Below are 72,089 nucleotides of genomic sequence, written 5' to 3'. Positions count from 1 at the left end.
TACAGTAGGAAGGTCATTAGCAGGGCACACATCTAATTTCCAAATGATTAATAGTTAAACAGAGACCTAACAAGACAATAATCAGTAGTTCAAATTCAGTGTTTTCATATAACTCAGCACACAGCAATGACACCAACAAAAAGTGAGTTTAGTCTTCCATCGGCAGCATAATATACAACAAATAAAAGGCACAAGGGTCCTCACCGAGCCAGGCGGTGTCACCCACTGTAACTTGATGTCTCCGTTGACATTGGTGGTATTACAGGTGAGGTAGAGACTTTCATTTTGGATAAGAATCATTCTTTCAGGGGTCTGCATCTCAATTACAGGAGGAACAATGGGGACTGAAAAGAAGTTAAAACATTTTTATTGTGTGCCAGGGAACTTTTGTCACAAGCACAACAATGAACACATATTATACACATAGTATTTTCACCATTTTACCTGGTCTCACTGTCAGGTGGTAGTTGCGTGATCGGATATACTTCTCCCTGAGTTTTCCTGTGCACACATAACAACCTTCATAGGACTTTTGCGAATTGCTGATGATGATGCCTTGCTCCAGGCTCGCAGAATACTGGAGACCAGAGGCCAGTGTTGCATTGGAGCATGTCTCCAGACGAAGGTTGTTGAGGCTTGGATCGGTTGCTAGGCAGGGGATCGAAGCAGTGTCTCCCACACGGGTAAGAATGTTGAGCACCATTGATTTTCTGAAGGGATTTTCAGGATCTGCCAAAAATTTGTAACATGGCTGAGATTATGATGGTGCTGAGTAGTTAAAGATTTATGTTATGACATCCATTCTATGATATAGATGCACTGTCTTCTAACCATTTTGTATGACGTGTTGTTTTAGCCTTTGTCCAAATTCTTACAACTAAGTATGGGGAGGACTGGATGTGTGATTGGCTGGCTGCCTTGCTCAATCTTTGTGGATAATCATGAGAATGTAAATGTGGACACTCAGTCTTTTTAGAAGGAGAAAGGGAACTGACGCTTTGGTCTCCACCCCTTAATATTATTATTATTATTTCTGGCAAATTTTATGCACTTTAAAAACACATTTAACTGGATAAAATTACTGCTGTAAATAAATGAATGCAGTTAAGTGTTCAACTGGTAATGGCTTCATTTGTGAGAAGTCTCAAGAAATATAGTGTGTTTTTCATAAAGGTTGTCCCTGATTCTGATAACCTATAAAATATTTCAAAAGGGCAAGAGAGCAAAAGTGCACGTGGATTTGATGAACATGGTGTTTCTTTTGGCTGTGATGTAAACATACACAGTGGTTGCTCTTCTGTTGTTTTTTTTGAGAGAAGGACCACTTTGTTTGTCAGTATTTTTTGACCCCATTATTGGTAACTCAACTGAACAGAAACAAAGAGCTCTAACAGTGTGAACAGTGTGAACAGTTAAACACATTAATCCAATATTGAAATGAAACTCTTGGACAAGCTCTCCAGCAGCTTTAGTGGTGCAATATCTGATCATCTCATTTAAAAAGTTGTTAGTCAAGGTAGATCTGAGGATTGTGGAGCGAATTATCATGATCAGCGCCTGCAGTAATGGCTGTGGGCCAAGGGAACATGGAGTCACATCGAACAGGAAACACAGTAGAACTTAGTTTTGCACACAATAAATAGCTGCGGTATCTACTGTACCTGTCCAGGTCAAAATGAGAACCAACTTTCCTCTGCAAATCCACCCACACACACTGCTTCCTGTCATGGCAGCAAGAAATGGTAGATTTCCTCTGCTCTTCTCTGCACTGTTTCCACCTGCTCTACATTTCAGCCCTCCTTCAGTTTTCATCTCTCTCTACACAATTTCAAACAGTAGACACTGAAATAGGTCATTAACAGGCTACCTCGAACATAGATGTAAATGGAGGCTTGCTCCCCAGAGCTCTTCTCCAGGCAGATGTAACGGCCCATGTGAACAGGCTGAGCCTTGGGGATGTGCAGCTTGGACATCCCATCAGTCTTTTTCTCTCCCCGCTGCTTTGAATTCGGCCGGCCTTCCCGGTGCCACTGCACCTCCTTGTCACCCCGGCAAGTGAGCTCAATTGGTCCGTTGAGATCAACAACAACGTGGCCCTGCCCGTTGTTGTCAATAGTAGGCTTGGCATTGCCTGTAACAGAATAGAAAGGATATTCTATAGCACAGCACGGCCAAGTTGTGTTATGTTGATGTTTTATGTTGTAGTTTTTCCACTGTGAAGTGGAAAATATCATGGCCATGCTGCTGATTAATCAAGGGATGAGTACTTAAAGTGAGATGACAAGTTATGACTCTAAGACATTTTAGACTTAACAGAAAACCCTTTATGCTTTATATGAAGATTGTAATACATTTCCCCGCTGAGAAGTCAACATCTGCCATCCTACATTTATAATCCCTGATCCATGTGCAAAAAGCAGGATCGTCCTGCCACCAAGCTTTAAAACAGTATTGCAATTGTAGGGAATGTCCTACGTTTAAAAAAACGCACCCATAAATCAATTGTGCAACAGGTAATTATGACTCATAGTAAGTGGAGGAGCAGAGGGAAAAGCATGATGACATAGTCCACAGCAGGAGGAGTTCAGGGTAGATGGATGGGTCAGCAAAACACACGAAAATCCGAGACAAGTGTTGTTCCATTCCCGAGAGGAAGGAGCCTAGTTACTTTTATTTCTTTTCTTCATAACCGTTCCAAAACAAAGAAGGTTTTTAATGTTGAGAAGATACTTATTTTTACCCTAATATCGACTTTTCCTAAACCTGACCAAGCAGTTTTTGTCTCTCTCACCCTACTATGACCATAGCGAGCAAGGTAGATATGTCAGTGCAGTTTTTTGGTTCGTTTATTATTGTATCCATGACAACCAAGGTTCAGCATGTTTGCACCCTACCATGCTGTTTCAGGAGACACTTGGGTGGTTTGTAACAGAAGGTTAAAGATAACAACCTATATGGTTTTTCAGGTTTGAGCACTGTAGTGGCATTTGCTCCCAGACTTGATGTCAGGTCATTTGACATACTGCTTCCTTTAAAGCAGTTTTTTTAACGTTTCTTGTTTAAAAAAACAAACAAACAAACAAACAAAAAAATGTCCACTTACTACTACATATAATGTCCAAACACTGTAGTAAATCTTAAGGTGCCTGGCGTCACAACAGGAATGGAACTTTCAACCTCGTCACTCCCTCCTCTAGCAAAATCTCTGTAATCTGGAGGTAGGAAATCAAAGCCTTCAAGAAAACATTAAGTAAAGGTTGGTTCTAATTCTCGTACTCATTTTCAGATGAGCTGGATATAGTGGATACAGTTTGCTTGGCTGACTTCAAAAAGACGCAATAAGTCAAGAGATTTTATAAACCAAATGAAAGCAAGCGTGGGGGCAAGTGAAGGAGTCAAGAGCTTTGTGCCCTGAACAAAAGGTTAAGGATGAAGAACAACTTCCATGATTCCTAGATGATCCTACACACACACACATTCTTCATTTGACATACCCCAAAGCCCTGGCTTCACTTCAGATCTGTGTATCTGCCTTGAAGTGAGGACGGCGTAGCTCCACTACAGACAGACTTAATTCACAAAATCAGAGAGCAGCAAACAGCACTCTGACTGTACATAGCTGTTAGTATGGCTGAGGTGATGATCTGTGTTTGCAGAGCTTCTTCTTTGCCTCAGCGTAAATATTGGACTAATAACTGTTTACTTCAGAAGGAGATGGTAAACTGTACTCAACGTGTTCTCCGCATCATGTATGATGCGATAGTCACTTAGTGTGGTTTTATATTTATCGCAATAATCATTGCGGTTAAGAAAACCTTGAACTTAATTGGAATCTAGTTCCGGAAAACGAGCTGGAGTCAAACTTTGCGGTGCGCTTTCTTCGTGAAAGATAGATTTCCGATGCGCGCTGCCTGGAAATGTGGCGCTCCTTGAAATTCCCTATCAGCATGGCATGACCATCCCATGGGCTCATCATGCATTAACAAGCTGTCGACATATGTGCAGGAAACAGACCACCTGATGCTGCCCCGGGCTGTGAGGCTCTGCAGGCGCACCGGAGGGAGGGAGGGAGGACAGCAACTCCGCGCTTCACCGCTTATTTCGGCCGCAAACGACCGGCGAGCAGCTTTCCATAAATGTAAACCTTATCTCCGGGGAATTACCTGACTGTGCTCAACAACAATCAAATAAACAAAAGCAGGCAAACCCTCAAAAACTGAAAAAACAAACCGACTGAAGATGGAATATTTTTGTTTGACAAATTGTAAAAACAACCAGGTGTTGCGAGCCGCAGAAGATGAGGTCAAGCTGTTGTTGCAATGTGTGTGTGCGTGTATGATTATTTTTTTTAATCCATTCTCAGAGATAAGAACAATAAACCAACCCTATGCTGAGGGGAGGGGAGCGGAGGGGGTATTCTGAATTTGAACATGTGTCAACATTTATTCAGAAAGTGGGAAATGATGCCACACGCTTTGATAAGCTTGGATATATCAGCTCGTTTGCATGCTTCCTAGGAATGATGTTTCACCCATATATTTCCATATTGACGGTTATGTGTTCAGAGGAAAAAAAAATGTGAACCTGTCGCCTTCCTCGATCATAACATGCCCAGAAAGCCCCCGTGCGTCCTGCGCGTGTTTATTCAGCATCCCACTTTAAGTTCACTGTTTGATTACTTTTTTCTTAATGGCGTCCTCTCTCTGAATAAACCATACATAATTAAAGAAGCGCACTTGGTGTCCAGATCATCAGCCGACGTATCCACTTTCCTCATTGTGTTTCTATAAGGTCGCTGTTAAGTGAACTCGGCTGTGCAGCCTCTCAAGGCAGCCTTTAGATCCGACTGCAGCACCTCCCAAAACAAAGAGTGGGAAAGGCCATTCACTTCTCTGTAACGTCGCTCACATTTGCGCTGTTGTTGCTGAATGGAGCTAAATACCCGCGGGAGTTACATAATAATAATAAGAATAATAATAACAACAATAGTACTGTCGTGCTGCAACAAGTTGGCTCGGTGCGGTGCGCGTCAGCAGCATAAGCAGAAGTCTTACCTGGATGTAGGGTTAAATGTAAAAACACCGACAGCAGTATCCAGAGGTATTCCATAGTGATTATTCCATGGGTCTGGGTGTGAAGGTGAGCCTCGGTCTCTGTCTCTGCCTCTCTGGGTGAGGTAGCTCTAACTCTACTGCCCGAGCGTGTCGGAGTTGTGAGAAGTTGTTTGTGGGGCTGAGGCGCGCTGACACTCAAGTCTTTAAAGGCACAGATGCTCTGAAGGCTTCACAGGGCTTCAGCTCCCATCGGCTGCCGGCGGCAGTCTGCAAACACGCTGCTCCCCTGGGGGGGTGTGGAGGGGGGGGGGCGGTGCAGGCAGGCAGGACACCTCTCCTCTGGATCACTGCGGCGTCAACAACACGTTAATGTGAGCCAGCGGTGGAGCCTGTTATGTGTGTGTGCACACAGTGTGCACACACGCATAGAGAGCGAGAGAGGGGGGAGGGGGTGTTTTGGGGACACGTCCGCTTTTCCGACAAAAAAAAAAAACAAAACAAAAACAAAGGCTGTCTCTTCAGATCGGTAATCTGAGTGATCGCAGCAAAAAAAAAAAAAAAAAAAAGTAGTCGGGTTTCGCATGAATTTTCAATCCGTCCGTTTCCACAAGTAGCTTCGTTTGTCATTCCGTGCACTGACCGCCTCACAACCATCTGAGTTTATTTTCTGTTAAAAACGGCTCTTCTCATGAGTCAAATAGAGTCAATTTTTATGGGAAATCGGGAGATATAGAGAAATTTAAGTGAACCCAGTTTATGTCAATTCAGTCTTCATGTATTTATTTATTTTAAAGTTGTTTACATAGTGTAGCTTTTTGTGCATGTCCTGTTAGATTCAGATTTCTGAATTCTAACTTATTAATTCATCTTCGACCACCTATCCGTTTCCTGGTCGCCGGGTGCAGAAGCCAATCCCAGCTCACCCTGGGTGAGGGTGGGGTACACCATGAACAGGTCACCCGTCCATCATATGGCCAAAACACAGAGACAGCCACTCACATTCAGACCTACAGACAATTTAGTCACCAGTTTATCCAAGCATCTTTGGACGGTGGGAGGAAACTGGAGCTGGGGAAAAACCCAGACAGACACGGGGAGAACATGCAAACTCCACACAGAAAGATCCCAGGCTGGGAACCGAACCTGAGACCTTCTTATTGTGTGGCAACATCGCTAACTTATTCAATTATTTAATTGTTCAAAATAACTTTACATTAGCCGACATTTTAAGCAAACCCCCAAAACAAAAACAAAAAAATCCTTTGGGATTAGTATTTGGGGCCTATTAACTAAAGCCTTATATATATATATATATATGTATAAGTGGACATTCATTACTCAAGCTCTTAAATCAACATTGCATTCCTGTTAAATGGATGAGGCTTGTCACCACTTTGTGCTGCTGTTTAAATGAACATTTTTATCTATGATTAATAACAAAAAAAAGTTAATCATCCAGGCAATATCCTGAATGTTTTCATCTTGGTAGGCATATTCTTATCATTTACATATTTCATAACTACCTCTGTTTACTCAAGCATTCATCATCTTAATTTTATTTAATTCTATTAAATTTGCTTTGACAATTGGTTAAATTTTCAGACCACATTTAACTGACTACGTCTTCTGGGCACAGCCTAAACCAACCCCAAATCAAAACCCACAAATTGTGCGATTTTTTTATTTATTTTTTTTTTTATTTTTTTTTGTGGAGGCAGATAATCAGTGAGGCAAGGCCTTTTTTACTTTAGAACATCACGCCAGTGGAATTCAGTCGAATTGACAGTTTAAAGAAATGCCTCATTCAGAAAAAAATGCATTTTTGTATACGCTTACACTGATCAGGCATTACATTCTGACCACTGACAGGTAAAGTGAATAACACCGGCTCTTCATCATAGCACCCATTAGTGAATGTTTTGTCCTCAGAGTTGATGTGATGGAAGCAGGTGAGCAAGTGTGAGGATTTGAGTGAGTTTGACAAGGGGCAAACTGTGAGGGCCGGATGACTGTCAGAGCTCCTCCAAAACTGCAGCTCTTGTTGGGTTTATCAAAAGTGGCCCAAGGAATAAACAATGTGTTGAACTGGAGACAGGGTCAAGGGCTCATTGATGCACATGGGAAATGTAGGCTGGCCTGTGTGGTGCGATCCAATAGATGAGCAGAAAGGTGTCAGGATACACGGTACGTCACAGTTTGTTGCTTATGGGGCTGCATAGCGGCAGACCAGTCAGGGACACCATGCTGACCCCTGTGTACCATGAAAGCATCAACAATGGGCATGTGAGCATTAGAACTGGACCACGGAGCAATGGAAGAAGGTTTAAGTCACAGATTCAGTGTGATTCTTTGGACGATGTCCTGCTGGGATATCTTGCGTCCTGCCATCCATGTGGATTTTACTTTGACATGTACCACTTACCTAAGCATTGTTGCAGACCATGGGCACCCTTTAATGGAAACTATTCCAAGATGGCTGTGGCTGTGAGGAGCACAACAACAAGTTTTAGGTATTGACTTGGCCTCCAAATTCCCCAGATCTCAATCCACTCGAGCATAATGATATGCCTGATCAGTGTATAGTGCTCATGTATTTAATATTGTACTCCAAAAAAAAAAAAAAAAACTTATTCTGCATCAAATGTAAGCAGACACAGGGACAGCTAAGACAGAAACAGCTTTATATTGCAACACTTTGCAGATTAGTTTTGCATGCATGGACTCCTCTGGGAAATTCATATATGAACTAGATTCTGCTCCTGAGTGTACAGTGGGGCAGTATACTTAAACTATTTCTATGCATTGCAAACTGGTTTTTCAATGTTTGTAACTGGCTTTAGTTGCGATGTAGTGCGTATGCAAGTCCAAACAGAATCCACATAGCTTTTGGCAGGTTTTTAATCTTGGCCATCGCAACTTTTTGCTCAGTGATGATCTAAAAAGAGGCTGAACTGAGATGCAGGGAGTTTATTCAATTATTGAGAAAATAAAAGATTCTGCCCCTTTAGATACTCTCAAAAAAGTTAAAGATAACTTACAAAGACCAGTTGGTAGAAGTCTGTGGGGTTGTCTGAAAGGATAACAGGAAGCACCAGTGTCTGAATGTCCGTTGGACCCATAGTCTTCGGAGAAGTAAAATGACAGTGAGAGTTTCACAGGCTTAATGGCAGGCAATGAATGTAAGATGTTTATAGATTATTATAAATACATACATTAATGTTATTTTTGGATGCACTGGAAACATTTTAAATTTGCATGTGCATGGGATTTCATGTCTATTATGATTGTAGCAAATATCCAGAGCTTTAAAATGATCTCACTTTCTGGTCAATCTGTGCAGTAAATACTCATCTGGGGTTCAGGGCGGCTGAGTGGGTCCTCTACAAGTTAGGATGTTAGAGGTTAGTGTGATTCACAGAGTCATTAGTGTCGTACAAAAGTGAATGTGGCTTTAATTGCAAATTTCTTTGAATATTAAATAAAGAGGTGTTATGCAACTACAGTCTGTGTTCCTGCTTATACACTTTGCAGTTGTAGAACGAGAGCCATGGGTGACTGTTGGCGGCTGAATCGATAAACTTTTCATAGAAACTAAATTCTTACATTGAGGATCCATCAGACATGGTCCCCACAGGCTTTTTAAAAAAATAATAATTGAATGAACTGACTTGTAAACTCCAGAGGCAGATTCCTTGAACTGACGTACAGACATTAAAACTGTGAGGAGGAAAGTATGCTGCTGTTTTCAATCTGTGTGAAAAGTTGAGCCAGAATCTCACACATTCTAACCTGTTAGCAATACATTTGCAAAACATATGCTGCCATTAAAATGTGTGTGTAGTAAATGGCACAAACCATAAATCAAAATCTGAATTGATTCTGTTTGTCATGTAATATCTTTAAGATTACCAGAACTGGAGAGCACTCTTAAAGGCTCAAATGGCCTAGACCCTGAAACCAAATCTCTAATTTAACTTCTCTAACTCTAACTCTTGTAGAAGACCCATCAATGATCAACCATTGATTTTTTTTTTTTCCCCCAGACTCATACAAATGTCTTTTAGGAAAACAAAATTATTTTTGTCTTATCAACACTGTGTTGTCAGCCATGAAAACATTTTGTTGCCGTTTTTTTTCCAGCATTTATTTTTACTTTTAATATTACAAGTTCAGTTCACATAGTGGCAAGCTCAGGTTTTAAATGAGGAAAATAAGTCTAATGTCTTAGTTGTTTAGTTTGTTGTTTTCAGAGGCATTCAGGACAAACATGCAGCATTTTAACTGTCATCCACCCAGTTCTGAGTCTGCCAGAGGTGGAAATGGCTAAAAAGTGATGCCACAGAATCAGTAACTTCCATTCCTTGTCTCTTCCCTCACTGAGTGTGATGGGTGGGATGACGCCATCCTGCAGCCCAACAGTCACTTTCTGGCTTCTGCAACGTGCAAAATGTGTTGCGACTACAAGCAAAACCAAAATTCATTAACTCTTCTCAAGTAGCTCCTACTTTAGGGCTCATGCCAACAAAGGGAATAGGTAGCTGATGCAGTGGAACTAAACACAATGTTTTCTTGGCATCTTCCAGCAAAATGTTGCTGAATCAGGCGGTTCAGTGGCCCAAGGACAGCAAACTAGACAAAATCAAGTGCAGCTCATTGATGAATTAAATCTTTCATTTGGAAAACAAACAAACACTTTTTTTTTGATGCAAACACAGTAGTGTCTTTAGCAGAGTTAAAGGCTATGAATTTATCATGTGTTTCTCTCGGCTCTCTTATCTCATCTCTCATCTCAGCTCTATATAATAGATTGTATAATGTTAGGTAAAATGTATTGTATGATTGTAAAGCAGGGCTAGGTTTTATATTAATACTGTGAATATGTTCAGTCCACGACAGAAATGCACACAGCCCATGTTTAGAAATTTTGCTTAATTAAATGGGCTATCAGGACTAAGGAAAAAGAAAAGTTACTGCCACTTATGCCTATTGACTCCTCATCCATCCTGTATGATTTGGTTACCTGACTTATGTTTGTAACACTAATTAACCTGTTACAACCTTCTTATTGAAATCAACCTACCAAATAAAACTTTTAAAACTTTAAATACTTTTCAGTTAACTATATATTATAAGGGTTATGTTCCTACTTCTAATGTTGATTGCTTTAATGTTATAATATGTGTAAAATTTGTGTTTTCATGTTGTTATACTGCAGTTGTAATTCCATATTTTCTTTTCCTATGTGATTTATCATGATTATAGAAAAATATAAATACAATATTATATGTTATATTTGTTCATTTAATCCCCAGTCAGAACATCACAAAAGCAGAGTAATAAAGATAGAATGACCTATTCTGTGTTCAGAACAAGGAACTTACATCTTTAAACAAACCCCCAAAACTGTATTGGGAAAGAGAGCAGTACCTAGAGATATTCAAAGAAGGAAGTATAGTGGGAGATCAGTATCTGTCTGCACGGCAAATAATATTTAACTAAGTCAACAACTGACTTTAAGTGAATAACAGACTGTGGCAGCCACTGCCTAACAGACTCTGCTTTGCTTTGCTTTGACGATAGTAACAGTGTATGTGGGTGTCTGCAAAATCTAAATCTAAGCAATATCTGAAGATATGCATTTAGATGGAAAATGGAGTCAGAAAGGCTTTGTACGGGATCTGAGGTTTGTTAAAACTTGTTCATGTGATTGTCAACAACCCCTAGGAGCTATCATCTCTGTACTATGGAATATAAATCCTAAACAAAAGCTCTTTGTTTCGTGGTTTTGGACTCATGTCACCTAAAAAGGTGATGGATAGAGAAAATGAATAAACAACTGAATGGCACTACTGATATTGATTTTATAGTTAAAGTTATTAATACCTTAAAATATTGCCTTGTTAAAACCATACCCTTTTCTGCCGCTGCTATTTTTGACTTTGCGTAGTCTGTGTAGTTTTTGTAGAAGCAATAAGATCTCTGGGATCACTGAGGCATCGTTATGACTCATTTAATGGCGTGAAAAAGGAGACATAAACAGGACGATCAAAAATTTGATGGAGCCAGAATGTGTGTATGACACAAAGAGTTTGTTAAACAACAAAAAACTGCTAAGAAAGGATCACAAATGTGGAGGATGGGACGGGGTGGTTGTGCCAAATAATTTGAGATAAATACATTAAAACTAAGCCTAACTGTATCTGAATTTGAAAATAAAATGCAAATAAAAACTTGACTCTTATCTTAAAAAAAAAAAAAAAAAGGCAACCATGGTCCTTTTGTAAGAGAGCCCTGGATGTGTAGATGTGGGCCAATCAGGCTGCTTAGCACCTGAACAGAGGGGACGGAGAGAAAACCAGGAGGGAAAAACACCCCCACAAACACAACTGCACTATTCCCCTGCCTGGCATGTCACAGGCATCATTGAATATAAAATGGGTGGAGAAATGAAGTCAGTAAGCAAGCGGCAGTGCTTAGAAGTGCCTAGTGTAATTTTTTTTTTATCTATTTGTTTGCTCATTCTATTCATCATTAGTCTCATGACTTCTACAGCATATTATTAGAAATGCTCTCTAAAACTCCCTGAAACCCTTTTACATTAGACTCCTATAAGTTAAAGTGTAGAATGTTTCTGAAAAGGGTCATCCCTCTGATCCTTTTCATTTAAGCATTACATTTACCCATCTGGAACATGCTTTTGTCCAAAGCTTCCTACAATGAAGGACATAAGTAAAGCTTCAGTGCAGTAAAGTTGGTCTAAGTAATACATGCAAGATATTGCATAAGAAAGGCCAAAAAAATTGTGTGCTAGCCACGTAAGGGTTTTTAGTGGAGGACACGCTCCTGGAAGAAATTATTTTTAAGGAGCTTTCTTGTTGACACAGAAGACATTTTTTCCCTGATAGGATTTGGGAGCCTGTTCCACCATCTTGGAACCACAGATTAGAAAAGGCTGGACTGCAATCACGTTGTTTGCAGCGATGCCAACGCCAGACAACATTCCCAGAGCTTCGACTGCGTTGTTGTGTAGATGGGTGGAGACCAAGCAGTAGGGACTTCAACTTCATTTCGGTAACCGCAGTGAGGTGAAATGATTGTTGTGATTCAAGACCAGATAACAATCCACGAAGGCTATGCTAAGCACAAAGAGAGGTCTGCAAGAAGAGCATTGCAGTAGTGATGGCAAGAAATAACCAAGGCCTGAACCAAAAGCTGGGTGGCATACTCAGTCAGGAAAGGCCTGATTTTCCAGATACTGTATAGTGCAAACCAACCGACTGAGACAATAATTCAATATAGCCAGAGAAGGTAAGATTAGCTCTCATTGTCTTGTGCACAAAGCAAGGAGGCGCTTAGTTCTGGAAAACATTTTGCTAGAGCTCATTTGTCATAAACCTGACATTTCTAGGGTGGAGTAGCTTCATTATAGTTCAGGTAAAACATGACAACAAACATGTGGATGCAAGAATGTGAGTGTTTTTTACTATACCACCTTTAGGAGTTATGCGCACACACAAATGCCAGCAAGCTAACAATGTCAAATATACTATCACTGTATTTTACACAAAAAATGAGAGAGAGAGTTCAACAAAGAAAAAAGAAAAAAACAAGACTTCCCAGGGGCAAAAAGTAAAAGGCGGTCTACACTTTGTATAGTTATGGCCATGTTTAAAGTTATGTTTCATTGTTCCCAAAGGTCATCAGAGAGTCGTAGGGGGCAACCACAGGGCATCTGGGTGGACCACAGGGTCACTCTGTTAGTGCCCACAGTTTGTCTTAAGGGCAAAAATAAATCATGGAAGTGTTGTGTTAGGGCACAGGCACATCCTGATTAACAAAAGTACACTTTGGCATTCAGAACTACATCACTGACACACAAACACACACACATGCACAGAGATGAAGGGGAAGTTTTGTGTGCACAGTGTTGATGAAAAACTGAAACTGACATGAAGAGTTTGTGTTTTTGTGCGTGGTGGTGAAGTTTTGTGGGGGTAGGGTTAGATCACTTGTGCAAAATAAAGGAAAAATCATATCAATCTATCATATTCAAATCATATGACTCTTTTGCTGGGCAGCTTCTATATTTTTAAATTAACTAAAATTTGCTAGGATGAGTCAAAACATGATACAGATCCCATGTGGTCAACTAAGACCAAAAGTTTTCTCAAATCTACCATTGATACTATTGACTTTTCCATTGCCATGATGTTATCGCTGGTAATGTCTGTGGTGTCTATGTGGTAAAAATGTGTCCATTATGACCATCATAATCAACCTGAGATATCATAGGATCAGAAATTCAAATTTGTAGTTTGTGTACCTCAGGAGGGTCATCCCGAAGTGGGAGAGGTCAAAAGTTGGATCAACGCCATCTGTCCTTGGGTACATTAATTTAGGGACAATTTTGAGTGGTTGCACCGGATGGTGCTTGTACACTGTTTACTTTGCCTCATAGCCAGGTCACAATGTTCCCATCCTTTTCTTTTAGTGTCAGTTAGTTCATTTTAGTATACTATTAAACTACTCAAAGCTAGTTAGTTTGGTAAATGTATGCTTCCCAACACTGCCAAGCAATACTTACGCTTGTGATCCTTGTTTTTAATTTGCTCTTGGTTGGATGATTTCGTAGTGTTTTCTGTGAGCATATTTGAATACAGCATACTCCAAATACAGTGGTGCAGAGATGGAGTGGTATTTTTCTGCAGGTTAATTCTTTGACCTTTTCAATGTACATTCAACTATCTCACCCACTCAAACACCCCCAGCTCGGTCAAAGTCAAGCCTATAGTCAAAGATATTATAGGCCTCTCCTTTTCTCTATCAGCCCCTTTCCAGCCCTCTGAAGGCAGAGGCTCTCTGATAGTCACGCTGGCAGCACCCTGTGATGCAAATTTCCAGCTTTGTGCTTCCTTCAATTTCGCACACATCTGGTTGTCATCTCTACCAAATACAATGCTGTATTTTATGAGCCGTCAAACTATCAACATGGTAGTAATGCTGCTATAAACCTCTTGAGAGCCACAAAGGAGGAAGTAACAGTGTGATGCAATTTTACCTTGATATTTACACAAATTTTTACAGCTGACAGCTATATATGACCCTGAAAATGTTAATGTCTAGTTTTGTTTTTTTTTTTTTTTGAGGGACATGCTGAAACACAGTTGACATTCTGATATGACTGTGAAATTGAGCTTGGCTGCTCACTCAAAAAATTTGCTAGTATATGAATTACAGTGAGTCAAGTGTGTAATTCCCTCTGTTGCATATTTTTTTCCAGTATTCATTGGTAAATACAAAAAACCTGTGAGAAGAAACTTCAGCAGTGCATCTGCAGGCTTTTCTACAGGCTTGTCTACTTGTGCCAATATTGACATAACCAATGAACACACAGCGTAGCAATGGAGGTGTAAAATATACAAAAATATTGGTTGAACCATTACATAATGTGTAGAGACCAACAAAGATATCTTTGAAACAAATGGCATGTCGACTCCAACTCCTCTGAGGAATAAAAAGTTTCTACCACATATCTTTCAAGGTCAATGCTTTTTTTCTTTTTCTTTTTTATCAAAGGCAGCAGTTCATTATACATTCTCATCTGTTGCAGTTTATATTCAGAGTTGTAGTAGTAAGACTTAGAGTGCTAATTCAATTTTAAGAAATTTAAAGCATGTGTTGACGAGGGTCCTTCTAACTACCATGTGTCTTAGTGAGACGGGGAACTGGAATGTTTTTTCCAGTAGATTTTTGTGTGAAACTGTTACTGGTGTATGTTTTAGTGATGGAGTCTGGCTTTCTTGTGTAAATAGTGCAAAACAGGGTGTGTTCATGAGGGGAGGTAATCACTTTGTGAGAGAACAGATTAAGAACTGCTCAGCTGGTTGGAAAGATCCGTCAAAACATCAGGTGCACATATCCAACACAAAGCCACGCTTGGTGACAAGGGAACAAATATAACTCTGCCATACAACAAAAGAGACTGAATCTCACCCATATTTGTTTAAAAAGTACCAAGAACCAAAAAAAAAAAATAAAATCAGTTTTACAGTAATTAATCGCATTGATTTTCCATTCAAGCTGCTAACAGTCCTGCATTCAAATTTTGTCTTGTCCCATTAAATAAGTTGTTTTTGAAACTATATATCGCTATATTAAAAGTGATGTAAGAAATGTTGATGTTGAGCGATAATACAGCCCCAAGGGATATATTATTCTGAAATTTATGATACATAATGATATATGAGAGAACATGTGAAAATACCTGTAGCAAAATGTTTACATGTTCATATATTTAAAAAAAAAAATTCCTTATGATGAAGTTTTGTCATGTGGCATGCTACAACAATATTTGGCAACAATATATATTCAATCTTATGTATGCAGCTTTATTAAAACATCCTCTGATTAATTTCCTATAATTTCTATGTCTTTATGACTATCTTTCCTTGAAAAGTGCTTAGGACAGTCATAACCATATAATATGTGATGCAACATATAATTGGATAACAATATTCTGTAACATAAGCACATACTTTATATATTTGAATGGGCTAGACATACATGTCAGTGTATCCAGTTATTCCAATATTTACTTGTATACACATGCATTTTTTATCTTGGAATTCATGTACGCATATATTGCATTTGTGTTTGGGTGTGTATAAAAGTACTTTTTGCAGTGCAGCATATTAAGCTTGATTTATGATTTGTAGAAGATGAATGAATGAATGATTATCCATTGTTGCCTTGATAAGCCTCAACTGCTGGTAAATTAAAATCATAACATGAAGGTCGGAACAATTTCATGGACTTTTCCGCTGTAGCTGAAGCATTATCACGATTACTTTTGGCTTTGATAATGTTGGTTTCACACAACATTGAAGGAAGAGTGTAGCCATTAGTTAAAAAATTTGGTCAACAGATAGACTTTGCTGACTTCAGAGAGATTATTTCTGTCAGTCTGTCGTATAAAAGGAATGTATCATCCCCACTTAAGCCTGAGGCTCCTACTAAGAACCAATAAAGCCTGCTGTCACTGATCACATGAATGGTAGGGAGTCATCCCCAGGCCAAGGTCACAAGTCAAAAAGCACATGACTACTTCATTGACTTTGTGCCACACAAGTTCACATATAGCCAGACAGGCAAGCTGAGAGACAAGAACAAACACACACCCACAAGCAGATGTAGAAGACACTGTAAGATATAAAAACAGCTTTATGCTTAAACAGTTCTTCACAGTTAAAAAAAACAAAACAAAACAATCATTACTCTGTCCAGGGTTTCAAGCTGGCTGTGTATGATTTTGAAGGACGGGGCAGTATTTTGGCGGCGGGGTAGATGCCATGGCTGTTGGTTTCTACCACAGTCTTGCTTGTTTTGTACATCTGCATCTGGGCTCTCAGCAGAGTTAGTTCATGAGTATGCTGAAGATTGTATTATCTGTATAGAGCTCCAAATAGAGGAATTGTGGTCCAAAGTGTTTCAGTTTAACAGTTGCAGTGACTGGGAACTGAAGAAACACTGTAATGTAATTCACCCTGGGCACATTAATATTTAAACATACTAGGTGACTAAAGTGGTGTATGCAGCAGAGGAACTGAATAGCTGGGTGTCTTATATCCCAAACATCTATACCTCACCTTTATAGTCCAAGACAAAGTTTCCGTTTGTCAGTCAGTCTTTTCAAATGAACTTCCCTCTCATGGATAATTAACATGTTGCTGAAATCTACAGTGACGCATGCAGTTATTTTAAGAGTTCAGCTTTCTGTATATTGATTGTTGTGATCTCTATTCAATTAACATCAGCAATGTATGATTGAAAAACTGTCAAAGCAATCTCAGAAAATCGATATCAGATTTTTCACCTTGAATCCGCAACAAATCCATTATCCATAAGGTCACTTATATACACACTAAAGAACACACACAATAAATCTCTTCAGATTGTGGGACGAGCCGACACAGAGAGAATATGCACACAGAAAGCTCAGCACCTCCAAACGGACATTGCTAACCACTGTTCCATATTGCTGAACATCTGTAGGACATTGGACTGAATAAATATTTGCATCCTCAATCCATTTATGAAATGGGCATAATAATATTTTTCACAAAACAGAGATGCAGGGTGGGTTTTGACCTTTTCCCCAAAACAGACCTGTGACTGAGAAATTGTTTTATTTTTATTTATATCTTTTATTTTATTTTTTACAGATCATTCATGAACTCTCTTGAACTTGAAATAATGATCGTTCATAGGTAAATGATGATGATAGTTTCATATGTCGTCAAGAAGCTGCAAATTGCACCAAACAAACACAATCCTAGTTTTCATAAAATAAAACAAAAAACAAAAAACAAAACCCAAACCAGTCCTAAAATTGCTGTTTGGAGCCCTGTACTGTCCCAGCCTGAAGCAGTCTCACATGATTCCTGAAAGCAAACTCTCTTCACAGTCATGAGTTAGCATGTTTTCCTTGCTTACAGCTAGTTCCTAACAACAGGGCCTATGTGATTACATTACCCAATATGAGTGCAATGGGTTTTTGGTCTTTCTATAGTGTCTGTGTATGTGTCTACATGTTTGCGACTTTTGTGCTCTTGTAGCAAAACACATTAATAATTTTATTTCATTTTCCCTGTCATAAATCTACCCACAGTATCAGTCAATGAGAAAGCCAGAGCCAGATTTATTCTAAAAACAGAAAAAATTAAATATGACATTTACACTTTTCTACACCTTGGCTGGTGTGCATCAGTGGTAAATTCAGCTGAATGGACATGATTTTGAAAGGCAAACATCTGCTCTCACAGCTGTCAGTGTCTATCTGAGAAAATAATCCATCCATGAGGAGGAAAGAACTGGCAGCAGAGCTCAGAGGCTGCATCGTGTCAAGACTCAGATATGGGGAAACGATATGAACAAACTTCTGCTGTATTTAAAGCTCCACACAGGACAGCAACCTCCATCATTCATTCAGAGCCAAGAACCAGGAACTGAGAAGTGGCTGCTCCAGAGGGCCTGTCATCACATCCATTACAGCATTACTTCACCAATCTGGTCTCTCCGCCACTGCTGCAGGACAGAATTATGTTCAACATCATGGTTGGAGGAAACCTGGCGTGATGATTGGAGCTGGTTATGAATGTAGAGGTTTCAACATCTCTACAGAGGACCTCTGAAACTCGAAATGGACTGACTATCAGATTCTTGGTCACCTGTCATACCAAAGGTCCATTTCTCAGTTTAACCAGGAGGGCAGCTCTGAAAAACAGCTCTTGTTCCATGAAAAAATGATGGAGAAGCTTGTTTTCTTGGGAACTTAAAAAACAGCATTTTTATTTTATTATATTTCGTATTTGTAGCATTCCTAAGATCTTAGTCTCAATAAAAGCCTTTCTGAGCCATGTATGGAGCTCATTGGACTGAAGGTTCAGATTGAATGTTTTACAAATGGGCTGCTTTATGTAAATATGTTTGAGAGAATTATATGTGGCTGGTTGTAAAGTTTGTGCTTTTTTATGCGATGCGACGCATTTATTTTCGGATCCTTGTGTGACAAAGCCACGGCAGCATCAGAGATGATGTGATGTCCTGCCCTCAAACAAAAAGCTTGGGAAGCATAAATAGGCCCCTTAGAGGAAAAGCTTGAAACGAGACACCCAGCCGTGAGGACACACAGCAGCCAAGAGACAAATCTGTTTCATAGCATATCTGTCCAAGTCCCGAACTGCTCCGAGATCTGCCCTCCCAGAGGAGCAGAAGATGGAGACCGCACGGATGGCAACAAGGTGTCGAGTTTCATGAAGGAGACTGATGTTACATATCAAACAAACCAAAGAGATGGCTAATCTAATTGTCTCACACTCACTCGTGCAGCCAAATATATCAAAATTGGATTCCCTCTCACTCTTGCAAAGTAAAACATGATACAATCAAATTTCCCCCAATCTCTTTCATGACTTATGATCTGCCAAGGTCTCACTGAGTCTTTTCGTATTGTTAAAAGATCTTTATTTGTCGTACTTTATCAAATCTAGTGCCAGATTGTTTCTCTAAGCATTTAGTTGATCCACTGCATGTTTTGGCTTGCGCCTTGTAAATTCTGCTCTCCATTAGCAACTCAAAGAAATGAATTGTTCTTGAGGAAAGGTGTGGTCAACCAGAATCCTCTCTTGTGATCTGTAACGGATTTCTTCATTCTGTCTAATTTTTTTTTTGTGCTCCAGGTTTCGAGTGTACCCCTTTTGACCGTTTGAGTCATACGGGATAACAGGGATCGTAACGTTGCACCAAATGGTTCAATAAATAAACAAATTGGAATTGATACAGTTAATAATTAGCCTTTGTCTTATTTTCGTCCCCCCTCAGCGAGATCATCCTTTTTCACATTTGCTCTTTGGCAATATTTTTATTTGCTTATCAGTTTATCGTGTGTGTGTGTGTGCGCATGTGCATGTTCGTGTGCATTTGAAGCATTATCCTTAAGAACCAAAAGCCATCTAATACTTTTACATCTCTTCTTTCAGAGAAGAGCTTCTGATACATTTCAAGAATTGGCTTACAGTTGCATCAAATTAAGCTTTCACTAATACAAGCCAGTCAGCTCACTCTGCTGGAACTATGCAAACATTTCTTTATATTCAGATTAAAATTCAGTTTTTTGTCCCACAGAAAAATGGGCTCTTAAATCATATTGCAACCATTAAAACATATGCTTTATAAAAATCAAAGAGAGTTCATGAACAGCGCACAAGGTTCAGAAATAACAAACAGAAAAAACAAGGTTCTCGTGTGTTCACTACTGATCATATAAAAACATCCGCACATACATGCAGGTACCTACACAAATCATACAGTGCAGTCATAACTGCATCTTTGTACGAAATCTTGATGACATTGGGGACAAATTAAAATCTAAATCTCTTTAGTCTTTTGCCGTGGACTCTTACCAGAGACGTAGTTGTAGTAGTTTTCAGCATGTAGAACACTGGATGGGACAGTTATCGTTGTTCCAGGTTGCTGAGGGACTTGTGCCATTAAACCCCTGTAATTTTCCATGTGGTCTGTGGGAGTTATACCAGAGTAAAGATGAGATTTTGTCAAACCAAGCTGGAAGAAAAATATACATTTTGTAATTTTTTTTATACAGATGACCACACACACACATTCCTTTCATTTTTCCCCTAAAAAATATCAAAGTAGCATTGTTGTGAATTTGCTGTAATGCTGAAGCCCAGCATCCAATTTGTGAGTGCAAATAAGGAAGTAAATTTCCATAGATACAGCCGTTCATCTCCCATTAGATATTTTCCTGCTGTGCCACTGTTCCAGTGAAGGATTCATTTGTATCTTTATCCAGGGAATTTTTCTCCACCTGGGGACTTAATTCATGGAAAAAGGCTTCCCGGAAAGCAACTCTGAGAAGAGTTGAAGCTTTTTAAAATACATTGAATAAACAAATAAATACGGTCATGTTATATTTTTTTAATAATGTAAGCCTGGGGTGAAAAAAATATTTGCTCCTTTTTAAAAGCCTGTGCTAAGAGAGCAGGCTTCGCTTGGTACCCTGATAGACTCTCTTGGAAGGTTCACTGAATCCCAGATGGAAGAATTCCCTTTGTTTTTTGTTTTTTTTTTGCCCCAGGCACAAATGCTTATCATAATGACATGCAAAGAAAATAGCACCTAATACCTGTAGTAGCAGCACCTACAATTTCTGTTGCAAGATAACCTGCATTTCAACTGTAGTTGCTAAGCACAGATATGTTTATGAGCAGCCTCCAACCAGAAAGCTATCTATAAAACTGCTGTTGCAGTTTTAGGGAGGTTTTGGCCCTGCTTTGTATGAACACAGGTCTGCCTTAAGGGTTCAACTGCCTGAGCAAATAGAAGAAAATAAATGGAAAACCTGTATAGCAAGGATGAATATTGTATAACAAATAAGAGAAAAGTTCTTGACGTTGCACCATTGTGCAGATGCTGTTAAAGTTTAAAAATAATACAGAACAAAAGGCATTCTCTGGCAAAGATGAACTATCCATATCATAGAGTGAAGTTAAAGTTGTACTTAAACAATTTTTCACTATATATTATTTATTAAAGTGCAGGAATATGATCATTTGTTAAGCCTTTCATAGCATATTGTCTTTTTTTCTTTTTTTTTTTTTTTAAAGTCCTCTAAACTGGAAAGATTCGTTGTCATGGTTTGCTACATGTTTCTCAACCTACTTACCCGCAAGGATGCACACCTTTGTTGTGGTCAGGCCCAATGCAAAGGGGGGGCTTGTCTGGGTTCTAAACATTCAACAGTGTCAACTGTCAGTCACACCTCTACATCATGTAGACCTTCCCTTTCTCCTGCTTTATCCTGCCAGCCTGAATGCACAAAGTATTATCTGGTTCCTATCTCCCTCTAGTGAAGGTAGTTGGTAATAACAGGCTGTGTCAGCAAACACACTGGAGTGTTTTTTAGAGATTTTACATGCATTAACATAATCTAAAAGTTAAACCACACACACCAGCTACAAACCACTGGTACTGAGAAACTGGGCAGAATATTTTGTGTCTGTAACTTGTTTGCAGTTTGTTGGATACCCGTGAGGTGAGATTACTGTCCTCTGCTCGTCTTTAAGAATACATTTGCAATAATACAACAGCTCTATTAAGAGAACAAGGCCAATTAATTAAAACCTATAATTAACATTTGACTTGATAATTAGTGTTACTATTTCTGGACATTGTAAGATAAGCTTTTAAAATTTCTATGCAGACATTATAATGATAATGCTGAAGTGATCATACATGTCACATATATATACATGTGTGTGTATATATATATATTAGCTACATGTGCATGACATGAAAAATATGCATACTAAAACATGTATATCTTTGTTTGTTAAAATGTGTTAAAAATGTCTTCATATTGAATTATTATACTGCCAATCATTCATAACATTATGTGGACTAACAGATTATATGGGTGCAGTGGGTGGGACATACTAGGCAGCAAGTGACCACTGAAGTCAGTCTGTTGGATGTAGGAAGACTACAGACGTAAGATATGAATGATTTTGACATTAGTGATTGCTATATTAATATATCAGTAAAAGACTTCATGGTACTAGGAAAAAAAAAATTGCAGAATTTTTCCCAACCACTCACAAAAAAGAATCTTCTCAATGCTGTTCTCTGACATGTTACTTCAGGTAGGTGGTATAACACATTATAGCCAGTTGTTTTTACATTATAAATCATTTATTGAAATATAAATCATCTGAATGTACATAATGTAAAATACTGACATATAGTATTGAATCATCATATTGGGTGTGATTACCTATAATTACAAATACTGTACCATCAACAAAACATCATTCAGCTGCGGCACAAACATTCACATCTATGCTGCTTCAAAAATCTTAAGCCATGACCACGAATTGTCTCGTCTCCGATCTTTTTCAGCATGACTTACACGTCAGCAACATCCAAAACAAAATGTAAAAAGGAAAAGTGCAACAACTGATTGCAGATTATATCACAGTCAACAGACAGAGGCAGTGGCATAGCTGGTACAGTAGCCAGGAAATACAGAGGATTACAAAGAGTCTACACAGAACTGATGTATGACATCAGAGCTACATGGATCTCTAGTTCATCTACTATATAGGTAAAATATTAGACAGGGGCGCATTACCAGATTCTAACTCTGTCTGGAAATTCTGTTTCCTTTCCTTTTTTGATAAATTCATCGAAAATGCTGGCTTGAATGGGGCACAAAAGGGCACAAAAGCTAATATGTGCTAATATAAAATACTCGAGTGTCATCCCAATAATTCTCTATTATAGAAAAATCTCTGGAGCTATTTACAAGTACAATCATTCTTCACTTTGTTTATCCAACCCCATGTGACAAATACAACAAAGGTGTTGCCAGGCATGAGATTTAAGAACATTAGCTTGGATTTGGGCAAAAGTTGAAACAACCACAAAGTTACATGCAACTCAAAAGCTCTATTCTCACAACCAACAGCTATGGTATTCACAAATAATACATGTATACATAATGATGTAGTAAAAAAATAAATTTAAATTCCGGAAAGTATTTAACCACTAAACACATAATAGTCATGTACAAAAGGAAAAAAATGCACATAGTCCAGATTTTTGTGCTTTTAAATCCAAGTAATGCTACTGATTGTACCAGCATCAGGTGCAGATGGAGTGTGGGGTGAGTTTTCATTTGCTAGTATGAGACTAATCTATTTTAAATAGTGCATTTGTAGTGGTTAAATATAATATGCATCAATATGAATATCCTGTGGTGTTTTTTGGTTTAGAGTTAGAGTTTCTGACTACCCTGCTTGATTTGTCTGTTGTTGCTTATGTTGCTGTTAAAAGAATGCCCGATAGAATAAAGCCTTTGATAAATCCAATTCAAAGGCTCGGCGCCCGTGCTTCTTTGAGTCCGTTTGATTTTGTCGATGCTCATTCCTCCAGCCCGACGGGGGGCACTGTCCAGGGAGAAGTGAAAGGCGTACCGTATTATCACCACAGACTCATCCAGACAGTAAAGTGGTTCAGGTTTTGTCCTTTGACAGAGTAACTTGGAAGGCAGAATGGCAGGGGGGCTCTGGCTGATGTTCAAGTCTTTCTGCGGATCCTCATGTCCTTACACCGCTGCACCTGCTCTACAGGTGGGTGGTTGTCACAGAAAGCTGTCCTCTACCAAGTCACTACAGTCCAAACACATCTCATCCAGCAGCGTGATGTCTTCCAGGGTCTCACCCTCGCGCTTAGCAAACGTGGAGCTGCTGGAACCTGTCTCAATGGCACTCTCTTCGGATGTCTGAGAGCTGCGGGGGGACACAAACAACCCAGGTTAGAGCTATCTTTGGTGCATTGTAGATAGGGACAGGCAGTGTATAGTCACTGTTTATGCTGTTTACCTGTGTCTGTTCCTCTTTCCATACTCTTCATCAGATATAGGGTCCAGGTCTGGGAGGGGTATAATGTAGCCACTGTCTGAGCTCAGCCGCTGCTCATCGAAGCTGCTTTCCCTGTCCTTCAGCTTGCCCTGGTTCTTGTATGTGATACCAATGTATGCGTCATTTTCCATGCACACCCGGGTCACAGCAGGGTGGTCGCTCTTCAGGAACTCATGGTTTACCCTCTCATAATGCTGCAAATGACAGACATACATTAGATCTAATTGCTGTTAAACGGTGAAAGAAAAACACAAAACATTACCTGCAGCACATTACTTTATTAGTGTACATTTTACAGAAGCATGGGAGAAGTGTGGTTTGAGTGTTGCAAGATGAATGGTTTGGACCAAACTGAAAAATCACGTTTCATAAAGGTTAGAGGTACTTAAACAAGAGCTGGTTCTTCCACTGCACCCAGCCGTTAAGGCTCTGTGAAGCAGGCAGAGGAAACGCAGTTTTGATGTGCCACGTGTGGTGAGGAGTTTATTGGGGTAATTAAGTCTGGGTGGTGGCAAGAACTCGAGCGTCATAACCATGCTGACATCCAAACCAGTCTGACTGTATTTCCACAATAATCACTTGTAGGTTTGTGTTTTATAGAAACTCACAGAAACAGGTTTCAGAGGTCCTATATTGTATGAAGTGAGATTACCTTGTCTTTCTTATATAAAGCTGTTCTAGTTTGTCTATTAATACTGTACCATATTGGCAAACACTCATAAAAAGTGCCAATTTTGGAATGCATTTAAATTATTTTCAACTTGTGCTGTGGTAGGCAACATGATAAAATATAAAAAGCACGAGAGAATATTTTCGATAACATAAAAAAAAAAACAAAAGGAAAAAAACAACTGAAAAACATGAAGGAAAAAAAATTGAGTGGAATAGAATGTGAAGGTCCAAACATGAGGTCAAAAATGGTGTGTGGTAAGGAGAAATCGGGGGAAAAAAGTAGAAAGCAGAAAAATCCAGCAGTTTAAGGATGTGCACATTGAGACTCACCCTCTTGTAGCTGGAGGGTAGCAAAGAAGCTACAGTTTCACTCAGACCCAGGAAAGAAGGCCTCTTCTCTGGCTCGCTGTTCCAGCATTTCATCATCATGTCATAGCTAAAAAAGCAAAGAATTTTACAATTACATTTCTCATCTGTGAGGGAAACAATGTAGTCACACACAGCAGTGCAGTCATCATGTGAGTCATGACATACACGTCATGAGGTGCATGTTCGGGCTTGGACATCCTATATCCACTCTTGATCTTGTTGTAGAAGCTGGAATCGACAACCATACCTGGGTATGGGGTGCCACCTTCAGAACAAAAAAGAAACGAAACAAAACAAAACATGTACCTGTGAATTTACCGAGCAACACAAGCCTCCAATTTCTCCATAATAGGCATTCGTCAGTGCTCACCTAAGGAGAATATCTCCCAGAGGAGGATGCCGTAGGACCAGACATCACTAAGAGTGGTGTACAGGTTGTCAAAAATACTCTCTGGTGCCATCCACTTGACCGGGAGAAAGGTCTGTGTGATGACAGAGATGGAAAGTTCGATGAAACATGTAAGCAAACTGTAGACATGCGCAGGTATGAAGAGATAACTTACGCTGCCTTTGGAGACATAGTTGTTGTCATGCATGATGTCTCTGGCCAGTCCAAAGTCACAGATCTTCACTATTTTGCCCTGAGAAAGGAGGACATTCCTGGCAGCAAGGTCCCGATGCACACACTGCACAACAAGACACACACAAGCATTGTGCATAACTTGTTTCATCCATCCCCAAACCGACACATGCATCTATTTCTGTGCATATTTAATTTCAGTTCATATTTAATGCCACTTTATATTGGTTTATAAAGCACGGTCTTTGTGTAAACATTCCAGATGGACGGATGGCTGTGACCACTGGATATTTAGGGATAATAACTATGAAGCTGAATGTGTAGCCTCACAGCCTCTGGCTGCAGTGTGCGCCTTCCTGGTAATTCTAGCCCTGGCTCTGCTGCTACTATATTCAGCCCCTGGCTTTTCTACTGAGCTTCACAGGGCTGCTAAGCCCACAACCACTGCCCCCCCACCCCCAGCCCCCCCAAAAAACCTACATTTTTAGAAGCCAGGAACTCCATGCCTTTGGCCACCTGGTAGGTAAAGCTGAGCAGGTCGGTGGTGGTGAGGCCTTCGTTTGTGTCGTCAGATAGCAGAGTTTCTATCTCACCATCTGGTTTAGAAGACACAAACACACACACAAAAAACACCATGAAGTGGTCAATGAGTATATGTTCATCTATTGTAAATATAGCACTGGCTTCTCAAACCTGGCTTTTACTAATGGCTGGGAGAAATCATGCATTATTATTATTATGTGTGCATTACAATTATCCTCTCCATATAATTGCAGGGCCAGACCAGCTCTAAATTCTAACAAGGGTGTACCCCTTCAACAGAAACTGACTCAAACACAACACTAAAACCAAGCAAGTGCACACCAATAACTCTGAGCTGTGGAAAAACTAAGGATGGCGAGAAGAGAAAGAATTGCCATGCGCACCACTTGAGCCTTTCTGCACTGGCGGATGGTCGTAGTTGGACCTCTGGATGTCGGAGTACTTGGATGTGTTACTCATCTCTAGCATGGGCACATATTGAGTGTTGTCAGCCTGCTTCATATCCATGTAGTCTCCTTTGCTCTCGAAGGACAGAATCACATAGCTGCTTGCAAACACAAAACAATGCTGTTGGTGAGAAGGCATAGACTAGTCTTGGCAATATTGAGTGACACATCTCACTATGGTGGCAATACATTATGTTACACGTCTTATTCAGTGCACATATTCCTATGCATGTGTGTGTGTGTCCTTAAATTCCCTTAGTGAGGTTAGAGGAAGATTTGGTTGACCCAAACACTGTAGCCAGGATGAAATCATGTTATGGTCTTTTTAAGGTGCGGTCACTGTGACTCATACATCAACAGAGATGAGCCTCAGTGAGATGGGGGCTGTGGGGGTGCAGGTTGAAAGTGGAGACCACTTCAGACTGCAAATTTGATTAGAGGAAGACACCAGACAATCTCCTCAACCGTTGAGAAAATGGAGATAAAGTTACAAATTAGGGGCGGGGAGAGTGTTAGTGTGTGTGAGATGACTGCAAAAAACAATTGCTGTTTCAGTGGTCATGGGAAAGAAGAAGTGTTTTGATATGAGAGGTGCATTTAAATGTGAGTGGAGAAAACATTTGGCAAGCTAAGACAGAAATGTGCTACCTCCTGCTGCTTTCATCTGCGGGGTTGATTCCAAAGATATCCAGCTTCTTTTTATTTTTCTCTGGGTTCAGGCTCAGGAAATTCTCCCTGTTCTTGTGCAGGTAGTTGACCAGGTCCCCATAGAAGCAGTACTCTGTGATAATGTAGATAGGGCCTAGAAACAACACGACAAAAGAGTGTGTTGGCGTCAGTCTGGAGGCTAATCTTATCAGAGTCTCATAAAGGCTGAAAGCTCAGTCAAGAGGGCAAGCCTCCACTTTCCCATAAAAAGGCTATTAAAATACCACACCTACCTAGAGCTGAGACAGGGCTGTCAAGTTTTTGGCAAACAGAGCTGTAAAGGTCTGCAAGTCTGACTTCCAATATGTATGTGTGTGCATGTATTTGGCAGCCTGGATGTGGGCAGTCTTTTCTGTATCTTTGTAAAGTGTTGACTAAATTTAATGGGAGAGGCAATAGTGGTTAGACTAAGCGGCTATTTTTAACCAAGGATGAGAATGTGTGTTTTTGTCCCGTATGTTGTGTGTGTTTTAGTCACCTGACTTGGTGCATGCTCCCAGAAGGTTGACAATGTTTAAATGAGGTCCAAGATGAGTCATAATCTTGAGTTCAGACATGAGGGCTTGTTTCTCACTGGAGCGTGCCGTGGCTGAAAGAAATTCCAGCAAGCATGACGATCATCATCTCACATTCAAAACAGCTAACCAGCCTTGTGATCAGCCAACACCACCACCCTGAGCTGAATTCTACAGGAAGTCGCCCAGTGTTATCGTACTGGGCGTATTATTTTTCCCCTTCCCAATTGGCTGTCAGGTGACATGTTGCCACCCTGCATGACATTTAACATTTTAACATTTTAGTATTGAATGGGTCAGCAGGTGTAATATTTTGTGTCAGCAAATTTATTACTGCTTTTAGAGGCAGCACTAATGTAAGACAATCACTTTTCTGTGACCTATAAATATTTTGAAGGCTGCTCACTCATGATCGTTGCTGGAGATGTTGATATACTTGGAAAGGCTTAGTCACACTAAATGTACAGTCTCTGTGTACTCTTTGGGCATTAAGGGTTTTTGAGGTTGAGTCTGAAACTGAGCTTGATTGGTCAATGGGCTTTGCTATTGTGATTTTATTGACTTCTTATTTCCTACTTCTTACTTCACTGTCCGTTCCATGGAGAGTTATGTTCTTTATGAGATGTAGTAAGCAATAAGTATAGCAATAGGTGCTTTCTCCTAACCACTCTTTATAACTAGTATGTTTCACTGGCATAATGACATGTCACTCAAATATTATCTGTCAAACTCACGTTTCAGCATCTTCACTGCCACCTTCATGACAGGTTGGGAGCGGCTGAGTCCATAAGCAGTTCCTTCTACCACCTTTCCAAAAGCTCCCGAGCCCAGAATACGACCTGAGAAAGACAAAAAGACAGTGGTCAGTCGTCAGGGAAGAAAAGACAAAGAACCCATAAACACATGCACTTCAGATGTCTGTGCTTTCCCATTTATGACTCCCTTCAGTGGCTGAATACTCCCTTGATCACCGAGTCAAACCAGTCCCCAGCTGTCAGACCTCAAATTAGTTGATCCCAGCCTCACTTCAAAGACAGAGCAGGAGATCCTAACTGAAACATCCCTGCAAAGGGAGGCTGCAGAGTCTCCAGCACCAAGCTACGTGTGAAAATGACAATGGGGCTCACCAAGCACAAGCCTGTCTCGGGGGAACTCCCATCTTGAGTCATAGGGAAGCTGCATGGGATCTACGTAGATGTACTCGTGGCCATCTGGGCTCACAGATTCAATAACCCTCCACCGGATCTCATATCTTGGTTTCTGAAACATGTATAAAAACACATTAATTACCCTTTATCAAGCCAAAGCTGGGTTTTTGACTTGCTATTGCGTTTCACATTTGGCTTTCCAGATCACAATCAGCAGTTTTTAAAGGTAATTTGCATTCGGCTTTCTAAAAATCCATTTACAAATGTGGTTATATGCATTTGTTCACATTTGCTTACAAAGACTTTTTAATTAAATTGCTTTGGATTAATTATGTGCTTAACAAGTCATAGCAGACCAAGCCCACTGCAATTTCCCAGTCTGGGATAAATGAAGTATCTATCTATCTATCTATCTATCCATAATCTGTCAAATACACTACAGCTCATAGCACATCATGGACTAGTATCTCATACAGAAAGTTGATAGGTTTCATGTTGTGTGGCTGAAATGCTCAAAGATTTTTACAATGAATGCTGAAAAAGGAGGAATTCATGACAGAATGGGTGAGTATGTTGGAGAATGGTGGCAGCAGTACCTGTTTCCAAATAACAACCAAGACAATGAGTGAGATGATGACAATGACCAGGAGCACCAGCACAGCAGCAGCTACAGTCAGTTCAGGATGAGGGCCTGTTTGGGAGGAGAGCCGGCGGTCACATATTGGATGGAATGCGCATTGAGTCACATGGATGTAACATGTGTCTGTTGTCATGACCAATGAAATGCTTGCAATGAAATAAATAGCAGGTGTTGCATAAGAAGCGTCCTTGTTCAGAAGAGACATCTAAATCCATAGGGGGTCCAGATTACTAAACCCTAAAGATATGCTGACAAGATAAAATGGAGGTGGGGGTGGGGGCAGTAGAGCAGACACTTATATGGGGGGGTGGGAAAAGGGTTAAAGGGGTTTGAAGCTCATCTGGAATGACCAAATGGCATCTGGCTTTCCTGAGCTGACTGTCAGGATAAGAGTTCCTTCCTCATAGCCGCTATTACCTGCCTCTCCACAAACTCATCATCTGACAGCTGCTGCTACACTGACAGCATTAACTTCTGCCCCCCAAATAAGCACACAAAGACACCCACAAAGTGTGTTGCACTCTGAGTGTCGAAAATAGATGGAAAAAAAGGTGCAAACAACAACATCACATGCCAGTTCAAAGCTGGGAAAAAGAAAAAGGAACGTTATTCCAGAACAAATGTGCCAATTATTAAGTGTGTGTGTTTTCTTACCATTAGACACCAGTTTGACCTCCCTGCTCACAGCGGCCATTTCATTCCTGGCCAGGCAGCGGACCGCTAGTGTGTTCTCCAGATGACCAAACATGACCTGGCTCTCCAGGTTGTTATCCTCATCGATGTGGGAGTCCACCGAGATCTCCGTTGAGTTGGTGAGGAGGGGCGACCAGGAGGCCGAGTCATTGGCACAACTGGAAAAGTTGGATGTGTAATCAAGCAAGGTGTGTAGAGCCCACATGTATGTAGATTAAGAGATCTGAAAGCAATTCTAATTGTTACACCGAGGAAGGATGAACTCACTGCTTGATATTCTTGCAGACGAACCACTCCACCACAGGAATAGGCTGCCCTCTAGTAATGCACACCACAGCCTGGCCTGTAGCTGAACCATGGTGGATGTCCATCAGGTCCACTATGACTGCAGGCACTGTAACACAATTAGAAGGTCAAAGCAGACAGTGTGTAAATGAATGAGAACAAAGACGAGGCCTAAAAGGTTGTGGAATCAGTACACAAGTAAAACAAGGTAATGAAGAACTTGGACCATTCCTCTTTCTCACCTTTGACTTCCAGGATTAAGCCAATATCTTGACTTTGGTTTCCATTCTCCACTCGCATGGTGTAGTTCCCACTGTCCTCCTCTTTGGCCCGAATCAGGGTGAGAATACTCATGTAGCTGCACAGAGCAATAAAAGCAGAAAATGCAATAATGGCACAGAAATTGACACTGCTCTGAACCCAAATGACAGGCTCAACAATGAGCGGGAATGCGACTCCCAGCTTGTCATTATCCCTGCTGTCATTAGTGGATCAGTCTCACCTGGTCTCACTGAGCTGCCGTAGACTTGTGGATATCTCTGCTGTCAGGTCGCTGAACGGGATTCCATCTTTGAGCCACGTGACCCGAGCTGTAGGAAAAGAGCTGATCTCAGCCCTGAACTCTCGGACCTCATCCAGCTCCGCTGATTCATATTGTCTGAACCGTGGCTGGACGGACATGAACTCAGTTGCTGTTAAGAAAGAAGAAAATGTTGACAGTCAGTTGGAGATCATTTTTAAGAATTTTTGAAATACTGTTACAAAATACAGCTTTCATACCAAAAACAGAAATAACTTGATGCTTTGTCTGGTTCTCATTTGTAATAACATCAGTGATAGAGCAAGTATAGATGCCGCTGTCTTTTGTTGAAGCCTGTGGGATCGTCAGAGTGTAAAGGATCTCCTGATCCCTCTTATTCTCATGGACTGTTTTGATTGCCCGATTTGCCTGTTTAAAAAAAAAAAAAGAAAAGGTACTTTGAATTTCAAACTACTAAACATAGTGAACAACAGCAACTTTTGGGAGACTAAAACCAAAGCATACAATCAACCTTAATAGTCTGCATTTGATAACGTCAGCTCTCACCAGTTTGCCAGGATATTTCCAGTGGTCCTCCAGAATCTCAGAACCCCGAGCCAGACAGGTTACTGTGATAGTGTCTCCCACCAACAAGGCAGTCCGCCTGGCTGTCAACTCAACATGGAGCCCAGAACCACCTGAGGTACCACAGTTGATATGGTTAAAATGTCTGTGTCAGGGAAGCAAACATTTGAAATGGACTTGGCCGCATATGTGAGCACTCACCTGTCCAACCGTGGACGATATACTCCTCACTGTAGTGTTCTTCTCCATTTATAAGTGCCTTACACATATAGGTTCCAGCCGTAAATACCCCCAAAGCCCCCCTCTTGCTGTCATAAAAACTAGGTACCGGCTGCTGGGTGTCAACGTTAATGAGGGTCACGTTAGCATTGGGATTAGACACTCGACAGTGAATCTCCATCTCCTCGTGGCCAGACAGGACGTGATTACCGAAGGGAACCGGTGATGGCACAAACGGAACATCTGGATCTGAGTTGGAAAGAAGTAGGTTTCTAAGACCAGATAATGACATAGAGCAAGAAAAATACACAAGCACAAAGCCGCTGTGCACCACATACCTGGAACATAGATGTAGATCTTGCTGTCCTCTGTCTCCTCTGTGCTATTTCCACTGTAGAAGCACACGTAGTAGCCGGTGTGCATTGCAGTGGCACTATCCACTGTGATAGTGGTCACAAACACACCGCTGTTGTCCTCCTGAGTATTCTCTGGCAAATAGAGTGGCGTGTCCCAGGCCAGTCTTGCTCCTCCACGGCAGGTCAAGGTGAAAGGAGAGTGGAGGGGGACAACCAGCTCATCTTCCTGTGGCAGCAGCACGGGGGCCGAGGATGGTGGGAACATCACTGCAGTGGGTGCTGGAAGAAACGCATGCACAAGGTCAGTCATAGATTCTATCTATCTATCTGTCTGTCTGTCTACCTATCTTACCTTTCACTTCGAGGATAAATGAGAACTGAGCAGAGCGAGAGCCACTGAGAGCTGTGATGGTGTAATTCCCGCTGTCTTTCTCCAGAGGCTGCCTTAATGTCAGAATGCTCTGATACCTGTTAGAAGAAAATTAACATGTATTGTTATTTACACGCATTATTGGCATTTTGGGAAATACTCTTTTTCACTTTGTTGGCAAAAGTTGAATGAGGAAATTGATAACACTCTCGTGTCAACAAAATATGTCTCTAAAGCTCACTGATACCATGTATCTGCCTGTGACATGTTGAACTGTTGTTTTTCTAAACACATTTTTCTATAATCAAGCAAATAAGATAAAAAGTGTTAATTGGTGTGTTTTAAAGGTAATCAGGATAGCTGTTTCCTTGCTTTTGCTTTGTATTTTTCAAATAGATATAAGAATGGCGTTAATCCTCTTGCCCATTATCAAAAAAGGTAAACAAACTCATTCATTTATATTTTATTTCTGTACTGTGCTCTAGAAACTTGCTAGTTGCTGTCAGCACAGACTCTGAAGGACCTCAATCCTTCAAATCACAAGTCATTCTCACCAATTCCCCTCAAGGTGGCTTGTTTTGGTGTGGACGTAGAAGTTCTCTTGCATGCCTTTTCCATCTTTCAACCATGTCACTTTTGGGGCTGGGTGGCCATTGATGAGAATAATATACTCAGTCTCCTCCATAAGGCTGATTGACTCCATTGTTTGAATTCCACTGTGGTCCAGCGTCACAAAAGAGTTCTCATCTGAAGGAAGAGGAAATAAGAAAATTACAAGCGGGTCAGGACAGAGGGACAGCAGAGCAACGCAGAGGGGGCTGAGCTGAGGTGAAGGCCTGACACAAACATCTGTTGAAGCCATCCCATAAAATACAGTAACTGATGTTGAAAGCAGAGGTAAAGCTTTTCAGTCGGATGACAGAAAATTACTTCCACGCATCTCTGAAAACTGGGTCCACATGTGAAACCACAAAAAAATTTAACTGAATCATGATGAGAATTTGAAGTGTCTTTAATTAATTAGTTGTAAGCTAATAGCACAAACACATTACATTGTTAGATTTCTGATGAAAACTCATTCAAAGTGTCTGGGGGAATGTTTGAATGGGAAGACTCACCAAATACAATGACAGCCACACTGCTGGCTTTAACCTTTCCGCTTATTTCAGATGTGACGGAGCACTCATAGGTGCCGCTGTCCTGAGAGGTGGCGTGTTGGATGCTGAGGGTGTAGATGACCAGGTTAGGAAGAATCTGTTTCGTCTGAGTTGCTTCCATGGCCTTTAAGAAAAGAGGAGCAGTATAAAATAAAGAACCTTTTCACCAGAATGCAGAAAAAAAGGTTGGTAACAAGATATTTAGATTTTTATTTTTCCAAACTATTAGTGTTTTTTCCATTTTACAGGTACACTTTTAACGTATCAGAGTCCCTGTGTCGTGGTGCTGTAGGCAAATGGTTAAAACACTTGTGAGGCCAAAGCAGATAAATCAGGATCACAGAGCCCTTTAAAACCCTGTAATTGCAGCTGACAACAAAACCAGGAGTCTAGAGCCTGTGTTCCTGCCCTCACTGTCTCTGGAAAATGGCTTAGAGGAATTCCTTGGAAAAAAAACTGCCAATGTGCTGTATAGATTAGGAATATGAAAATAAATATAAACAAACATAAAGCGCATAATGATTGAACTTTTCTCAGATCTTTGTAGTTAATACTTCAAAAGCATGAACTTGTTGCTGGCTGTCATTTGCCAGCAACATCTGTCCCACACCTCTCAAGGTCACTGGGGTCAAAGATTTATTATTCTCTTTCCCTTCTCTTTAAACTGCCTTCCCCCCTCAAGCCATTAGGGCTGAATTGAACGTCTGATATAAGTGTCCCTTGCATAGGGTTAACTGCAGCAGCAGCAGTTTGGCTGGCTGTCCTTAAGATGAAGATGTAACATTGAGTTACTGCTTTCTTAACACATAGTTTGTGACCACTGAAGGCCTTTCTCTGAGCTATACTCCACTTGCCAGTGCTGTGTTTGGATCCAAAACCATTATTTGCTAATTTAAGGTTCAGTGCTGCTGGGTAGGAAATGACATGGAAACATGACAAGAGGTTGGAGGAAATAGCAAAAGACAGGGAGGACGGGTGGATCAAGCCTAAATTGAAATTCTAAAAACACAGATGAAGAAGGAGGAAGCGTTCTTGCCTGTTTTTTAGGATGGAGCCACTGCTGCTGAAATCCGGGTCCGAGGGGAGCGATACACATGATGTTAAAAGATTGCCCAGCTTTCACATTTTCCTGACTAGCTTTTACTTCCACATCAAAATCTTCCATCTCCGCAGGGGCTGCAGAAGAACAACCAGAGAAAAGATGCACGCAGAGTCATCCCAGAAGATAGCAGCAGCTTGATTACCATGAGCTCATTTATCACCAAGCATCACTCCAGTAGGTCATCATGCATCATACTCACTCATACACACACAGTAAGAACAGGCATCTTAACTCATCTCCCCCTGCGATAATGACATGATGTCATGCCTCTAATGCAGTGACATCACCCTGCAGTCTTCTGATGGTAAACACACTCTAGGAATATTTTTAGCTATGTAGTTTTATTATCCTATTTCATTATCCTATCATGTTTTTGGAAAGAAATACTCAATAGTAACATGACTTATATTTTTCATTTCATAGAGAGATCTCTCACAGAGCAGATGTCTGTCTTCTCTTACCTTCAGTTTTCACTGTATAAATCAGACTTCTAACCATCTGGCCATTCACAGCCGTTTCACACTGGTACTGTCCAGGAGCGAGGTTTCTGAAGAAGCCCATCCTGTTATCATAGTAGGCCAGCATCTCCTCTCCGCTAGGGACACTCCTCAGGACTACATGTAAGTAAGGGTCAGACACCCGGCAGGAGATAGTGACTCCAGTCGGTTCCATGGGGACTGCCAGGTTTTCAGGGGTCTCCGGAACAAATGGGACCTGAGGATCTAGGTGACCGAGGAAATAAGGGAGGTCTCTCAGCGTGATTGAATTTTCACTGAAATACATTCGTAGCATTAATTTCATAGCCACTACGTATTTCACGCTGAGACAAACTTAAAGCAATCTTTAAAGAGTTATGGTTATAAAATTTAATATGGTATATTTTCCCACTGTTTTAATCATTTATACCAAAACAAGATGCTTTTGTAGTTTTAAGGAGCCAGTTGAATGAAAAAAACCAAGTTAAAGAAACCAAATCCTGCAAGGTTGAATGGTAGATCACTTTAAGTTCCAGCTGTATGTATTTTTCTGTGGACTGGGCACTTTGATACTTGCATAGTGTCAGAATAGAGTTCAGATCTGCTTTTACACTCAAAATAAGATGATGAATTTCCACTTTATATTTACCTGGCACGAAAACATAAATCACAGCTTTGTTCTCGTCGTCAGTGTCAGTCTCCAGCCCCTCTTCATAGACACACATGTAATAGCCGGTGTTTTCTACAGTGGCGTTGTAAATGAAGAGTGTGGCCGTGTAGTATCCTGGAAGAACAAAGGCGTTTTCTGGCAGCGGTTCAGCCCACATCACGGTCCTCTTCCCGGTGCAGCTGATGTTAAAGACGGAGTCCCGCTGCAGGATGAACTCCCTCTGGTCAGACACGATGGTCGGTGACGACAGTTCGCAGGTAACTGAAAGGTGGTTTGGAAAACATTAGAGGAGGCTGTGGGTTAAAAACAGGAAATGATGCATTTTACTTACAGAATTATTTGACCTACCTGAAACCAGCATCACCAAAACCCCCCCAAAGACGACCAACGTCTTCGCCCCATTCATGACTGTTGATATCTGCCGAGAGAAAGGTGAGTTATTTACTCAACAAGTTAGGCAAACTTTGTTTCACCCCTGATATATGATAACACTGTCTGCAGTTACTTAACATGTTGGACTGCATAAATGTTTAGTCAATGACTTATTGACTTGTTGGTTTCCTGCACTGACGCAAAATCGGTCTAGAAAATTCCACAGATTTCGAGATATCATGAGGATTTAACAGTAATTCAGAGAGCTGATATTGCGGATCTGAAAGTCCGCGCAGCTGGTTCCACTGGGGGAATGAAACAGGCTGGACAGTATGAGTTTCTGTCGGTAGAGGGCGACATACTCCACCTTATGAAACCGTCCAGCCTTTCCCCAGCTCATCGTCTCACTGGCCGCTCAATTTTCTTAGATTTCTGTTTTCGTTTGAGTGTAAGATTTAAAACAAACAAACAAAAAATTTTTTTTTTCGATTCTTTTTTTTTTTTTTTGCTTTAGATGATTTGTTTCAAACCAAAAGTCTGATGGATTTCTAAATGAGACATTCTCAAGTCCAAACTCCTCATAACTCATCAGGCAGATTTCAGCTGCGGACATCCCTCTGGTCTAGTGCTGGAGTCCGGGATTCATCAGGGGCCACATAGAACAAATCATAAACTCACCACACAGGTCATCTTTACTCCACGGCTTACTTCATTTCGATCCGTTAATGTCTGAGCTGTACCTTGTGGTTGGGTTTTATTCTGTTTTTCAGATTCGGGGCCTGCTGTGTTCCCTAGAACAAATAAATTGGCCCTTGCGGGTCTTGCAGTGGTTGTCCGTTTTGGCTCGCTTGAGACGGACTAAATTATCCGTGGGTAACCTTGGTTTCTTTACTCTATCATTAGTGGACCCGCTCCACACAAAACTTTATATTCGCATGGGAATCAGATGACAAATGGTCTAATCCGTTTTGACGTGTTTGGGCACACGCCTCCTGTCCATTAAGTTAGATTTTTTTTTTTTATACATTTTTTTTCCTGACTAGGAAATAACCCTCCATCCAACTGGGCGTAAATCTAACTAAGCCCGGAGTGGCAGTCAGGACTGCTTGCATATCCCCCCTCTTCTTTATTTCCCCGCTGTCCCACTGAGCGACTTGACAAATGTGGCAGATAGCAAAAATGCATCTGGATACATTCGAGCAACAGCTGATAAAGCCCGTCTCAACTTTCAGCCTCTCCACTAATGGGGCGACTCCGCGTCAAAGTCTCGTTTTCCGTGGACATGATTTAGGAGAGTGTCGGTCTGCACAGGCTGATAGGGCAATATCCATCCATGCAATGAAAAAAAGTTTCTCTTTTTGTTTCGATTCGTTTTCTTTTTTCTTTTTTTTATTATTTTATTTTAACTGGGCCTAGTATTTATTTTCTAAAATCCCTTCGTGGCCCAGCAGGATCGATGAATGCATCGTGGCTTTTTTACGCACTGAACCCCCCCCCCAAACCCAACCCAACCCAACCCCCCGCCACCCGAATCCATTCAGTCTCGTAAAGACTCATTCCGGCGCCTCATCCATCGCCGATTTTCCATTTTAATTCCTCCAATTCTGCGGTCAGGCGAGAAAACAATGCGATGTACAATTTCCAATGTGTTTCCCATTAAATGCCAAGCAGCATCCCACAATGAAAGCCCTTCAGTCCTGGAGGTGACACCTCCAGCTGCGAGGCCGAAACTGAGCGCTTTTATCCAACACAGTGAGCGATGTCTCTCTGCTCGGCGTCCGTACGGGGGGGGCATATGGTTCTATGGTATTTCCTACACTAATAGTTTAATGCAAAAGTTGCTGAAGTTTCGTACAACTTTTTTTTCCTAGGGATCACAATCCCATTTTTGATGACGAAACTTTCCCACAGCCACAAAGTAAAATAAAAAAAAAGGGGGGGGGGGGTGTAAATCTAATTGGATAAACTAATTAAGAGCGCAATTAAACTCCCCCTGGACGAATAGAAAATTACCCAATCATGGATTACCCCATGATTAATTCAATAATTTTTTAAAGACTGAAAAAATTGATAGGCTATCAGTCATCCACAACCTTTCAATTACCTTGGAATAATCCCCTCTTTATATTCCTTTCGTGTCAGTATATCCACAGTGAATCGGTGGCTCCAAAAGGCGCAGTAAGGGTCCTTTGCTGCGGTTGTAATCCTCAGAGATCCTTCGCTGTGAGAGCATGTGTGCGACCCTCCGTCCGCATCCACGACCGCCCTCACGACTGCGCTCCGGCTACAGCGACCTGTGTCTGATTCAATGTTACAGTCCGCCCTCCTCCTCCTGCCCTCCCTCCGAAAAAAGTAATCATCTGGCTCAAAGTAAATAGCTCTCAGGAAATGACACCCCCCCGTCTCTCCTCCCTTCTCGCACTGTACCCCTTTTCAAAGTAAGAGTCTTTTTATGCGATGGGAGGGGGGTGCAGATAATTATCCCAGTTGAAGGAAGAGGATGGGATGAATTTTCCTCTTTAGTTTTGTTCAGACAGCAGCTTGTACATTTCAAAAACAAAAGATCTGCTAAGAATTTGTGGAACTTTTGCTGCGTTTGTTCCACACAGTTGGGCTACTCATATATTGTTGTTTTGTGACTGATTGCGATTCACATCAGTAGACATTTTCAACAGATTGTAATGACACATCAGTTCATCAGTTGTTCCTTTTTTTAGTCCTGCATGGCAGCGCAGGAGTGAGTTTGTGCATCAGTCACAAAGTGCGAACAGTAGGGAGACGGTCTCATAGAGGGCGCTCCAACACCGTCATATATCACATGCAACACCGCCCCCCCCCCCCCCCCCTCCACACACACACACACACACACACACACACTCGCACAAATACAAATACAAACACAAACACAGATGCACACTTCCCTAAATAATTTTAAGAAAAGAAATTAACCAACAGGATACTTCTCCTTTTCTTCTGTTTTGTACTTCGCCACAGAAAATTAATCGGGGGTCTTGTTTACTGGCACAAGTGCGTCAGCTGTTTACCGAGTCCTGACGCACAGCAATTTTTCTTTTCACCCCAGCCCCTTTTACGGCCCTGCCCCGGGGCTCTCCTGGCAGGCGACAGATGAATAATGGGCCCTTGCGAATCACCTATCTGTGGGCAGAGAAGAGGGGCATAAGACTGGTGTCTGTTCACGGGGCAGAGCCCCAGAGCCCCAGGGCTGATGCTCACCGACCCCCTACCTTCTACCCCCCCCCCCCCCCCCCCCCCCCCCCCAAGCTCATTGCAGCAGCTTGGCGCAATTACTTCCACATGTTGCAGAAAAGAACAGTGTCCTTGTTCTCCGAACAAAGGAACTTCACTTCGGATGACCGAGCTTTCCTCAGCCCGCGTTGAGGTTCCCTGTTTTGCGTAATTTAAGGCAAATATCGGTTTTTTCTGGAAAAAAAACTCAAGCAAATCCCCTGTCTTGTCCAAATTACAAGATTATGCAACTACAAATCAGTGAAAAGTCTACTGGGTCACAGTTGATCTTCACAGGTGAAGTCAGTGCCAGCCACACGGCCCACTCTGTGTGGACCCCGGGCTCCAAAATGTGACTGATACTTTATTAAAGATGGGCAGAGTGGAGGCCTGGTGAAGCTAAAAAAAAAAAGTCTGAATGATGTCTATGTATCTTTACATGTTGCCCTTGCCAATGCTGCCTTCCTGCTCCAACTGCTACTGTCCACCAGGGGGCTTGGGTAATACTGGAAAGTGGAGTAAAACGGGGAAAAAACTAACTGGTAAAAAAAAATCGAAACATCTTCGGTACGTCCCATTTACAGTCAGAGCAAACTCGGCCTTAGTTGCTTGTAATGCAACGAGTCCACACGGTGTAAACACAGCTACAGAGCAGCCCGGCCGTCCCTGTTCACACTGGGAGAGTTTAATGATGACTGATGTCACTTCAGTCTGTGTGCGGCTGATCAATTTTGTGCTTCAGCAAGTGTTAAATAACAACTTGTTGGCTTAGTTTCTGAGTTGCAAGTCTAAGACTGTGAGTAGCCTATATAGGTTTAGGGTTAGTTACAGCTCAGGCTCAAGTGGCCAAATCCTGTCAGACACCTCCCGTCCTGCCCGAGGTTAGTCTGAGGATGACTCACATGACGGTGGCCTGCGGGCGGCGGGCCCCTGAGGGAGCTGTCCAGCGTGCTGAAATCCCTTCCCACCAATTCTCATCAAAGAACTATCCATCCATCCATCGATCGATCTGTCCACATAAAAACCAAACAAGTTTAAAAAAAATCCCTTAAGCACTGCTGAAGTCTGCAGTTTGCATCCGTGCTTCATTGAAGAAGCAACAAAAACAGCAAGAAACATTTGAATTTTCAATATCAACACGAATAAAAAAAAAATGACATAAAAACAAATTGTCCCTTTTTCCCGGCGCTACCTGTGGCCTCGTTTGTTAAAATGTAACCACTTGACTGTTTACCGTTATGATGCATAAACAGCCCTAACCCTAACCCTCACAGACAGAGAGACAAGGAGAGTGGGTGTTTGACCTCTAATTACAGTGACAGGATCTTTGCAGATAAGCATTCTTAACCGCTCATAAACTCCCAAAAGCACTAAATGCAACAGTTCTCCTCTGCAGCTTGGTCCCCAACGAGGAAATGCTTGTGGGTCGATAGCAGGAGGCCTCATCAGTTTAACAAATGGATTCAACAATATGGAGGAGAGAACTTCTACTGCAAGGACTCCCCAGGCTCAGATATTCAGATTTAGAAGACAGCTAAAGGCCGAATGGAGGATGAATGTTGACGTTCTGATCTATAAAGAGGTGAAAGATAACGCCGTTTCCTTCTTTCCCTCGCTAGCGCTTCAACTTCTCCGCATGAGACAGCAGCTGCAGCCGGTTGAAAGGCGCTCTTATTAATTGTCCTTTGTCATGCGTAATTGTCACATTTTCAATAGTGGACGGACGTATTTGGAGTTGTGTTGTTTCTCTGTGCATTTTTAGGTGTACACCTTCTCTTATTCTACTGCCCATTATTTTTTTTATGCATCGATTTATTGTTACAATTTTAGTCAGAAGAATTAATCCCTTACTGGTTTACTATCAAAAGCTTTAGTCCGTTGTGGTGACTGGGGGGAAAAAGGGGGAGAGGGAGGAATTAATTTATTCTCAAAACTTCTGTTTATTCTGTTGTTTATCACTTTAAGTGCTGCATAGGTCCCTCACACCTGCAAAAGAACTCTAATTCGATTAATAGGAGCCTCAATATATATTCATCAGACGGCTTTCCCTCAGTAATATATGATCGCCTGCGGGACGTGAAAGGGGATCATTTATTCCCTCACTGAATGGGTCTGTGTGGGACCAAAACCTCACCTGCTTCCCGTCTCAATTAGGAATGTATCCCAAACTCTGACAGAAACGAGTTAAATTAGGCGTTAGCTAATTTCCAGTGGTCCCTCCTTCGTAATCCTTCCTCAGAGTCTTTCCATTTGGGCGTGCCCCCTTTAATTCACCATAAGTTGAAAGGTTCAAATAGTGCCTAATGAAACAGTGACTAAATCGTTCTCTTTCCCTCGGAGGAACCCTGTAGCTGTCTCTCAAAGCTCTATGAGCACACAGCCGTCGGGGGTCTCCGGCTAAATGCGAGTCCCAAGGCAGGACAATCTGACCTGTCAAAGCCTTTGCCCACTTCTATATATCCTTATTCTGTGGTTTCAGGCAATAGCAGCATAATCAACCAACGTGGGACCGAAAACGCAATTAAACTCGCTTTGGACAAGCAAAAAATCTTTTCAAAAGCGACCATTAACAGACTATTGGCTGCTCCCCAGGGGCGTCATCGGGGTAGCCTTTTGTGGTCAGATCTAGGGCGAAATTACAGCTACACTTTCATATAAGCTCACCCCATTAATTTAGAATTAAACAACTTATATCATGTAAATGGAGCTTCGCTACATAATGTTTCTAAATTAAATACACTGGCATCTGCCGTGCTAACGGTGCAGTAATGGCAGCTTAATAGTCAAATGGCTCTTACTTGGTAGAAAATAGTTGGAAAGTTCCTTATGTTTAAAAACCTGAAGAGAACAGATTGGATACAAAGCTGCTTTTGTGACCAAAAAAAACAAAACAAAACAGAACATAGCTAACTGTGAAATCTACAGCTATTTTTCCCTTTGCGGTATAGAACTGGTATTTTACTGGATGGCGTGATACTGAAAAAGTACTTCAAGGTGCTTTAGTCGGTCACTGTAACTCTGATATTCAAAAAGGAAATGTCTTTCTCAATTTAATTGAATTATTTCACCATGTATTGGTGCAAAAATATGTTGCTGTTTTTTTTTTAAGTATTGGCAATTCTAAAAAAAATCTTTAAATATATTGTCAGTCTTTTCTTTTTTTTCTTTGTTACAGGTGAACACCTCATTGATCGAAGTTAGTCAATACGTAGACAAATTCTTAGGTCAACTCGTCATGTTTATTACAATAAATACAGATATACATAGTTTACAAATTGTTGCGTGCAGGACCCACAGAGTATCTGCCTTACATTTTTCTAAGGGTTGTCAATACCACACAACCTCGCTGACAGTAATGTTGGACAATAAAACATTTACTGGGAGATAATTGAGTAGACATTGCGTGTGCGTGTGTACAGCACAATCCTGAAGGGACCAAAATACATCATTCTGTTACAGCACTGTTTTGAAATATCTCAGGAACATTCATTCACATATATTTCCGTTTAATAGATTTTTTTCTAACAGCAGGATATCGGTGAAGTGCAGAAACACTGTCTTCATGCAGAGGGTTAGGAGATTCTCTTTATGGCTGACTTTGCGTGGTGCCTTAACGCATAACAGCAGCGGGCAGGACAGAGTGCAGGGCCGGTGCTGGGGCTTGGGGGGTTCGTGTTATTTTCAGATGGATGGCACCTCTTTCTCTTCCGTAGCGGAGGCAGGAGATAGAGACTCCTCGTCCTCTGACCTTGAGTAGTCTGTGTGACCGCTTGTGCACTTGCAACCGCTGTGCGCGCTCCTTTGGGTGGCTTTGCCCTCCTTCTTGTGCTTCACCCGGCGGTTCTGAAACCAGATTTTCACCTGTTTCTCCGACAGGTTCAAATACGTGGCAATTTCGATTCTTCTGAGTCTCGAAAGATACATGTTCGTGGAAAACTCCCTTTCAAGTTCCAGGAGTTGCGTGCTGGTGAAAGCTGTGCGCATTCTCTTGCCGTTCTGTATGTGGCTGTTCTCAGAGGCACCTGTTGGATATGGAAAAAAAAAACATTCAGGTCAGTCATCTAAGTCTCTTTTCAACTCTGCGAGTCTGAACTCTATCACAGATTTAAGTAACGTGAAGAATTATAGCGCATGAAGTTGAAGTGATGGCATTCATGGTCCCGCCTCGCACTGCTTCGCGGAGAGCAGTGAAACAGGTGCTTACCAATAGAAAGACAGTGGTATCTCCGGGGGTCCGTGACGCTGAAGGTGGGTGTGCAGACAGGTGTATGTCCCGGGTGAGCCAGTGCGGGGGACTGCTGGTGTGCTACCCTCTGGCAGTACTGCGCCTCCGCTCCGGGAAACTGGCCCTTCAGCATGGGAATGCCGCTGCGGGAGGAGTGGATGTGGGACGTGACGCACAGCGGGCAAACACAGAAAGTTCCGTTTTTCCTGGACGGGCACATCGGAGCCGTGACCGTCATTACGCTCGGGGAGTGCACGCTGATAGGGATGAGGAATTCTTGTCCCGGGTGCTCAGCCGGTCCCGGTCGCACAGTATCCTTGATTATTAAAGAGTCTACGTAAAATGACCTGGACATGGCTGCGCTGGTGTAAAGTGATCGCTCCGTGCGCTACGATGATAGCCGTTTCTCATCTGAAACCCCTCGGGATCTCCCAAGGTGCTTATGTTTGATGGTTCAACAAAAGGGACCCCGAAGAGGGTTGGCCCTGCCGCGTCACCCACGTGCGCAGCCGGCGGTAAGGGTTTATACTGTCAGCGACCCAAACCACGTGATGTCTCCCCAGACCTCCAATCACAACTTACAGCTTTGCTCCTTTTTTATCCCCGAATTTGAGGAGAAAGTGTTGGACTTAAGAGAAACACTTACAACCAGGCATAGCTTTTATTCTTATTCTGGTAATATTGTTCTATTTTATCTTTTCAAATGTGAAATATATTTGATTTAGAAATATGTCGACTGCTGCTGTTTTGAAATTCTACGATGATCCACTTCTCTCATTATAGGAGTAGCTCAAAACAATTTATTTATTTATTTATTTTTAAGAAATTTGCGCAATTTCCTAGGACATATAAACCCAGATCAGCAAGTTGTAATTGATAAATATCCAACATGCATTAAATACATCCAGTAGATTTAAACAGAGAGAAAAAAAAACAACCAGTTATCATATCGCCAATGAAAATGAGAATAGAAATGAACTGTGTTCTTTCCTTGATTATAACAGAATCACCAGTTTCGAACATTTAAAGTGGTAAAATGTGATTTTATCCTCACTCCCATTTTTTTTATTCAAACCTGCAAATGTCTATTTCCCTAAAATAATTGCAGAGTAAACCTGGAATCCAAAGCAACGATATATTATAGTTTTATTTATTTGTTTATGCATTTATTGTTTTGATGTACTTTTATTTATTTTGCAAATGACATTGTGCACGCGAGCTGCAACTGCATCAAAGCCTGAATCGCACCGTAGAGTCCGGCTGCTCAGGTTTTCCTGGCAGCAATTAAAGAATTAGGACCCGGTGACGAGTCTGGGCTGCGGTTATTTGATGGCGATTAGGATTCAATTAGAAAGTGTTTATAATGGCGGGTCTGTGCGGGGGTAAACAGCCAGCTATTTCAGAAATGCGCTAATCCCTCATCTTGTGACAATAATTAGCGGGTTTGATCCGCAGGCGGGTCACCGGTAGATTTAGCTTCTGCTTTCATCTGCCAAGCAACGCCTCGGACCTTCAGACAGAGGCGAGCCGGCCGAGCGCGGTGCAGACGGTCCAGATCCAGCACAGCATGTGTTAGTTTTTCCTCTGGCCTCAGAGGAAACACACGGAGCCCTCAGGCACCAGTGGAACATTTAAACACCTCGATCTATTTCTAATGCACTTCCTCCCTTAACATCATTCAAATTCACGGTTATTAAATTCATAAATGCAGCTGAAGCTCTTCATTGAACTATGAGCTTCAATGGAAATCCTTGGAGAAATTAGAAAGTCTTTAAAAACCAAGATAAAAACAAACATGTCTGTCACATAGATAGTAATTGCTATAATAACCTGAATACCGCGCTTGACAAGGAGGACGCACAACAGAGCAGTTATGGTACAGATCGTCTGAGAGAGAGACACACACACACACAGAGAGAGAGAGAGAGCGAACCGAGCGGAATGATGTGTGGCGCACGCCTTCATCGCACTGTGCAAGGTCTAATATTATTTTTCCATAATTCTGCACGATAAAATTTCATTGTCTATTAAGTAATCCCACAAATGAGATCCTTTATGAGGCTATAATGAGGCCTAATTGCCAGGACTAGTGGAGCCACGTGGAAGGATTTAGGAAGCATTAAGCCGTCGGGTACTGAGCACAGCCTGTTACCTAGCCACTACTTTCATAATTCAAGGAGAAAATTAGTCCATTTAAGGGAAAAATCCTTTGATTCCCTTTATTCTGCTCGAGGTGACGGGGCTGCAGTTTTGAGTTGTTTTTTTTTTTTTTTTTTTGGTATGCTCTGCTTTGGTTAAAGAAGCCTGTGCAAAAACGGAGCAATATGTTTGTGTATACATGTATACACATACATCACTTGCCTCTTCTATTCAACCCCTTTTCAAATCATGCTGATTGGTAATTAATCACGGGTTTATTCTTTGTGTGTTTATGTGTGTGTGTGTGTGTGTGAGAGTATGCTTGTCTATCCCGCTCTTCCCAGTAGTAAAAACACACAAACTTGTTAAAGAGCACTGCTGAAGTTCTCCCCTCTCATTCACACCACATCCCATGCTATATTATACCGTGAAGTCCATTAACGTTTTGTTGAACAAGCGTCATTAACTTGTATCAACGCCTTTTTACAAACCTTGCATTGTTGTGCAGGGCCAGTGTGCGGCCCATCTTGGCCAATACAGTAGATGATTTGGCCCTTTATTAGTTACTAGGCAACTGATCCTGAATACCAAAACTCAAAGGAAACACTCTGGTCCTCCATATAGATTTCAATGGCAATGGGGGGAAATGAACAATGATCCTGTGAACAACATAATGCCACGCAATGACTTTTCATTAACAATTATCTGCTTGATGTGAATAGCAGCTGCAGTGGCTGCGCTCCATCTCATGGTCTGCAGAGAAAAGGGAAGCGGGGGATAGAAAGGGTCTTGCCACTGAATAGTGTCCTGCAGGAGTTTAGGGGGTTCATGGTCCCCATGAGTGGGGAATCTAATTTATATCTCAGTGAATAATTAGATTTCTATGCAAAAATTAGTTGGAATTAATTACATCTTAAAGCACCATGACAACTTAACCATATAAACAAAGACAAGCAGGGTTCTTCAGTGTCTCTCACTGGGAGTTTGTGAGATATTCAATTCATCAGTCACAATCAATAAGCCAAGTTTGAGTCTCAGAGCACAAATACATCATGGAACAGTTTTTGATTTTGGATTATTGTGCTGCACCAATATCTCCGTAAGTAAATGTGTGTCTGTGACTTTAAAACAGACAACAGAGTGAAGGAGCACGGCCCTCGGTCCTATAGAAAAGTGAAGTGACAGCCTCAGTGGAAGAAGAGGCTGCTGAACAAAGCCAACGAGGGCCCTGTTGATGGCCTATAGAGATGTCCTGCACCAGGCTCCCCCTAATTAGGGAGACGCTTCTCAGTCTCACAGAGCCGCTCAGACAGGACACTCCAGGCTGAAGTGTGCCCCTGCGCCAATGAGAGCGTCTGGACGTCCTCACTCAGCACAGTGTGTGTGTGTATGTGCGCGTGTCTGCGCTCTGTGGTGCACACAATTAACGAGTGTCGAAAATGAGATAAACACCAACTGATGGTGATGCCGATCACGGTTAACTTCCCAGAGAAATGTCTTTATTAAAGCTTATTGTTCGAAGGCCGATTTGTACGACTGCCTCCTCTCTTGTTTCCAAAAGACTAAGCAGATGCCATTACAAAAGCAGCACAATCGGAGTCCTTATTTCAATCTTTTCTTGCATGAGTTGTCAAATAGTCCTGAATTTGAGTCCTTACTGTAATACGAAGCTGTTCCATTGTTGGTCACTTTTTGTGATGCGTCGCCACACTGCAGGAGTGATCAGCTGTGGGGGCTCATTATTCTGCATCCTCACTGGTTTCCAAGCAGCTGGCCTTTTGGCGAAATGATTTGGGGTCAGAGTGGTGCCTTTATTGACACAGAAAACAGACTCTTTCTTAACTTTCTCAAATTCCCAAATTAGAAACAGTTGTTTGGATGGCACCCCAGCAACCCCTCCCTGAAACAAACCTGAGAGCAACCCCTCCTCATCCCAAACACCCCCCCCCCCCCCCGGCTCACTGACTTCCCATGAAACCGAAATCAGGAAATGTTTCAAAGCGTGAATGACAGGCGTCCCTCCACCCCAGCTACCATGGCTGCTCTCTCCCTCAGTCAAAGGGACGTGATATTGTAGCCTCTCTTTCTGGCCCTGTTGAAAGGGGAAATCCCTGGGATTGAGCTTGTGTGCTGGAGCGGAAGCAGACTGGAATGTGTGGCCATGTCTTTTGTCACCGGCCATAGACGCGGGATCGCAGTGTCTCTGTCCTCTGTTTGTCAGACTGTGAAGAAACAAATAAACCCCAGCGTCTCCCCTGCACCCCATAGTCTACCTGGGAATCATTGTTTTTCTTTTTCCTTTTATCTGATAGGATGTTTGAACTTGAGACTAAGTCTTTATCCAATCAGCTTGGCCAAGAAAGGAACCTGCAGCTTTTTAGTTTTAATCAGCATCCTCTCTGCTGTGCTAAACTTACCTTCATAGATGCACACTGCTCAAAGAGAGATTTATTTTATCTGTCTGTGTTGTGTCCTCAGATTAAACACTGATTTAGAAAAGCATCACTTTGAGTGCGCTCTGCCATTATGTTGATTTCCATCGGTGCCTGTTAGCATCTCTTGGGCAGCTTGCTGCTCCCTGCCTCTGAGGCCACAGAGAGGCTCTCACACAAACAGGCAAACTCATTTCTTAATTGAGACGATGACCACATTTTACTGCCAGTTATGTACATAATGGAAGATATGCAGAAGTTTAAAATCAGAGCGTGGACAGTCTGTCAGGCTGTTCGAAATCCCAGCCGGACTCTGGAGCCTTATTCTGTTCATTTGGACAATGATCACATAGATCTGATTCCTCCCGTTTGTGTCTTCGTTGTTGTTTCAGCTGTTGGCATCTCACTTTTCATTGATATTCATTCCCCTCTTCTGCAGTAATTGAAATCCTCCAAACATTTTAGACAGTTCCTTCCTGTCAGGGCTTGTGATTCTTTCTATGTCACTTAGAGAAGATTATCCGATTTATATATGTTAATGTCCAGCAGGCAGCCAAAGACAGCCATTTAGTGTCTTTTCACAAGGACAAAAACCTGCAGTGTTTTTGTATCATTCTGAGAAACAGGCTTTTTCAAAAGCCTGCGGGAAAATCAACCTATTGTCCACCGCTGTGTAATGCTTAAATGAAAGATTATATGAGATTTCTTTTTTTTTTTTTTTTTTTTTTTTTTTTAAGAAGAGTAACTGGATCTTCTGATGATCATGACGCACTTCACTATAAATCCCGCATGAGATTGTTTTTCTCTAGACAGTACTGCTACTGTTTTTCCTGGCTTACTGTCAGACATGCTTAAAAAAAAGGAAAGGGGGTATCTTTACAACTGAGATTTAATTGTTTCATATTTTAGCAGTAGTCTGGGGCATCACAGGATACATCAGTAGAAAAACTCCTGAAGTGTTTAAAACCCAACAGGCGTCTCATTGTGTGGTGGGTACTTTGGGGCAGAACATGAACCGACTGGGACTTTGGTGGGGGGCAGCTGCATCCAGCCCCCGAGATCTGAGAGTTATCATCGGGTGTAGCAGCGTTGGCTCAAAGCTGCCCTCCACAGGAACAATCCAGAGCCCAGGGGTCTAGTTTGAGCCACACCTGTCGCCTTTACAGGTTGTTTTATGATCTTCATATCTCAAATCAAACTCCAACTCCCTCAGATTTTATTAGAACATGCAAAATAAATCTTTGTGATGAAGTACAGTGGTAATGCCATATTAACAAATGGAATTTGAGAAACATGGTCTGCTTACTCAGCATTCAGAGCAGACTCTGGTCTTTGGTTTCAAAGAGCAGCACAGAACAAAACTAAAGCAGTCTTGTTTTCACAGTTTGAGGAGCATGTCCAAAATATAATCCACTCCCCCCCCCCCCCCCCCCCCTCAATTATGTCCTCCTTGCCTGTCTCTCTCTCAAACTTAAAATCCATTAGTCTTTACAGACTGCTCAGGACTCAGCTGCTGGGCCTTTAACAGGCTCCATCAGGAGGACCACATTAGACTGGATTTAGCCTCTTCGCAGTGGGACTGTATGTTTTACAATCGACTTTAAGACTGTACTGTTGACTTCTGAAGTTCTTCACAGCCTCTGTCCATACTATATGTCTGACCTCTGAACTGAATGTTTTTAGTTCTCATAAAACTGACAGTTTTTCACTCATTTTACTCTAAAAGGAGGTGTTGTAGAAATCAGTTTAGCAGTGTCTGTGACCTTTTTCTCCTCTTTAAATTAAAGCCTTTTTTTCCCCCATACAGCCTGTCCTGACTCATTTTTTGTTTTTTATTTTTGCACACAGGCAAGTGTCCATCCCTAAAAAAAAAAATTATGGTTTGTTTGTTTTATTTGATTCTGATTATAGTTCCAAAACGAATTTTTATGGTTTTCTTTGTTTTATTTACCGATCAAGCCTCCCACTAATGACACTGCCTTTTGCATTTTATTTTATTTATTTATTTTTTGTGGAGTCCCATGTCACAAAATTTTTATACGACAGTTTCATATTAAATTTAAATGTGTTGTGTGTAAACCTTTCGATTTTCCTAAAGCAACTTACTGCATTTCACTAGTTATTTATTGCAGCACACTGGTCTTTTTTCTGTAGAAGAATATACATTTATAGAAATTTAACAAGTGTTTTTGCTTCACATTGTTTGCTGTGCAATGGGCTTCCAACGCAGTGTATCTAGACAGCAGAGGTCAGGGCTAAGAGCTCCTGTCTGCAGCGTCCCAGCTCTCTGCCAGCCAGATAAATGGAGAGGGTGTTTGTAAGCTGTCTGAGCTTTGTGTTTGCTTAGAGTCACAACTTTGTATGGGGTCGAGGGGGAGTTTGGGGCAGCTTCTGAGATTTGTATGCAGACGACATCGCTGCAGCCACCCCCCGGTCCACTCTTATGTCCTCTCACCTGCCTGTTGCAGTACATCATGGAGCTATCAAGTGAAGCGTGTTGATTGGCCCGCACATGCAAGAGCTTTTCTGCACCTGTCATGTATTTACGTGTGCGTGTGTCTTTCTGGATGTATATGTGTGTTGGAGAAGTAACGGCAGCTCTTTGAAAATGTTTTATCTTTTTATGTGGATGTTTACTTCTCTCTCTCTGACTGTTCTCATAAGCCTGGCAGTTGGCGATAAGGGTTTTGGAGATCTGCCTAATGGTTTGGTAAATGTGTTTGCCTGTGCGTGTGTGTGTGTGTGTGCGCACGCACGTCTGTTTGTGCTTGTAGTAGGGATAGATATTGAGGTAGTTGGGTGTCAACCAGGAGGTCTGCAGATGCCTGTCCGGCTGAGAGCTGGAAGGTCCCTCCCTTTGACAGAGTAACCATTCAGAGTCAATGAGCTGGGTCAAAGCCTGCACGTCAGGCTGCAGCTCGGCCTAGTACTGGGGCGGTCCAAGAGGTCAGTCTTATTCACATGGCGCTGTCATGCAAATGAACCCACCCACGCTTAAACAACTCTTGGAATTTTTATGCCTGCTCCCTGGCCCTTTTTTTCTTCTGTTTCCCCCTTTTTTCCTCCACTTTCTACTCCTGTGCTCCCTCTCTTCCTCTCCAAATCTCTCTCCCTTGTATTCACAAAGTCATTGAAGACACATATTAGGCTTTTTAAATTGGCCAGCTTCATTGTGCCCACACTAAAGTGGGGTGGGCTGTGGGATGGGGGGGGGGTGGTTGGTATAAAGAGGAGTGGGACTAAATATACTCCGCTCTGAAAGTAGTTAGATCATGTTCTTTTCATGGTCCGATTAGAATCAAATCGATCCCCCCGCCCCTACTGACACTCTGTGGTTTGAAGAGGAGCAGTCAAACAAAGATTTCTTGGCTGAGACTGGGAGAATGAATGACCAAACCTGAATGCTAAACACACTCTTAAAAGTCTCATTCTGATGCCCAACAATGCCCTAAAGAGTAAATTTGTTTGAAGTGTGAGTGAGAAATGTTTGTGCAGACAGAGAAAAGATATCTGGATGGTGATGATATTGTATAGGGGCATCTTTGGATGACACCTGATCTACATAAAATCAGAAAAACACACCTCTGTGAATGGTCTTCTAAAAAGGCTTGAATAAAGGAGAGCAGTTTGGATAAAGGGACCTTATCAGAAAAAGTATCTTTTAAAAAAAGAGTGTAACCCATAAGAAGTTTTCCTCAGGAGCAAGGTTATACACACAAAGTACAAAGAAGTGGGTTGAGTGAGACGGCTGGCGATTCAGTCTGTGGTGTCTGATAGCAGAGAGGGCGACCGGTGGATGTCGTGCCTCTCCTCAAGGGAGACAAGTGTGAGGGGGAGGATGGGAGAAGGAGTGTGAACTTGGTCGCACTCAGTCCGCACCTGCAGCTGTGCTAATCATCAGCTTATTCCCCCACCAAACTTCCATAACTCCCTTTACTGGCTTCTATTTTAACAAGCAAGCAGCAAATACGCCCTTTAAAGTGGTTAGCTAATGTCCCTGATATGGGAAACATAGTGATTTTTACTTTTTTTGTCTTACGACAACCACGTAACACCCATGTCCAAAAATCCAAAAACAAACATTTTCATCTCACTTTTTCAGAAAAACCTGAAGGGCTTTCAATGAAATATTTGGTTTGAGATATGAAAGCTTAGTTTTGTTTAAAAATATTTTTTTTCTTTTCTTCTTAAATATATTGTGTTTGCTTGTAATGTTTTTGATTTGGTAATTTTTATCATGCCAATGCCAAAATTAAAAAAACTAAATTAAATTCATATTGTCAATGATTATTGAATATTCTATATGTTACATTCAGAAAACCCTCTTTATTATCATCGTTCCAACAGTATCTTTTAAGTGAACAGCAGTCAGCATCACATTTCACGTGCACATGCTCACACTCCGGTGGTAGGTGAGAACAAATACTGGCCAAAACGCAAAAACACGCCGAGAATGAACGTTTGAAAGCATTGTGTATCTGAACTGTAGCTTAGGTTACTATGTTATTTTAGTTTTACTAAAAGTTTAACTAACACAAACTAAAAACTGTGGAGACTTTAAACTATATTTGACACTCTGCTGTCGACACTAAAACTAAATGAGGAGATGAAAAGCTGTGTGATGAGCTGAAACTTCAGTGAATTACAGTTGCTGACAAGCATATGCTGCCCCGCCTGTCACTTAAAGCGGACATGCCCTCATTATGCATAGCTTAACCTTGTTAAAATAATAAGTGAGCTGTATAAATATTCTCCCCCGTACAGTCTTTCATCAGATTAGCTGTAGAACAACCATTTTTTTGTACCAGGCTGTAAACATGCTTACTGTATTTCTGCTGTGAGATTGGAGATTTCAACATGGCTGCCAAAGGGTCTCTTGTGGTGGCTTCCTTTTTCAGCTCCAGAGGTCGACTCATTGCCAGTTATACTACAGCAAATTCATGACTTGCTAATTAACTGACATTAATACCATATATACAAGTAACCTTAATAATGTAAATTGCTTCACATTACCCATGACATCACTGTACTGTAATAGCTGACATTCTTGTATTTTTATTCATTGGATTAGAAAAAAAAAATCTGGTTGATGCTAAAATCAAATGTTTGTACATTCTGACATTTAGCAGAGTTTGAGTTAGAAAGATTGCCAGAAATTAATTTGTGAACAACATGTTAGCATGAGAAAATTGGCAAATGCTTGATTTCGGTTACTTTGTTTATTGAAAAGCATTCCAATAACAATCAAACTGTCACTAACCTTGTGTGTTATTTAAGACTATTAGATTCTGCTCTAAATGCACCACAGACTTCATGTGTTGAAAGCTCTCTTGCTGTTTGTGAAACCTTTCTCCACTTTTTCATTGATAAGGTCACCTCCATGAGGGCTCCGATCTCTCCACCTGCTTTGACTCCCCAGCCTCTGTCTTCTGCTCTGCTGCTTTTGACAGGTTTCACTTTTTTAGAGGTGATCATGTCCCTATTCAATGAAGTTAGTCCTACTGCAGGGCCTTCTGTCTTTGCTATCATTAATAGCAGTCTGTCATCCGGTCTGATGAAATTCAAAATATGCAGTCGCGCTCCCTGATCTGCTACATTCATGAACTAATCTTTTACCAATTATCTGTTTCTGGGTCATGGGGTGCTGGAGCCAGCTCATTCTGGGTAAGGGAGGGGTACACCCTAGATAGGCCTCCAGAATTTAGAGTCACCAATTAACCCAAACATGATGTCTTTGGACGGTGGGAGGGAAGCCATGCAGACACGGGGAGAACATGCAGACTCCACACAGAAAGGCCGGGGAATCGAACCCACGACCTTCGTGTTGTGGGGCAACAGCGCTAACCACTATTCCGCTATGCATAACTGCCATTTTTTTTTTTTTTTTTTTAATTTCTTAAATACCCAGTTGACCCAGTCCGACAGAAGCCCTGTCAGAGAACAACATTGATGAAGTCTTCCAATCTGGCTTTACAGCCCTAAACATCACAGAAACTGTTCTTTTAAAAGTGCAACATTTGACACAGTAGACCATAAAATTTGGATCTCTCGTTTGGAGCGGTGGGGGGATATCAGGGGCTCAGCACTGAAAAGGTTCAGGTCCTACCTGACAGACATAACCTTCTGTGTCAGCCTGGGTGTCCACTGCTACTCTTTCATGTGAGGTCCCACAGGGCTCAGTTCTTCGTCCCCTTCTTTTTTCACTTTATTTGCTCTGATACTCAGTAAGTGTGGAATTTCTTTTCACTGTTATGCAGATCTATATGTTGCTTAAAAAGTGTCCAAACTCTGTCAGACATTTACTCCAGTGTCTAGATGATGCAAAGGCCTGGATGGCTGTAAATTTCTAAACTTCAGTCATAAAAAGACAAAAGTTACGGTTCTTGGTGTCACTCCTGACTGCTTAGATCGGAGCTGTCTTGGCCAGTATACTCAGCCAACAGCTACAAATCTTGGGTCTTAAACTGACCCAAGAGCAGTTTTTGATTCCAGCTTCTTTCAGTGACAGCAGCTGGAAAAAATAAAGGCAGTGCTTACAAGGCAGGACTTTGAAATAATGTAATCCATGCCTTTATCACCACTTGGCTGGAATACTGTAATGCACTGCATGTGGCAGTCAGCGTGTCCGCCACTGCCCGTTTCCACACAGTGCAAAAATGGTGCTGCATGCTAAAGAGCACACACAAATACGATCACATCTGGCCAATTTGACCTTGCTCACTTAATTTACCTGCTGGTGCCAGCTCAGAGGGGATCACGCCTTTTCTGTTGCATGTCCAAAACTCTGTGTTGGACGTTTGACCTAAGTGCTCTGTCATTTTACATTAGACGGGCCTCTCTACTGTCAGCTTGTCTATCCTTTTGAAAACCCATCTCTTCTTGGCTTTTTTTTACGCCATATAATTTTTTTTTTTTTTTCATTAATATTTTATTTATTTTAGCTTCATGCATTTAATATATTTTTATTCATTTAAATTTATTCTTGTGTATTCCTACAGCACTTTGGCCTGTTGTGCTGTTCAATAATTTAAAAACACATAAACGATCAATAAATGAATTAAACTATAATTAAAGCTGACCTGGACTGGATATTTGATGTCATCATTATTCTACATCATTAGATGTTCTCCTGGAATTGAATTTTGGTCACCCAATGTCACAATTTATTCAACCAAATATTGTGTGTGTGTGTGTTTTGTTTGATTATTTTTAAGTATATGAAGAGCATGACATTTAAACCAACCAATTAGTTGCTCATAATATTAATGAATTCCAAATGCCTCTATATTAATCTTAAACTGTATTCTATTTCTTGTAGAAATGCAGCTCCTGTGTTGTTGTTGGTGTTTTTTTGTTTTTTTGTATGCATCAACTTTATTCATCATTCAATGGCCCTCAGTTGGTCAAAGATGACACACTCAAGGTCAAATGCTCAGTCTTTTTTTTTTTTCTTTTTAATTAAAATGGCGATCTGAGTTTCACTCAGTGTCACATAGGTTCACTGAGAGGCTCACAAGAACAACCGATACAGAACATACAGCTGACAGTTTTATTCTTACAGACGTTCGAGAGAATAATGATTTATAACAACTTAAAACTGCTTAATGGAGAAATAAATAGGAAAATCAGTTGGTTAATTGGTTTAAAATGGAAAATAGAGCTCTATCTTGGAAGATATACATCTTTGCTCTTCCCTTTTGCATTTTGTCACTGCTCTATTGAGATCCATGAACACTCTGAATTTGTAGCTCATAGCTTGATGACTGAGTTATTTGTGTTCTGAATCCCAAGAAAAGCCAAACAACGCTGTGGAGGTGGTTGGATAGAGGGGTGGGACCACCCTGCAGCTGCCCCCTTCTCACTCACTCACTCCCACCTCATCCCTTCTTTCCCTCTCCTATTCATCCTGCAGCTGCAGTCTTGTGTCCCTCTCTCTGACTCTCTCACTCTGTCATACAAAGTTTCTCCCTCCATCCTCTTTCTCTATTTGTCCCAGAGACACAAAGATGGATGGAGAAGCTCCTGGAATTGGGCACACAATAGGTTGTGCCACAAGGTGAGCAGCCTCAGCTGCATACGGCCCAGTGTTGCCTTTTTTAACTCCTGTGAGGCTCCTTACCCGACTGGAGTATGTGTGTGTGAAGGGGGGTCTGAGCGGCACAGTATGGCAACAGATGCTTTTGTTCGGCCAAAAGTCTGAAAGGGGCCTTGGGCAGGGGGCTAAGCAGTGTCAGTGCACAGAGTCATTTTTCTCTCCTTTTTCTTCCACTCTGCCTGTCTTTCTCTGTGTCTCCCTGTCCCCAGCTGTGCCTGCCGTGGCGGCTGAGCAAGAGGAAATGTGAGGGCAATGGCATGATGGAATACGTAAGTGGGGCGCGCGGTTTTGGCCTGTTTTGTGGGCGACTTCATTAAAGGGTCGTTTATTTGGCCTGTGATCCCATTGTCCTGGGCCTTCTTTATCAGCCCCGGTGTGTCAGGGGGGTGTAATTGGCCGATTGGCCATGGTCTGGGCATGCTGAGGTGATTTATAAAGCTGTGAATGGAGGTGACTCCTCTCTGGGCAGCGCTCCCTCTCCCATATAGGAGACACGGCACCACAGAATAACACTGAATAAATGCAGAAGAAATGTGAAAAGGATGAAACGTCCCCAAAGCTCTTTGTGCAAGTGTGAAATCAGAGGCCTGAATAAAAGGCCTCTGGAATCACTCTTTCGCTTGTCATCTATTTTCTCCACCTTTATGTTCTATCTGACTTTGTTGTTTCACCTCTCAAGACTTTGTCCTCATCCACCTTATATCTTTTTTTTTTTTTAAACTTCCTGTCCATTTCATCCAACGAATCATAACGAGTGTGTAACCTTTGTACATTTGAGCCAGTCATACACAACTTTGTTCCCAGTGACAAAAAAATGTAGGAAATATTCAATATCCAGACTTTGGCTATGTTTTCTGCGAGATATAAACTTCACATTGATAAAGACAAGCTCATTTCAGTAAATCAAAAGCTTTCTTTAAATGAATAAAACCAGACATTAGTGTTTATATGCAGTCGTCAGCTGTATTTGACAGCAGGTGGGAGTGACTGCTGGCTTTATGCGCTCCCATGGTGCGTCGAGGTTGGCTCTTAATGACCTCCTAATTAAAGCAGGCCCTCCTCTCAATGGGCTGATCATGTAGTGGAGGTCACAGGTCATTTACAGGGCTGCTGGTGGCCAGAGTTCCCGCTCCTGGCTAATTGCTGTCCAATGTACAAAAATTAACACAACGTGATAATCCTGACAGGTAAACACAAGGCATAGTTGCTTCCCTGATGGCTCATCGGGGGGGCGGGGGTTCGTTTTCATGTGTGCCCTAAAACTGTTTTAGATAGATAGATAAGGTCTGCAAACACACACTATTTACACAAGGATTCACAGACAACAAGCTTTGGTCTTGCTCTCATTCTTAGAATAGTCTTTCAGTGATTGTATGACGAAATTTGATATGAAAATGAAGAGCCACTTGAAGTCACTGTATACAGCTGACTGCGATGCATCCCCCCTTAACATGGTAATGAAATTCAAATGCCTTTCTTCTTCCTTTTTTCCCATTTAGGAGAAATCTAGTTCAACTTGAAACAACTTTAATCCCAACGCTGTGTCTGAAACACTTTTCTTTGGTTACCACCTTCCAAAGTTCTCTGAAACAGGGCAAAGTCCAGCGGGAGCCTCCGTCCACGGGAGAGGGAGGGCCCGGCGAGGAGGAGGAGCCTGGCTCTGGTTTAATGTAGCTTATTATGCGCCCATGAAAAAAGGAACTGTTTCTTCTGTGTTAATTTTCAATTTTGTTGCTGTCTGTGTGCCCAGCCTTTGTGTCCAATTCTTCTTCCCTCCCTAAACGGCACCACCACCCCTCTCTTTTTCTTTTCTTTTCAGTCCTCCTCTCGTCAGGCCGTCTAGATTATGTTGCTAAGGAGATTTTTCTCTTTCTTTCTTCCTCTTTTTTTGGTTCTTTTTTTTTTCACTGTTTCCCATTGATTTGGTGTTAATGTGTTTTGAATGCCCCTTGGTGTGTGCCGAGCACCGGGGGAGGGGGGGGGCACAGGGTCTCACCAAGTGGAGGAATTTCAATCTGAAGCAGTTAGGTGGGGGTCTGTGTGGGTTGAGGCCCAAAGAGAGGCACTCAAGTGAGAACTGAAGTGGTTTGCAGAGCTGAGGAACCTCTTGGGCCGCCACTCCCCCTTCTCTCTTTATCAGGGTCACCCCTTCATTGGCAGACCACAGGTGCACTGTCAATCTTTCCTTTTCATACCCAAAAACCAACCCATGAGTAAAATAAGCATATTTTCCATCAGTGAGAAAATTGAAAGAAAGGCGTCCAGCGGCCACCTATGACAGTCAAAATTCAGAGTTCAATATAAATCTGGTTTTGGGCTTCTATTTCAAAAGATTTTTGATACAGTAAGCTAAATTAACACTCAAATAGTTTTTATTCATTTAAAAAAGCAAAAGGGTAATCCCAGTTTTCACGATAAATATTTTACAATTGAAATTATGTCCAGATATTTATACAAATCATGTTATATACCCAGTACGTTACATGTGTAAATGTTTTAGCTAATTGTAAGATATTATCAGTTACATTGTTTGTTGTTCTCTCTTGTTGTTTTTGCAGTTGTTGTTGTCCGACTGTCCATCACAACAAATTCATTTCATTTCATGATAGTATTTTACACTATTTTCATAGCTGCAGATAAATGGGGCCTTATGATAATGAAAATTGTTTTAAATACAAAATACATGCAAAACCCCAATAATGTCACCCCTATTGTTTAAATAAAACTCATCAAACTCATAAAACTAGCAAATATTCAGTGCCAATGGGTTGTGCATTCTAAATGAAATGAAGGAAAAGCTAAAAGTGAGGGGCTCGGGTGGTAGATGGACATGGAGCCGGTCAGACTTTCTGATTGGCTACATGTCCAATTTAAATTTAAATAGACATTTTTAGAAGTGATAGACGTTAATTAATCGTCAATGGCTGTAGTTTGGGGTTTAGCTGCATTGTCTCATGCTGACAGTTTTGTGTGGAGATACTGTGGGTTGGCTCACTCCAGTGTTAGAGCACTCCAGCTGGAGGGGTGGGTGAATAAGGTGTCTGCTTAACTGTTTCCATCCTGTTTCCTATAGCAGCAGTTACAGTTGTTTTTTTAACCCTGACCACAATCAGCCTGGGACCAAAAACTGGCGCCACCAACCTGCGTAGCCGCTAACTGTGACTAAATCACCCTCAAATTACATTTATGGGTTACCTTTTTTTTTTTTACAAGCCACCCCATGATATTACATGCCCACAAATACAGTTAAACATTAAATCATTTTTGAGCCTAAAATTAAAACATTGTTCGCAAATCAGGAATTTTCTTCTAGGCTGCTTATTTTTGAGTGTGGTCACACTCAGAAATGTAAAGTTGTGTGTCATTTCTTCCTGACTCCTCTTAGTATACATTTTCAATGTGACGCACTTTAGACTTGATGGGAGTTCTATTTTAGATGAGTCAGCACTTTAGATGTCTATTTCCAGTAAAGAAATGTGACTGCCTGACGTCACCTAATCAATTTCAATACAGCATTGTCCAGTTTTTAATCCACTGTTGTCAGAACTAAAAGAACAGATCCACCTTTGGTTCAGCATTTCTTTCACAATCCCAAACATATAAGATGACTTTTGATATTCAATTATGGCTGTTAAGCTTTTTTTTTATCCATCCTGTAATTTAACAGACAGACACTTTTGGTGATAACTTTTTTTCTGAGTTTGAAATGTCTCCTTTTTTGTGGAGGACAATCCAAGTGAGCTTATGCATCTTGAATTTGTCCTATCATAAATTCAAGATATTAGGGCTCGTCCCTGGTCTCCCCTATTATCTCTATCCTTCTTGCTCTCATTTTCAATCAATCACATAATTTTCTCTCTTTTTCTCTCCCTCCCCCTCCCATCCTGCCCACTGTATGACCTTCACCTTCATCCATAGAAGCATCCTGATCCGTAGCTGCAGAACTGCCATGAATAATAACCTCTCAAACCTTTTAATATGCATCCACACTTAACCTAATTAGACCATCAGAAATCTTCATCTATCATCTTCACCAACTAAAAAACATCACCACATGATATTTTAACTGGCGACACGATACTTTCCATTATTCAGATCTTAGAAACTTACATGGCAATGGACCAGTCTAACACCTTGTCAGGATAGTATTTATAGGGATGGTAATTTGAAAGGTTGTATTATTGTAATATTATGATCACTGGATTCCAAAGGAAAAAGCTTTCCAGCATCTTTTTACTCTCTAAGAACGGATAACCATCTATTCTTGTCAACTGTGGCAGCAGGCAATGTTTTCCAGCTCTTCCTGTGCAGCCCTAAGACTCCAGCAGCTTCTGGGCCTTCCCCGAAGTCCCCTTCCAGTCGCACACGCCCAGAACACCTACGAAGGAAGGCTTATCAGGGTGATTATCAGATACCCCATCACCTCAAGTGGCTCCTTTCCAGATGTCCAAGCTCTTCACCTTGACTATAAGGCCAAGCCCAGACACCCGATGAAAGGCCGCTTACGTCTGAGCGCTCACTCTTTGTAAGTATTACAGATCACTTTAACCCATTTCCTCAGAAATGTGTGAAGCCATTCACCACCTAACAGTAACTGGTGGATCTATCTGGATTGCTCAAACTCATCAGCAGTTATGCTCTCTTGGCAAACTGTCCCTTTCAAATTGTCAAAATCACCACCTCTTAGCTTAAAGCACATGTGATCTAGTGAGAAGGTTTGCTTTATAAAAACAATAATAATGATACAGGTGAGTGCCTTAGATTGGCTTTATGTCAGTTAGATCTATTTTCCTTCAGGGCTGAAGCTGACCTCTGACCCGTGACCCTAATTTAACTAACCCCCATCAGTGTACTACAAGGAGACAAACACTCCCAGCTGCAGACACTCTCAATAGCCTTTAACTGAAGGGGAGGAGAATCCATTATGGAGCAACAGTCCAAGTGGGCTCAAGACTTGTAAGGACACTTGTGGGAAGTTCACTTGAGACTGTTGGATCAGCAGATAAAATTTTAAATATATCAGACAATAGATATTTACAGTTTGTTTCATTTTCTTTAATGAAAATTAGCAACAGAACTTTTATTAAAAAAAACAAACATTTCAAAACTGTGGCCGTGTTGACAGTGCTATCATTTAGTTAGTCTTAGTGTTTGCTCTTCACTCTGTGTTTATTTTTGGTCTTTGCTGGGAAACTCTCTCTGTAAACCAGTAAATGACGTGCCTGTTGTGCCAGCGTAAATCAAACAATGTCTATATAGTGGGAAGGAAAAGACAAATCACCTGACACATTTCTGATTTGCTCTTTTATTTAAGTCATCATGCTGGTTTTGTATAGAGTTACAGATTGCTACTTAGCTTCATCATCAATTATGGTCTGTTTGTTTAGTTGCTCTCCACTGTGATTGGATAATAATACACTGAGCTGTGACTGGAGATATAGATGAACAAAGAAACATTTCACACTACACCAGCAATTATCACTGCATGTTTTACATCCGGTGATAAACTGCAACCTTTTTTCTAACCAGACGCGGGTTCACAGAGATGTCAGAAATTCGCTCTGATGATAGCTCAGTTCAGCTCACATAGGAAATTAAATGTGAAACTAGAGACTGTCTGCAATATCTTCACCAGAGCGAGAGAGCAGTTGTGTGAACATTTTTTCCCAAGGAAGAAACGTTTGTTGGCTCTAAATGTTCCCAGTAAAAGTTTAAGGTCTGATATTTCATTCCTTTGAAGAGATGTGGATTGCATTTCTTCACCGTCTTGAAGTCGACAGGAACTCTTCAGAGACGGACCTTTACCATCGGTAGTATTTTTTACCTGTTCTTCAGCTTTGAGACAATAATGGATGCAGCTTTGAATTAAAGAATATTTCACCATATCTGATGAGAACTAACTCAGTTTCACTTTGCCGCCTTTTTTATCTATTATGTATCCGCTTTGTATTTAGTTAGTCAGTCTTCTGTTCTGTCCTCCCAAAGCTTCAAAGAGTCTTTGGTCGTCTACTCTTCAATCTGCTGAGGCTTTTTACATAAATGTAAAACGTTGGCAGATATAGTATGTATCTCATGTTTGATTTGATCCAGACTCCCTTCATATATGGATTTAAGATATCTTCATTTATCATAAAAATCATGCTGCAGTACTCCATCACAATGAATATTTAACTTATGTATAATAGTCTTGGAATATTTACAAACGTTCAGTGGACAATAAACTTCTTGTGCCTTCAAGGATTTTGTTTCATATCAAAATTCACAAATGGACACACATGGATTGACAAGTCAAAAGAAAGCAACAAACAAGGGTTAGAAACTGCTACCACAAATTCATGCCATGAGTCAAAGGAATCTCCTCAGGATAAATGCAGCTCAGTTGCAAAAGACTGATTGAATGGGTGTGCTCAGAGAGATTCAATCAGGTAAATGAAGTGAGACTACAAAAGAAAAGAATGTGAGGTAACGTAAGTGAGGACTGAGTGTGGAAAGCAAAAGAAAATAAAGGCCTCCACAACAGGTCAGGAATATTGGCTTGTTTTTTTTTTTTATAAATGTTGGTCACTTTTTCACTTTTCTTGGGCTCTCTTTGCCCACAGGGTCAGTAATCACATAGTCACAGTAGGAGCTCAAATGGTTTACTTTGGTGTATTATATATATCAGCCTTGAACAATATATAATATACTACGTCAGTTATCGGATCATTTCACCCGAGTTTTAAAGTGTTAGGTTTGTCTTTCCGCTGTCTATAAAAGCCACAGATTTCTGGTGGTTCATCAAAATGAAACAATGTTTTTTCTCCCGACATGTTCTGTTTATCAACAATTTCCCCCATTATCACTAATAATTTGTAATTAATAATAATTATAATAATAATAATTCATAATAATTGGTTGAAAAATCATGTATAATACTCTCGGCCTCTTGCACAAACAAAATTCATAACCCTTAAATCTTTGCAGCCATGCATTTACTACATATGTGTGCACTAACTGCTCGGGCCACCTGTTTCTCCACTTTACACACACACACACAAGAAAATACGAGCCAAATATGCATACACATACTGCAGACAACAGTAGCTACAGCAGCTGCAGTGGGGTGCTATCACTGGTCATGTCTTCATACGTTTGATCCTTTAGGCTGGGAGCTTTACTGCGGCAGGAGAAAAAAACAGCAAAACTGAGCTAATGTGTGTCTTTGTCCTCCAAGGGGAGGGAGAGCCTTTCTTCTCCCCAAGTACAAATCGTAAGACTTTGGCTGCATTCTCCCAAGACAGAGGGAGGCAATGGCAGAGAGAAAGATCCCAATCAGACATTGATCTGAACCAAACTAATCCCCCATTGGTGCCAATGTGACCTTAAAAAATCGGCTTAGAGCAGCTCAGTTAAACTGGACACGGTTTTCTATTTAAGTGGCCCCAACACAGCCCACCCTAATTTTGCCACCCACAGACATTAGTAGAAGAGAATTAAGGCACATACATACATAACCCTTGTCATTAGAGAGAGGGTGGGGCTGTGGGTGGCGTATCTGCCGCATTCACCCAACTGCCCCACACTGATGAGAGGAGATGGGATGCCATATTCCATTTCATTGTTTACTGCAACTTTTTTTCTACAAGTGTATAAATTGTGGCCTCCTATAGGCTCATATATGTTGAATGCACAAATTAGATTTGTCTCAGAAATATAAAGATGCAAACACATAAACAGGGCGGGCAACATGATGGCATCGTGGTTGGCACTGCTGCCACACAATAAGAAGGTCTCGGTTCGGTTCCCGGCCTGGGGCCTTTCTGTGGAGTCTGCATGTTCCCCGTGTCTGCGTGGGTTTCCTCCCACCGTCCAAAGACATCATGTTTAGGTTAACTGGTGACTCTAAATTGTAGGTCTGAGTGTGATTGGTTTTTGGTCTCTGTCTGTCTCTGTGTGTTGGCCCTGAGATGGAGTGTCGACCTGTCCAGGGTGACCTCGCCCAGAGTGAGCTGGATTGGCTCCAGCACCCCCCCATGACCCGGAAATGAATGAATAAGAATCAACTTTTTTCAGTAGGGACGATGTGTTGGGCATTTTTTGTTAAAAACAGTCAGAGATCAGAGGTCAAATCAAACCCCCGTGCTCTCCCTGTACACATCCCCCAAACTTTTTATGAATGAAGTCTTCAGCAGAGTATGAGCATTTGAAAAGCATTTGAAAAGCTGAAGTTGCAGGACCCCAAAACTGTCCAAAAAGTTCTGTGACCAAATTTAATTCACCAGCCAGCGTCACGTAAACTTTTCTTTGGTTGCGACTAACATCTTCACTTCTGTTGTGATTAGAGAGAATGAGCTGCAATAGCTGTAATCTCAGCTCGGCTGTGGTGTTCCCTGCCCGTCTGTCTGTGGCTGTGTGTAGGAGGTTAGCACATGAATGAATAAGAGGAATACTAGCGGTCACTCTGTTAGACTGCATGTGTTGTGAGACTGAGACGGACAAATAAGAACTTAAAGAAACATTAAGATGTAGATCTGTGTTGTGGCTTACTGGTTTACATGCTCATCTGAAGACATATGACTATTTTAAGCATGCCTAAAAAGTATTTCATTTCTTTTAAAGAGGCTGAACCTTTTGTGGAGATGTAAAAAAAAAAAAAAAAATCAACCACAGTAAAGCCGACCATATCCAGTTATTTATATGAGCGCCAATGGAGGCCACAATCGCCCACCGCCACTTCCAAGGATCAACGGCTAAACCAACAGCCAGTGAGAGGCATTTGAGGTTGCTGGCAGTGAGCCAGGGCCCATAGAGAGGGGTCCCATTATGAAGCCAGATCCTCCTATTATAAAGCCCGCACCACAAAGCCTCGGCTGACAGACATCACACAGAAGAATCACATAGATCCTGTGAACACAATTACACATAGAGCTCATAGATTCTGCCATGTATTTTATGACTTCCCTCTCATATGACACATTTCTCTGTGATTACAGACACAAGATCATAAACAATAATGGGAATGTATTTCAAAGAGCATTTTCCAGGCTTTTTTCTCTTTCATTGTCTTTTTTTCTGCTATTCACAACATTAAGGCTTATGATGATACTGAATGTGGAAAATTTGAGATTTTGTTTGTTTCAGTTGTTTTCGTGAAATCACGCTACAGAAAAACTTTGTAAACTTTACCCTGCAAGGTGTTTAGTCTGCACCGTCAGACAACACAGGCCTGGCCTGCATCCTGTCTACCATTTGTGTCTCTCTGCAGGCAGGTAATCAGCGTGTCTGTGTGTGTACATGTGTGCGTGTGAGACTGTGTATCTGTGCTCCAGCACCTTTATAAGTCATTCAGTGGAGTTTTCCTGGAGGTCTGATTGACACATCAAAAGGTGAATTGTCCAATTAAGACATGAGCAGTAATCCTGCGCACCTACAGCAGGAAAACACACACACAGCGACATAATACACTTGAGCTCAGAGACATGCAAAACCCTATTATGTCACTGGTTGTCACGGTCACACGTTTGTCTTATCAGAGAAAGAGGCAAGATGTCACACAGAGGGGGATTCGATTGTTAATCTGTTCGCAGGGATGCAGTGACGGGATTCAGTTGTCAGTGAAGCTCATCGTTACTTAGTTAGCTGTTGTGTGTCCCCTCACTGTTCACTAAGTTGCACTTACTGCACTTTGTGGCATAAGTTAGAAAGTAAGTTGTAGCTCAGCTGTCATCAGCTTTCTGTTTTCATCAGCTGCCTCAGCTTTAACAAATGTACACAGTAGATCACAATACGCCTCATCAAACACACATTTTTCTCTCTGGTTGCGTGGCTGTATGTCAAACCTTTGTTGTGTTAATGTCAGCTCCAGATAAACGTTTAGAGTTTTTAGAGTTTTCTACTATTGCTCTCAACAAGTCAAAGTACAACCAAACAGTCTGCTGAGGGGGAAAAAAAAAAACAAAAAAAAAAAAAAAAACGCAGATGCACACTGAAGGTATATGAGCTTACAAAACCCACACAACTCTTAACTCTTCAAGAGAGACAGAAGCAGTCAAGATTATCCTGAAGACGCTCTTAATGTGTCCCTTCAAAGGAAAAAAGTAGAAGAGCATTCATTACGGCGGCAAATCATTCTCAGCATCCACAAAGTGTAGAAATGCAAACTAGTCCCACTGTTATTAGACACAGTTTCATCAAAGTGATCAAAGCCGATGCTGCTGTGAAAATGATTCCTGCTGATCCCTGCTCGCTCTGAGGAGGATTCATCTCTACATGAACAAACACTGCCCTCTGTCTCTGCAGTGTGGAAACTCAGCAGTAAGAGGCGCCTCTGTGTTAATGTTTCACCCACAGAATATTTCCTCCAACTGAACTGTCGTTCATGGCTTCAGATAAGCACCAATTACATATACGAGCTTGGATGACATATTCATGCTTTAGTGCTTTGGCCTTATTTGTTTGCAGCTGAGAGACATGAGCTGATATCGACTAACTGAGGGCAGTCACCTACTTTTTAAATTGCTGCTAGAGGGAACCACAGGAATTCATTTGCCACTGCAATAGTTTTGTGATTTTATTTTATTATTATTATTTTTACCTGGGGCTGTGCCTCCGGAGCCTTTTGCTCTCTGAGCTACTCTTTACGACGCTGTCAGTCTGATCTGCATGTAAACACAATATCTGCTTTTGCATATGCTCCACTTTATTGGAGAGGTTTTTATAAGCAAAATAAACTTGTCAGTAACTTCTTTTGGAAACAAAACATTTGACGTGACCAAAGGGCAAATGTGAGGGGAGGTATTAGTGGATAGAGGATTCTGCTAAAAAGACAGAAGCAATGGACGCTTTTCCGCTGGTTGAAGCTTTTTTAATAGCAACTGGCAAATTCCCTCAGAGCAGGTCAAGTGTGAATCATTGATACCTATCCATTCTTTTAAAGCAGGATGAAATGGAAGTACATTAAAATCACATTAAGTGTGACCGCATATATTTTCTGCATCTGTGAAAATGTTTGGAAGTTATCGGCACAATCTTAGCTCAGAATGATGAAGCCTCATCTCAGCCGCAGATTAATTTAATTTGGCTGCACAGCTGTGTACAAGATAAGGATACATTACTTAGAAGGGCAGTGCAAAGTGGCAAAGAACCAAAAACCAACTTGCCTACTTTTTTATATATATATATACATATATATATATATATATATATATAGTATTTTGCAAAGCCTGTAGACTGTTTCCATGTATCTGGGGAAAAACGGGACAAACCAATTTTCCAATCATGGAAAAATAGTAAAAGAACACAACCTTGTGTTCGGGTCATTAGGTCATTTAGATCATATTGTCTCATTAAATAGTAAGGTAGTTTATGGATGACAGTATTTTTAATACACTGCTATTGATTTTGTTTGCTGTGATTGCACCCTGGAGTCACACTGCGTGTGTGCCAGTTGGATCATTTACATACAAAGAGCCCAAACGCTGTATAATGAAGTAACATTATCTTTAAGTGTATGCAAGTCTCTGGCTGTGAACTGTGGTGTTTTTTTTTAGGTCCCTTGATTCTTTCCAGCTTGTTGAACAGTAGGTGAGCATCTTTAGTTCACTTGCAGAAGCTAACAATAAGAGAATCACTAGCTTGCATCCCTTTTGTCATTGGTTTGAGATTTGTGATTCAACTGATTCAAAGGACCTAGTGACAATATATAATCTCACTAAGTTCATCTTTTATCTATGAAATGTTAGGCTGGTTTATCCACGGAGAAGTTGCTTGTGGCCACGGTTACTGGGAGAAGGCCTCTCTTTAATTCAGTGGATGACAGTATTCACGTCAATTTACCAAAGTCTTCAGCAAGCATATAGGTCAAATTAGGACTTCCCAGCAGGCCTTGGTGATATTAGGAGGAACGTAACCAAATTATTTTCATGAAACATTCAGCCTTGGAGCATTTCAGTAAGCGCAATAGCTCATAAGTATGCACACCTCCTGGCCCCTGGTGCGGTGTAACTTGGGCAGTTACACCACAGTGAACTGAACTGTGTGTAAACTATTTCCAGTCCCTGCTGTAGTGCTTATATTCAAATGACACGAGACATCTGTGCATTTGAGTTCTAATAAAATGAAACTAACAACGTTTTCTTTGAAATCCATCATAACAACACATGCCCACTCTGTCGTAATGATCCGACTGATCACCTGATCCCCAGCCAGCCATCCTCCCTCTCCCAGTCACAGTCCATGTTCTTATAAACACTGTATATATTTCAGACATGACAGCCCAACACATCTAATCCCCCTTATGGCTGTCTGGTTTCCATGGTAACAACTTGTGGCCATGCAATTCCTGGGGAGGTGACCTATTTAAGTGGATAAGGACTTGGTTACAAATAAGAGCGACCTCGATGGGACTCAGAATAATCTCTGTCATTCTTCGATTGTCCTGACGTGTTGTTTGGCCAGATGGGAGATTAAAAGATCACCCTCGCAGAAAAGCTCCCCTCCAGTTTCCAAAGACTCCGTCATGACTTACTTTCTTACATTCAGACATGGGAAGGTTTGGGTGAGACTTTCAAGTGCTTCAGTGTGCCTGTTGATTATTTGCAGAGCTTCTTGTTCCTCTGTAGTTTTTTGGGTGATGATCCAGGGGATTTGTGTAGCATTTAATGCCATAAAGCAGCAGCAGCACACCACCTCCTCTGCCTGCTGCTGCCATCTGGGCTGCCAGCTTAGTAACATAACTCTACCTCCACCCTGTGTGAAGGAGGTGGCCCAAGATAAGGGACTTTAATGGACACATGCTGGGGAATTTGACAACGGTTTGTTGAAGGGCTGTTGTGATTTCTGGTCCCCTGTGTGTTGTGCCTCTCCGATCCCTGTTTTTATTTTTATTCATGTACTGCTGCTGATTTTTTTTGGTTTACCTGTTCTTGGTGCTTCTTGTCATTATCTTGTCATCACTGATCATCTTGTCAGTCCTGAAATTGTTCTCGACCTCCTTATATAGCAAATTAACCCTTTCTCCAGCCTCTCCAGGTTAGAGGTTAAAGGTCAGGACGACCGGTCTGTTGATGTGACCTCCTATAAACACTTCCATGCTATTAATCATTCAGTGCCCTCACCTTCTGTAGCAGGATGCACATCAGCATCTTGAAAAAGCTAATACGATGTGAAATGCGCTCATATGCTCATGCATCCTGAGTACCTCCAAACAAATTTCGCGGTCTGCTGTTCAGAATCACAACACCTCACACATTAAAGTGGCTTTGAGCACTGTGCCATATAAGCCACAGTGTTTTCTGGTTTGTGTGTAATCTCCGTGTTGCTGTTCTCATCCACAGGATCCGTGTTCTGCATTCCAAACATGCAGCATTTTATGACTGTTGGTGTCAGCGGTGGGGAAAAGCCAAAATCCAGGCTCCGTCTGCTGAAGTCATTAGCTTTTGCTGAACAGCCCCTTGAAATGTTTTACTGTCAAAGGCTTGATGCCCAGGAACTCCCACCCTCTCCCATGTGGACACCAATAGACACAGTTTTCACACACACACACACACACACACACACACAACTGCAGCTGCATGTACAAATCATTCACCAAAGATGTAATGCGCAGGCCGCACACCCATTTTTTTTCATTGCATAAGTTGACACAAAACACATCTCAACTCAAATTGAATACATCAGGCATTGCGGCACACACACATGGCACACGTATGCCTCCATGATAGATTTTACAGTTGTCAACGCTCCAGACCAAAAAGGTATGATCTACATTGCGTCACCTTCCCCCATCCACAGCACCTTGTTTTTACAGCATTGCTGCGTTGAGCTGTTGACCAAACCTTTAGATCCCTAGACCTCGTTTTTTTTTCCCACGAGCTGCCGTTTAGATTCAGGGCAACAGACACAGAGGTCATCTCTCTGACAACAGAAAATGAATGGTGAACTCATCTGCTGACTGACCAGCATAAAGATCCATCATTTTGGAGCTTAAGTTAAACACTTTTACAGAGGTGTTAATCCTTTGGATGGGTGGTTGATGACAGGAGGGCTGTGAACTGAACACATGCATATGCATGCCTGCTAATCGGCGGTGGCTTTTGCCTCCAATTACAACAAAACTCATTTATAATTCGGAGATTATTGAAGCTTCTGACAATCTTTCAAACCATCCTGGAAGTGTTCCATCAGACCAACAGCTCTCTTCTGATGAAAACTTTAAACGCAAATGAGCAGCTTGCGGTTTGTGTGGAGACATTCTGGGATTTGTACCGTTGCGATTGGTGAGTAATAATACAAGTGCACTGAGGACAAATGAAGGTAAACAATGTGAAACCACAGGAGGGAAAAGCCTGAAATGCACCACGCTGTGTAAAAGCACTTGCACACGGTTGATCCTGCCTGTCTGCCTCATACCCTCTGAAAAGTTCTGGTCCCAGTCTTTGAGAGAGGTGTCATGACGGGGAATCTAGTGTTCATGATGCTAAACAGACTCCAGATGTTGAAGGTTTGCAGGGGACAGGAGTGAGGAAGGCCTGAGAGGAGAGAGAGAGAGAGAGAGAGAGAAAATGCAAGTAAAACACACCGCTGGCCTCTGAGGACCCCACAGGGGACCTGACTACATACTGGGTCATATCCGTCTCCTTCTTTCAAAATAGTCATTCCTCTCTTTCCTCCTCTCCCTGTGATGTATGTGAAAGCCCTTCCTGGCAGTATTGCTCACATCCAGCGGTCCCTCTGTTATCAATATCATATCTTCTAAATTTACAATTTCCGTTGCCAATTCTGTCCTAATCTGCTCCTTTATTCTATGTTTCATCCCTTTCCTGCACCCTTCTCCCTGCTTGTGGCCGCTTTTGAGCATACTCTGTCTCTTCACAGAGATTTCTTTGTCTGTGGATCACAGAGGAATATATTTGGTGGAAACATGAATGCAAATGAATGCAGGAGTCGGTTTATTCTCGCTCAAAGAGCTTGCTTGTTTTCCTGACAGCTCTGTGTAGCAGTTGGGGAGGAATCTGTACTTTCCATTAATCATCCCCTAAAACATATACACATACAAATGTCTGTGTAGTTAGTCTAGGATTATATCAAAGCTCTTAACTTCACAGAAAAATTCAGTTTTTATGTGATTCTGCGTTTGCAATGTTAAATATAATGAGATGTCGTGCTGCTATTTCTGGAACAAGCGGAACTCTTCCATTAGACGGATTTATCTCCGTTATCAGGCGCTTGAATTTGGGCACACACAAACATACAGAGAGAGACAGAGCTGCAGGGAATCTGTGTAACACTGCCATCTACAGAGACTCTCAGCTATTTCCTGCAGCATCACACAAACATACTGTCTTCCTCCCACCCCGTGCATGTATACGTACATTTTATACTTGCTGACACTGTACAACGTTTCAAGACAGATCTGTTTAGGAACAAATCCCTCAGCTGCCTTCACTCATCCCATGCGATCTAAGGATGTGAAAACAGCAAAATAACATTTACTGG

The 72,089-nt window shown here is 41.5% G+C and overlaps 3 protein-coding genes across 4 annotated transcripts in view; all 3 read right to left on the bottom strand.

The window, feature by feature from the left end:
* Positions 1-5,376, bottom strand: part of kita (KIT proto-oncogene, receptor tyrosine kinase a) — an 18,231-nt gene extending 12,855 nt beyond the window's left edge. For both annotated transcript variants that reach the window (XM_029500253.1, XM_029500254.1), the window contains exons 1-4: positions 5,055-5,376; positions 1,868-2,131; positions 445-729; positions 205-344 (exon numbers count right to left, since the gene is read on the bottom strand). In XM_029500253.1, the coding sequence (XP_029356113.1) occupies positions 205-344; positions 445-729; positions 1,868-2,131; positions 5,055-5,109 (744 nt within the window). In that variant the 5' untranslated portion in view covers positions 5,110-5,376. The remainder of the gene's footprint in view (positions 1-204; positions 345-444; positions 730-1,867; positions 2,132-5,054) is intronic.
* Positions 5,377-22,310: 16,934 nt separating this feature from the next.
* pdgfra (platelet-derived growth factor receptor, alpha polypeptide) lies at positions 22,311-38,771 on the bottom strand. The gene is made up of 29 exons (XM_029499980.1): positions 38,583-38,771; positions 36,455-36,524; positions 36,086-36,367; positions 35,422-35,682; positions 34,895-35,034; positions 33,820-33,982; positions 33,256-33,448; positions 32,684-32,799; positions 32,314-32,610; positions 31,958-32,224; positions 31,739-31,869; positions 31,432-31,600; positions 31,154-31,343; positions 30,894-31,009; positions 30,634-30,760; positions 30,328-30,524; positions 29,630-29,724; positions 29,013-29,145; positions 28,620-28,724; positions 27,849-27,959; positions 27,311-27,464; positions 26,600-26,760; positions 26,154-26,269; positions 25,657-25,779; positions 25,464-25,575; positions 25,259-25,358; positions 25,055-25,160; positions 24,014-24,246; positions 22,311-23,920 (listed from the first exon to the last, which is right to left on the bottom strand). The coding sequence occupies exons 2-29, from the start codon at positions 36,510-36,512 to the stop codon at positions 23,773-23,775; spliced, it is 4,404 nt and encodes a 1,467-aa protein (XP_029355840.1). The 5' UTR covers positions 36,513-36,524; positions 38,583-38,771; the 3' UTR covers positions 22,311-23,772.
* A 4,634-nt stretch (positions 38,772-43,405) lies between these two features.
* On the bottom strand, positions 43,406-44,360 carry gsx2 (GS homeobox 2). The gene is made up of 2 exons (XM_029500786.1): positions 43,929-44,360; positions 43,406-43,746 (listed from the first exon to the last, which is right to left on the bottom strand). The coding sequence occupies exons 1-2, from the start codon at positions 44,302-44,304 to the stop codon at positions 43,406-43,408; spliced, it is 717 nt and encodes a 238-aa protein (XP_029356646.1). The 5' UTR covers positions 44,305-44,360.
* Between the last annotated feature and the right edge of the window lie 27,729 nt (positions 44,361-72,089).

The sequence above is a fragment of the Echeneis naucrates genome, chromosome 4 (assembly GCF_900963305.1).
Source record: "Echeneis naucrates chromosome 4, fEcheNa1.1, whole genome shotgun sequence".
Lineage (NCBI taxonomy): Eukaryota > Metazoa > Chordata > Actinopteri > Carangiformes > Echeneidae > Echeneis > Echeneis naucrates.
The sequence above is the reverse complement of the archived record's forward strand: the minus strand, read 5'-3'. Positions and strand labels throughout refer to the sequence as shown.

Bases quoted from the DNA above. Each gene is read 5' to 3' on its own strand.
- pdgfra (XM_029499980.1), bottom strand. From the start codon at position 36,512: ATGAATGGGGCGAAGACGTTGGTCGTCTTTGGGGGGGTTTTGGTGATG. The intron at 27,465-27,848 runs GTGACTAAAACA...TGTTGTTTCTAG, and splicing joins GGGAGCATGCACCAAGTCAG to GCCCTATCTACATTATCACA. The intron at 25,359-25,463 runs GTGAGCACTGAC...TTTGTTCTGAAG, and splicing joins CTGGGAGATATTCTCCTTAG to GTGGCACCCCATACCCAGGT.
- gsx2 (XM_029500786.1), bottom strand. From the start codon at position 44,304: ATGTCCAGGTCATTTTACGTAGACTCTTTAATAATCAAGGATACTGTG. The intron at 43,747-43,928 runs GTAAGCACCTGT...CATATCCAACAG, and splicing joins ATACCACTGTCTTTCTATTG to GTGCCTCTGAGAACAGCCAC.